The following is a 72,089-nucleotide window of genomic DNA, read 5'->3' as shown; positions in this document are numbered from 1 at the left end:
AAAAGGCACATGTTTTGGTTAGGAAAGACGACGTGTTTCCCTCAGAACACGATGTGTTGACCGATGTGAGTGAAACCCTAATATTCCAGGTTTATTCCCCTATTTAAAGGAATATGGGGGCTAGGGTTTGTTCATCCTCAGCCTCCATCAGCCCTCTCTAGCTCTGAAAGAAACCATAATATCTTCCTCTCCCATTTATGAAGATAGTTGGTGTGTTGAAGGAAGAAGGTGAAATAAAGAATCAATGATTCGGCTAGCAAGCATCATACTTCAGTGTAACACTCTCTTGGACCATTGTAAGTGTCCAAGTCCCGATTTTATCTTTCAAAGTCACTAGATCTTGAGTTTTGTCCCCTTTTATCTTTGTTATGGGTTGATGCAATTGAGGGATCTCATAAAGTTTGCAACTTTATGAATCCCCAGGTCAAGGAGACCTTGTAGTGGCTTGGATCTGGTTTCAACCAAAGTTTTGATGCCATGCATAGGAAGTAGGTAATGAATCCCCTTTTTGACCTAATATGGGTTCAAGACATGCATTGGACATGCATGTCTTAAAAAGCACCAATCTTTGGAATGGTTTAGGTGGTTGAACCACTTCTAGAAGGAATGGACTTCAAATCTTAATATTTGAAGTCCATTCCTTTTAGTTGGGATTTTTGAACCTTTTAAGCTGTTGGGATTTATGGTTAAATTTCAAGACATGCATTGGACATGCATGTATTAAAAAACACCAATCTGTACAAATCACTAAGCTTTTAGTTGGGATTTTTGAACCTTTTAAGCTGTTGGATATCTGGCGAACACGGCATGTTGGTGAAGGGTTTTGAGCATTCTAACACTCCTAAGGTGTACATGCAACCCTAAATGCCTTGGATCTATGTTTTCTCTATTATACATGCAAATATCAATTTTCCAAGGTATTGTTCTAACTAGCATGATATAAGGTACATGTAATATAAAATCTAGTAGAATTACATACCTCTTGTTGTAGCTTGATTCCATGGAGCTCAAGAGCCTAGTGCCTCAAGTGTGACACTTCAAATTATTCACACAACACCAAATACACTTAGAATAACTTGAGAGAATTGAGACACTTCATGAAATCGGCTAGCCCTCACCATTCCTTCACAGTGACTCGATTTTTGGGAAGAATAAGATGCTTATATAGTGTGTCACAATTAGGGTTACACCATGTAAACCCTAATTGTCATGGCCTTTCATTTCCATGATCCATGGGTACAAAAACACCATGGAGCATCCTATAGGTTTGAGCCCAACTTGATAATCCATGGAGCATTAGCCCACTATACAAGTATGGATGATTTACACAATCAACCCATATATTTAATTAGTCTCCTTTTGATCACTTAATTAATTCCAAATTAATTCTTGATCAATACTAATTAAATAATCTTATTAATATATTAGAACTTATAATATATTAATAAACCTTAAGTGTTATTTCTCTCATTTTAGTCTATCCAAATGCATGATGTCATGCAACCCAAATGGACCATGCCAATTGGGTCAAGTACATACCAAATATAGTTGTGGACTTAGACACTAATCCAACAGTCTCCCACTTGGATAAGTCTAAAACTATTATTGTGTATGACTTCAAAACCCGACTAGCAATCGTAGCTCTTAAAAGCTGCTGCCGTCGAACTCTGAACAAATCAATGACGTGTCCATCAGATAAGGGATCATATATTCCTCCATTCTAGATATCATATGGACTGAGACATGGATTAAAATCATTCTCTCTGTCCATTTGTTGTTTCCAGATTTCCGATTTATGACGACCGACTAATTGAACAAATCAAACCAGTCCTGGCTTGGCCAAGCACTTCGGGGTGTCATCACTAAATCATCGAGGGGCCCACAGATATCTCTTTTATCTCTTTAAGGGTAAAAGGAATGGATAAACTTCGACTCATATGCTTGTTCTACTACTTGTTGAATCATACACAAAGGCACGTTTTATAACACCGAGTTACCAAATGCGTTTTCGTGCAATCAATGTATAACCAACTCATAGACAACAAGTCATATCTCTAGGTTTGAAGACTTATATGATATTACCGTCTCGAGATCACTTGAGATAAATTCCATGAAGTGATACCAACAAGCGTGGGTTGAATCCAATACTCAGAACTTATGAGCACTCATGAGTATTGTAACCATGTCCAACATCTTAGACCTCTACAACCAACTTCATGACAGTCTTGATTCATAGCTACTTCCAACATATGACCGAATGTGGATTGTTTGAATAACTTAGTCATTCAGGAAGAACGACCTAGTTATTCTGGAAGTCAAAACATGCAAAGTGAAACACAAGAATAATCAAATCCAATATGGTCTCAGAACTTATGAATATAAATAAAACACCATTTATTTATCACCATATTGATTACACATTATTTATTGCATACTGTTTCAAACTATCAAATTTATACTTGAATTAAAACAATAGTTGTCCCATACTCCAAGCATGTACACTATGTTTTCTAAACACTAGTCATGCTATACACCAAGTATGCACACTATGCTTGTCTAAACATTAGTTATGCCATACACCAAGTATGCATACTAAGTTTGTCTATGTGACATCCCCAAAATCTCGGCCAGAAAAGACCGGTTTTATTTATGCTTTTTAAACATTTTCAGAGTAAATTCTTTTGATTCAAAAGAGTTGCAGAATTTGTTCCCAAAACAAAATATGATAAAATAAAGTTTATCAAAGCATTTCATCAAGAGATGCATTTTCGTTATATAACAATATTTGGGATGTCATGTTCCGATAAACAGATCAAAAGCATAAACAACAAAAGAAAGACCATGCAACAGTTACATATAACATCTGGTCTAATAAACAAATAGCTTGATGATTCATCCATCTTATGCCCTCGCGCCACTACCTGTAATACAAATAAACTGAGTGGGTCAGGCTTGGGAGCCTGGTGAGCATATAGGGTTTTTCAACCCGCAATAAATAATTATATTTAATTTCACCAACCAACAATAACCCGATTACCCATTCCCGTTATCCTCACTTTACATCCCTAAAATAATATCTATCTCAAGGGACCTAATCTAGGATTTTTCATCGGGACGGACATTACCGCAAAGGGGTTTCCTTAGCAATAGATGTCCTAAAGGCAACCATGAGGGGGATAGAGTACACCGGTGAACACATCGTTCACAACACCTACAGGTTATGAGCCTGCTAGTGTTCGACTAGACTGTCTAGAATGAGTCCGTGGTCGTCATCCATACTCCGCTAGATGACTAGATCAACAACGACATCGAGGCCTCTCATCTGTTTATCACACATCAACTATCTACTCATGTTCTATCCAACATATTAGTAGATAAAAATATATATTTTTATACATAGTTTAAAACATGTATAGCATGTTCATTCAATACATATTCCACATAACAGATGAGGCACACACATATAACACGTATTTCATAGAGAAGAAAGTATATCTATGAGATAGAAGAAAGTGAATATTCATTCACACATATAACAACAAAATATACACATAACACGTATTTTGTATAAGATACTTCATAATTATGCGTTAGAAGAAAGTAACTACACACTCACTTGATAAGGTGATGATTCTGCCCTTGAACAGCGCTTTGTTATCTCAAAAACAATTATCCCTTGATAAAACAGCGAGTTTTTCTTAAAACCGGGCTTCTTGCGGGCAGAGCTTCAGCTTGAATGGATAGAGAGAGTATAGAGAGTGAAAGAATGGGTTGAAGGTGTGAAGAATGAGGCAGCCCCGAGCCTCAATTTATAGTGCTGTGGGTGCTCCACTACCTGCTTAGTGCTCCACTACCTGCTCCACTAATTGCTTAGTGCTCCACTACTTTCATTTAGACTCTGTCGGCTAATTCTCGACCGATCTGAAATTTAACAGTAGGAGGAGATTAGACTGCTAAATGACTGCGAAGAATTCGTAACTCCTTCATACGGACTCCGTTTTCGTCTGTCTTTTTACCGTTGAGTTCCTATTAATGAGATCTTCAACTCTCATTTAGGTCGCGTAAGCCAAAAACCGCTCGAACTAAAATTCGAGTTTCGGGCTGTACACTACTAAGCCGAAACTTTGAAAAATCATAACTTCCTTATACGAAGTCAGATTTGGGCGTTCTTTTTATTGATTTTCTTGGTTTAACATATACTACAACTTTGGTTTAGATCACTAAGGCTAAAAGTAGCTCCATCGTAAATTCGCTATTTACTCTTCCCGGTGCCGTGCCGGTTCCGTCGCGAAACTTCGACGGGTCATAACTTTTTCGTTATAAATCGGATTTCGGCGTTCTTTATATTTTCGGAAACCTCGTTTCAACTACTTCAACATCATCCATAGATATCGGCTTTATCTAATATTTCATTTTAACGCTTATTTTTATTCTTAATTAAATTAAGACACACAATTAAGCACATAACACATAATACTCAAATAATACACTTCCATTATTTCAAAACGGGTTACAAAGGTTAACCTAGACTATTACAACAACATTAATGCTTAGCCCAGAAACACGGGCATTACAATTCTCCCCACCTTAGAATGATTCCGTCCCCGGAATCACACATCAACAAACAAATGCGGATAGCGACTCATCATGTCACTCTCCATCTCCCAGGTGAGATTTGGCCCATTCGTGTGTTTCCATCGGACAAGCACTAACTCGACCATCTTGCGTCGCAACTTCTTAGTCTTTCGGTCAACGATTGCCTCTGGTTCTTCAATCAACCTTTTGTTCTCATCGATTCTCAACTCCGAAAGTGGAATCATATCGGGAACTTCTCCCTTGAACTTCCTCAAATAACACACGTGAAATGTGTTATGAATACCATTCAGTTCTTCTGGTAGTTCGAGCTTGTAAGCTTGGTTCCCAATCCTCTGAAGAACTTTAAACGGTCCAATAAACCTTGGACTTAACTTTCCCCTTTTTCCAAACCTTATAAGTCCCTTCCACGGCGAGACTTTAAGCAAAACCGAATCTCCAACTTCAAAAGTCATCGGCCTTCGCTTGTTGTCAGCATAGCTCTTTTGACGATCCTGAGCTGCTAACATTCTCTCCCTAATTATTTTCAATTTTTCAGCAGTTTGATGGACTATCTCCGGTCCCATAAACTGCTTTTCCCCAGCCTCAAGCCAACAAGACGGCGTACGACACTTCTGTCCATACAAAGCTTGATAAGGTGCCATCTTAATGCTCGAGTGGAAACTATTATTGTAGGAAAATTCTACCAAAGGTAAATGTTCATCCCAATTACCTTGGAATTCCAGGGTACATGCTCTCAGCATATCTTCAAGTGTTTGTATCGTTCTTTCGCTCTGACCATCAGTCTGTGGATGGTAAGCTGTACTCAAACACAACTTGGTACCCAATTCCTCTTGTAGACTTCTCCAAAATCTTGAGGTGAAACGGCTGTCACGATCTGATACAATTGTTAACGGAACACAGTGAAGCCTCACAATTTCCTTCACGTAAGAATTTGTGAGTTTATCCATAGACCATTTTTCATTGGCTGCTATGAAGTGCGCACTCTTAGTGAAGCGATCAACGACCACCCAAATCATGTCGTGACCATTCTTTGTTCTGGGCAGTTTAGTGACAAAATCCATAGCAATGTCTTCCCATTTACCCATAGGCACAGGTAAAGGTTCTAAACTCCCGTATGGTTTCTGATGTTGTGCCTTGACTCTCGCACAGGTCACACACTCCGCCACATACTTCGCAATGTCGAGCTTCATCGTCGGCCACCAGTAGTAGGGTTTTAGGTCCCTATACATTTTAGTGCTACCGGGATGAATCGAGTACATGGTTTTGTGAGCTTCTTCCATCAGAAGATCTCTTATTCCTCCTGACTTAGGTACCCAAATACGATCTTGTAATACCTTCAGTCCATGACCGTTTGTACCAAACACCATCGTTTTTCCTAAACGTTCTTCCTTTCGGTCATTCTTTTCAGAAGCTTCCTCTTGTGCTTTCTTTATACTTTCCACAATGGTCGAGACAACTTCAATTCTCAACACTCTTGGCCTCTTTCTTTCAAGATTGACTTTCCGACTGAGAGCATCAGCAACAACATTGGCTTTACCGGGGTGGTAAAGTATCTCACAGTCGTAGTCTTTAAGTAATTCTAGCCAGCGTCGTTGCCTCATATTTAATTCTTTCTGATTAAAGAGATATTGGAGACTCTTATGATCAGTGAAAAGTTTGCACTTCGTGCCATAGAGGTAATGCCTCCATATTTTCAGAGCGAAAACTACCGCCGCCAACTCCAAGTCATGAGTCGGGTAGTTCTTTTCATGTTCCTTCAACTGTCGAGACGCATATGCGATCACCTTTTCCCTTTGGGTCAAAACACAACCCAATCCAACACCAGACGCATCGCTATAGACAGCGAAGTCTTCGACTCCATCGGGTAGAGAAAGAATCGGTGCCTCACATAGCTTATTCTTTAACAACTTGAATGCTTCTTCGTGTTTATCATTCCAAGCATAAGTAGTTCCTTTGTGGGTCAAAGCTGTTAATGGACTAGCGATCGAAGAAAAGCCTTGGATAAACCTTCGGTAATATCCGGCTAATCCCAAAAAGCTTCGGATCTCCGTGGGACTTTTTGGTTGTTCCCACTTCACTACAGCTTCAATCTTTGCTGGATCGACCATTATCCCTTCTTGGTTGACCACGTGACCCAAGAATTGGACTTCTCGAATCCAAAAATCACATTTGGAGAACTTAGCATACAGCTTCTCCTTCTTCAAGACTTCTAACACTTCCCGCAAGTGTCTACCATGCTCCTCTTGGCTTTTCGAGTAAATCAGAATGTCATCTATGAACACTATCACAGATTTATCAAGAAACGGATTACAAACCCTGTTCATTAAATCCATGAATGCTGCTGGAGCATTGGTTAGTCCAAACGACATAACCAAGAACTCGTAGTGTCCATATCGCGTTCTGAATGCAGTCTTCTCGATATCTTGTTCTCTTACCTTCAGCTGATGATATCCTGACCTAAGATCGATCTTCGAGAAATAACTTGAACCTTGCAGTTGATCGAACAGGTCATCAATCCTTGGCAACAGATATCTATTCTTTATTGTCGCCTTATTCAGCTCTCTGTAATCAATACACATTCTCATACTTCCATCTTTCTTCTTCACGAATAACACCGGAGCTCCCCAGGGTGATGAACTAGGTCTAATGAAACCTTTGTCCGATAACTCCTGAAGTTGCATCATCAGCTCCTTCATCTCCGTCGGTGCTAATCGGTAAGGTGCTTTTGCTATTGGCGTCGTTCCTGGTAACAAGTCAATACAGAATTCTACTTGTCGATCAGGCGGTAATTCGGGAAGATCTTCGGGAAATACTTCCGGATAATCACACACGACAGGAATGCTCTGTATCACCTTATTTTCCTTCTTAGCATCGATCACGAATGCTAAATATGATGTACATCCCTTGGTCAAACATTTTCTGGCTTTCATTAGAGAAATGATTCCAGAATTTACCCTGCGTTTGTCCCCATACACCATAAATGACTCCTTCCCTGGCGGGTTTACTTTTACGATCTTCTTTTTGCACAGTATTTCGGCATCATTGACGCTAAGCGAATCCATTCCCAACACGATGTCGAAACCGTTAAGTTCGATAGGCAATAATTCCTCGTGAAACTTATTCCCGTTCAAATCAATTAAGATGTTTTTCATACGATGGCTAACAGGTACAAACTTGCCACTAGCAACTTCGACTAATAAGGCATTATTTAGTCTATCGACAGGCAAAGCTAGCTTTCTACCAAATTCATGCGAAATAAAGGAGTAGTTGGCTCCAGAATCAAATAAAATTTGGGCAGGCAATTTGTTTACGAGAAAAGTACCTGAAGCGACATCAGCTTCTTCCTTAGCAGCTTCCAGTGTCATCTGAAAGGCTCTAGCCTTCGGCTTTGGGGGAATGTTGGGTTTTGTTGCCTCCTTCTTTTTCGGACAATCCCTCGAGATGTGCCCCTCCTCACCACACCCGTAACAAACTTTCTTGGTGAGGGTGCATTCGTTGGCATAGTGCCCTGGCTTTCCACATTTGAAGCATGTGGTTTCCCCGCCACATTTCCCATGATGCTTCTTCTTGCATTTGTCGCACCATTTCGCTTCGCCTCCTCCACCTCCTCTCGAACTAGACTTTGAGAATTTACCCTTTTTGCTGGACCCCGAAGGTCCGTCGAACTTCCTCTTCTCTCCAACCTCTGACCTTTCCAGACCCTTATCCCTGATCTGGGTCTCAACATTTCTAGCAGCCCAGATGGCGGCTTTCAACGTGGTTGCTTGCTTAACCATTGGACCATAGTCCGCTGGTAGTCCAAGGGCAAACTTATTGACCTTTGAGAGTTATGTTGGAACTAGGTATGGGATAAGCTTCATTTTCTCCGTGAAACTTGCAGCGTATTCAGCAATGCTCATTTTTCCCTTTTTCAGATTCTGAAACTGATTATTGATTTCCAGAAGGTCCTGCTCGGAGCAGTATTGCAGTTTCAGTTGTTCCACAAAATCTTCCCAAGACATTTTGCTCGATTCTCCCTTGGGCATAGAGTCAGCTAACAACTTCCACCAACTCAACACGCCAGATTTCAACAACGGGATCGCAAGAGTGGTCTTCTGCCTGTTGCTGCATTCGCAACTTTCAAACATTGTCTCCATTTCGGAGATCCAATCCATAGTTTACACCGGCGTCGGGCTTCCGGAGAGACACGGTGGCTTAGACGCCATAAAATCCTTGTATTTACATCCTCTTCCATCATTTCCTCCATTGCGATTGTCTTGTCTAACAATTGGTGGGTTGTCTTGACCAACAGTACCACTGAAGTTTCCACCTTCCGATGGCCCTCCATTCACTTCGGGCTCTTCAACTTGAATTGAAAGTTCTTCATGATTTTATCGAAGTAGATGTCTAGTTTCTTCCATCTGATTATCCAACATCGCCTGAATCATCAATTGTACACCAGCCATCGTCACTGGCTCAGGTGCTGCTGCTACAACAGTTATTTGCTCGACTACATGTGGTTGATTCCTGTTTTCGTTTGCGTTTCCAGCGCCACTTCTTGTTCTTGCCATCGCTGATCTATACACCGAACAAGGTGAATTTAGATCCTTCTTCACGATAGATAATTATCCAAATCACTATGAAACGTTTACATGCCAGTTCTAATGCCGTCGACGCACGCTTAGAATCCTAAACACATAAGGTTTCCAGATCCGGTCGGCAACAGACCATAGATCCGAACAAATAATATCATATATGGCAACATATAACATTTAGCACATAAAAGCATTTTAGGCAACTTTCCTAAATTAAACTAGTGCTCGCATCTCAAAATCATCGCTTAGCATTCTAAGTTTAAGTCTAGAAATCCTACAAATTCCTAGTTCGCTTAAACTAATGCTCTGATACCAACTGTGACATCCCCAAAATCTCGGCCAGAAAAGACCGGTTTTATTTATGCTTTTTAAACATTTTCAAAGTAAATTCTTTTGATTCAAAAGAGTTGCAGAATTTGTTCCCAAAACAAAATATGATAAAATAAAGTTTATCAAAGCATTTCATCAAGAGATGCATTTTCGTTATATAACAATATTTGGGATGTCATGTTCCGATAAACAGATCAAAAGCATAAACAACAAAAGAAAGACCATGCAACAGTTACATATAACATCTGGTCTAATAAACAAATAGCTTGATGATTCATCCATCTTATGCCCTCGCGCCACTACCTGTAATACAAATAAACTGAGTGGGTCAGGCTTGGGAGCCTGGTGAGCATATAGGGTTTTTCAACCCGCAATAAATAATTATATTTAATTTCACCAACCAACAATAACCCGATTACCCATTCCCGTTATCCTCACTTTACATCCCTAAAATAACATCTATCTCAAGGGACCTAATCTAGGATTTTTCATCGGGACGGACATTACCGCAAAGGGGTTTCCTTAGCAATAGATGTCCTAAAGGCAACCATGAGGGGGATAGAGTACACCGGTGAACACATCGTTCACAACACCTACAGGTTATGAGCCTGCTAGTGTTCGACTAGACTGTCTAGAATGAGTCCGTGGTCGTCATCCATACTCCGCTAGATGATTAGATCAACAACGACATCGAGGCCTCTCATCTGTTTATCACACATCAACTATCTACTCATGTTCTACCCAACATATTAGTAGATAAAAATATATATTTTTATACATAGTTTAAAACCTGTATAGCATGTTCATTCAATACATATTCCACATAACAGATGAGGCACACACATATAACACGTATTTCATAGAGAATAAATTATATCTATGAGATAGAAGAAAGTGAATATTCATTCACACATATAACAACAAAATATACACATAACACGTATTTTGTATAAGATACTTCATAATTATGCGTTAGAAGAAAGTAACTACACACTCACTTGATAAGGTGATGATTCTGCCCTTGAACAACGCTTTGTTATCTCAGAAACAATTATCCCTCGATAAAACAGCGAGTTTTTCTTAAAACCGGGCTTCTTGCGGGCAAAGCTTCAGCTTGAATGGATAGAGAGAGTATAGAGAGTGAAAGAATGGGTTGAAGGTGTGAAGAATAAGGCAGCCCCGAGCCTCAATTTATAGTGCTCTGGGTGCTCCACTAGTGCTCCACTACCTGCTTAGTGCTCCACTACCTGCTCCACTAATTGCTTAGTGCTCCACTACCTGCTCCACTAATTGCTTAGTGCTCCACTACTTTCATTTAGACTCTGTCGGCTAATTCTCGACCGATCTTAAATTTAACAGTAGGAGGAGATTAGACTGCTAAATGACTGCGAAGAATTCGTAACTCCTTCATACGGACTCCGTTTTCGTCTGTCTTTTTACCGTTGAGTTCCTATTAATGAGATCTTCAACTCTCATTTAGGTCGCGTAAGCCAAAAACCGCTCGAACTAAAATTCGAGTTTCGGGTTGTACACTACTAAGCCGAAACTTTGAAAAATCATAACTTCCTCATACGAAGTCAGATTTGGGCGTTCTTTTTATGGATTTTCTTGGTTTAACATATACTACAACTTTGGTTTAGATCACTAAGGCTAAAAGTCGCTCCATCGTAAATTCGCTATTTACGCTTCCCGGTGTCGTGCCGGTTCCGTCGCGAAACTTCGACGGGTCATAACTTTTTCGTTATAAATCGGATTTCGGCGTTCTTTATATTTTCGGAAACCTCGTTTCAACTACTTCAACATCATCCATAGATATCGGCTTTATCTAATATTTCATTTTAATGCTTATTTTTATTCTTAATTAAATTAAGGCACACAATTAAGCACATAACACATAATACTCAAATAATACACTTCCATTATTTCAAAACGGGTTACAAAGGTTAACCTAGACTATTACAACAACATTAATGCTTAGCCCATAAACACGGGCGTTACAGTCTATGATCTTTACTTTGTGAAATAGATCGATTGAACATAATTCCAATGATTCTCATTTCACAGTCCCAAATCCTTACCGCAAATGCAAGAATTCCAAATTCATGCCATTTACCGAAATATTGTTAGATTTTAAACTCATATGTATTGATCCTCTTGTAATGATTATGCACAAAGTCACAAAGACTTGTCAACAGACATTACATAGTATTCCAATGGAGATCAACTCCATGGAAACATCCTTCTTGCATTAAGTTTTTCTAATCTTACACAAATTGAATAACTTCCACCTATGGAAACATTTCTATATTCCCATTTTGACTATCACTTCTGAACAAGAGTTGCCTCTTTTCAGAATATGTCAATATGGTCCTTTCCAAAAATTAACATTGTACTTCTAACTGTCCCTGAGCAACCAATCTTTGGTAAACCTTAGATTGTTCTCGACAATTGCTTAATCAAATTAGTCATATCTAGTTCTAGTACTTTTTCCCTCTTAATGCTCTAGGCATTTGGAAAAATATAAAACAGATGAATATTGTAGTACATGCAATCGACCCTATATCTGAAGCATATGAGACACGATTCATGATGTCTCACATAAAGACATGATACTAGACCAGTCTTTTTGCTACAATATTTCTATTTGCCAAGTTCTCATAATTCAGAATATGAAAAGGGATGCCGTAATTATAATAAAATTTTAGAACGCAAATAATGGACCCATATATAGAATTTCCTTATGTTGAGCCATTCCAACACAAAATTCATATATATCTTTGACTAAAGATGATTAAAATCTCAATCTAAGCTTTTAGAATTGAAATGAAGTATAATTTCCTCTCCCTTAATTATAGCAAAACAACTTTTCAACCCCTGCAACTTTACAAATTGAAACTTTTGTTTTCTATAATTAACATTGCTATCTTGCAATACTAATAATAATTATCATGCTCCCACTAACATGATGATTATTAGCATAACACTTATGCTCCCACTAGCTTTGACATGTACTCAGAAATCAGCTGAACTTCTAGAAATCGATACTTTATTGACTTTCTTACCGAAGTTCAGATTTCTGATACGAGATGTTTTGATAAGACTTTATCAAAATCACACACCTTTCCTTAGATAGCTCATATGTGTGTCTAAATAATTTTTAGAACTATGAAAAGGGATGCCGTAATCATAGTCTCAATTGTTTAGACCTTTGCCATTTCTCACAAGTCCATATTAGTGTGCCAGTTAACCACACACACTCCACTAATGACTTTGAGAATGCAAATATCAAAATTGCTATCTACCTAAAATCTACTTAGTGAAATCGTTTCCTCACCATCATTTTCATGAATCGGAGAGAAACCTTATGCCACTTAGATTTTATGGTGTATGTGTTCCTTTCCATGTGAATTTTTCAAAACCATAATCACAAGACAAGGTTAGTGACAAATCAAAACTCATATGGACCGAACTTGTGCAGTCTTAACTTCTTGCCACCTAGCAGCACAAGGGCCTGCCATTGCTTCCAAGTTGTTATGCAACCAACTGAGAACTATCAGAACTCATATGCAAAGCCAACTTTAACTAGAATGGGCACAAAATTAGGAATATGTCAACACGATAGGTTATAAACCTCACGTCGTGTGCTAGTGATAAACTATAGGTTTTTATTCTTGATTAGACTCTTTCAAGATCTTTTAGACTCCCGCTGTCCTCTTGACATATAAGACTCTCTTGCCAAATATTCAAGAGATAGTGCGAATTCTTATCAAGAACAAAACTTCACACAATTGGCCTTAGCTGGTCTTTGTTTTATCCAAAACATCACAACTTACCAATTTCAAATGTACAAGAGTAGAGCACATTTTACTCTTACATTTGACAAGTGTTAATAAACCTTATTTAAGATGTGTCACTCAGGTTGCAATCTTGGAGTATGACTCTAAGAATTGTTTTGGAACGAAGTATGAATCATCTTCTTGATTTAACCATTTCAACAATTCACGATTCCTCTTCTTAGCCATAAGAATGCACTAAGATGTCCTTAGAAGACCAATTGTGATATGGTTCTTTAATCATTAAGATGATCACAAAACATGATAATAAAGTACTCTCCCATCTTTTCAGATTTGAGAAACTTTTATCTTTCTGCCTAATTTGATTCTTCTCATTCGTTCTGCCATACAATGAAACTTTTCTAATGTTTCAGAATTATACTTAAACTTGTAAGTATAATCATATTTACTAAACTTTAGTAAATCATGACGAATAGTCTTATCGATCTTTTGTGGTGGACTTGACCAGTGCACACGAATGTGTACTCGATCCCTTAGTCTTTCACTTGACTCACATATACATGTGGACAAGGTATTAGTCTTAATTTCCCAAAGATGAAAATTCTCATTCACCATACTAAACAACTTGCATGATTCCAAGTTTCTATCCAACTGAAACTTGGTTGATGAGAATCTTTCCTTATTTGGTAAATTATGACACTATCACAAACGATAGAATCAAATTCATTTTCCAATGTTGCTATCAGTGGAATCATATAAACAACAATTTTTCACAAGTGCCATTGTAAGGATACTTAAAATAAATAAAATTAAAACTTTTCTTTTATTTTAAAACTTGCGGAAAAACTTATCCTTACAATGCAGATGCATATGAAAACTATGTTGTTATTTATTCCTAAGCAATCTATCACAACTCTTAAGCAGTAGCTCAAAAAATTCTGATCACCGAACCATGCGATCGAAATCCATTTTCGCGATCAGAATCAGCTCACTCTTCTTTAAGCTTCCTCTCCTTTCTTTGATTCTTAAAACTTCAACATGTGACCCAGTCACATCATGTAATAAGAATCACCAAATAGGAACTTAATAGAGTTAGATAGTGAACTTACCTGAAGTACAGTCAATCTTTTTGACTAGACCTTCTCTCAGATCTTTCAGGTAGTTAGGGCAGCTTCGCTGCCAATGCCCCTTCCTTTGGCAATAGAAACATATGGACCCTTTGGGAATTGTACACAGAACTATCTCAGACTTAACCTTTTCTCTTTACCATTTGGTCAACCGAGTTGACTATGGCCGATCCCTTTCCATTGGGAAGAGAAAGCTTTTCTGGATTTTCAATGTTACCATTGTTAATGCCCATGGAAGATTGGGAAGTTGATCTTCTAATCAAATTTGCTTTACCGATGCTCCAAATCATTGCTGATTCAGCAACACCTAGCAAATAGATAAGATCATTAAGGGTCATGTCATAGTCTGTTTCATAGTAGTCTCAAGGAAACTCACTATGTGACTTAGAAAGTGATTGAACAACCAACTTTCTCAAGACTTTGACACCCAACTCTCCCGCCTTGTCAATATGTGACTTCATCTTCAAGATGTGAGCACACATAGACCTTGCTTGCCAATAGGGCTTGAGTGACCTTGAACTTGTGGGTTAGGAAGAATAAATGGAGGAGGTGGAGGGAATGAAGAATGATTTCCGGGACATCATCTTCATTAGGAAAACTTGTTCCAAGAGTTTTTGGGAAGATCATAGATGTCTGAACCAGACATATTTTGGGAGATATTCAAGATAGTTGATTTAAAGTCCTTAATATAACACCCAATATGAAATATTAAGGCTAGGACCCAACACAATACTTTATAACTTGGAAGAGGGATGCCGTAATCCAAGCTATAGAATATTTGAAGGTAGGCGAATGACGATTCACCAATTTCCACCATGAAAAATGAAATAATTTATTAAGTTTTAATTGGATTTGAAACTCCTAGATCTTTTGAGATTCATTGAACTTTTCAATGGCATGTTTCAATATCGATTGTGCCCTCTCATGTTTTGTGACTGGGATGCCGAGGATCACAAAACAAGGTGTGAATAACCATGCAAATATGTTTGGTACCCTTAATATTTACCACTCAATCGATGTGCCGGTTAACCACACACGCTCCATCGATACTATGATAAACATTAAGTTACCCTTTGCCTACCTTGTTAAATCAAGCTAGTGTGCCGGTTAACAACACACGCTCCATTAACCGACTTAAGCAAAGTGCAAAGTGTAATTTCATGGGTTAGCACCAAATTCACATTTTCCTAAAGTAAATAAGATTGAGAATTTATAAAAGGTTTAGTTACTTTATATTTATCATTAATACTTTTAATGAAGGGAGAATTCTAGTCCTTGTCCTACCCGTTCGGCTAACGACCCTCCACCAGTCAAGGAAGCGGTGGGTGAGAGTGGACACCCATTAAACTGTCATTTTATAGGCAGTAACCTTATACCCCCTTTATAGACCGACTTTGTGAATGCGGCCTACTAACGGTAAGACTGACTTGCTCTTATACATATATATATTATTAACTTATATTACTATAAAGTATAAGGGTTGAATTTTAACTTTTAAAATTCTAAGGGCTTAACTTGGAATTAAAGTAGTCATAAGAGAAAACTTTACAAATTCCAAAACTTGAGGGCAAGTTTTGAAATTATTCAAAACTATTCAATTCCATAACTTATGTGTTTAAAGTAGTTTTAATTCAAAAAACTCTTCAAGTTCCATAACTTGAGGATAAGTTATGGAAGACTTTAAACTATTAAAAGAATATGACTTTTCTTTATTCATAACATATGGGAATATTTATGAGTTTTATGAATCTTAAATGTGACTTTTCATATAACTTGAAGACAAGTTACAAAAACACATTTTAGAACCAACTCTTAGATTAATTTGGATTGAAAACAACAATTTCACATAACTTTTCTATTAATCTAAGCAACTCATAAGAACAAGATAATTCAATCAAACTTTTTCATGTAATTAGCCTAACCATTAAACTAATACAAAACATGAATCTATTGACAATTATCTTTGAAATTTGGATTAGAATAAACATTACCACATCAAAAACAAGTTTTATGAACAAAAACACTTTGTTGTAATGTTTCTAATCCAAAACAGGCCAAAAAACTGATTTTTTTTCGCTGAACAGTCACCACCTCGTGGTAAATTTTACCACCTCGTGGTGAACTGGCAGATTCCAAAAAAAAAACGATTTTTCTTGCAAATAGCATCAAGTATAATTGAAAACAAGCCTAGTCTCTGATACCACTGAAGGGTTTTGAGCATTCTAACACTCCTAAGGTGTACATGCAACCCTAAATACCTTGGATCTATGTTTTCTCTATTATACATGCAAATATCAATTTTCCAAGGTATTGTTATAACTAGCATAATATAAGGTACATGTAATATAAAATCTAGTAGAATTACATACCTCTTGTTGTAGCTTGATTCCATGGAGCTCAAGAGCCTAGTGCCTCAAGTGTTGACACCTCAAATGGTTCACACAACACCAAATACACTTAGAATAACTTGAGATAAATGAGACACTTCTTGAAATCGGCTAGCCCTCACCATTCCTTCATAGTGACCCGATTTTTGGAAAGAATAAGATGCTTATATAGTGTGTCACAATTAGGGGTACACCATGTAAACCCTAATTGTCATGACCTTTCATTTCCATGATCCATGGGTACAAAAACACCATGGAGCATCCTATGGGTTCTAGCCCAACTTGATAAACCATGGAGCATTAGCCCACTATACAAGTATGGATGATTTACACAATCAACCCATATATTTAATTAGTCTCCTTTTGATCACTTAATTGATTCCAAATTAATTCTTGATCAATACTAATTAAATAATCTTATTAATATATTAGAACTTATAATATATTAATAAACCTTAAGTGTTATTTCTCTCATTTTAGTATATCCAAATGCATGATGCCATGCAACCCAAATGGACCATGTCAATCGGGTCAAGTACATACCAAATATAGTTATGGACTTAGACACTAATCCAACAGTTGGCAAGCCAACACGACGTATTGTCTGGAGTTTTCCCGTCTGTTGATTTGTTCGCGGAACACGGCGTGGTCAAGAGGGAACACGGCGTGGTCAAGAAGGAACACGGCATGTTGGGTCAACATGGATTGTTGACCTTGACCATTGACTTTGACCAAGTTTGACCTTGAGAGTATTTTGTTTATTCTGGGATTCTTTTGAAAATTGGTTATTTGATGGAACTAGGTATCATGTAGAGAGTTGTGATTCGGAGTCGAGCCTCATCAGTTCTACTCAGTTTGCGAGGTGAGTGTTCGTCACTGTACTTATGGGTCGAAGGCACCAAGGTCGGCCATTTGGATTGTTATCATGATTATCGTATGACTGAGTACTATAGTGATATGTTAGATCAGTATCCTAGTAGATAGGATGATGATATGCTTAGTGATTTGTAAGATTTGTTTGTTTGTTATTGGTTGGTTAATTGTATGATTGTTTGATTAATATATGTGTCGACACGGTGTATGTGTGGTTGGGTTGAGGCAGACCTGCTTTGTGCTAAAGGCCAACAGACCCAGGGCGTCCTAGATAGACTGAAGGCCAGTGGTGCGTACCAGTCAGGCCGAAGGCCCGGAGAACGGTCCAGATGGGCTGAAGGCCCGGTGTGGCGTACCAGTCATGCTAAAGGTTCTGCGAGCATACCAGGTACACTGTAGGCCGGAGAGGCGTTCCAGTCAGACTGAAGGCTCTGTATGCATGCTGTTTATTGTTATTATTCTGGTTTGTGCTCTGTTTGGTGCTTTGGGGGAAACTCACTAAGCTTTAGGCTTACAGTTTTGGGTTATGTTTCAGGTACCTCAGGTGATCGGGGGAAGGCGAAGGCTTGATCGTGCACCTTCTCATGTTTTGTTTGAGAATTTGGGAAAACTATGATAACTGACATGTTTTGGAAAACTATTTTTGTAAATAAGTGATGATTTGGGATTGATTAAAAAGTTTAAATTTTTGTGAAATATTTGGATGTTACAAGTTGGTATCAGAGCCTTGGTTTGAGTGAATTGGATGAAATACTCGTGTGAATCCAGTCTCAAACTAAGGAAATGATTTTTTTTTCAAAACATATTTTCAAAAGTTTTCAAAATAATCAAGGAGGATGCAATGTGTACGATTAGTCGGAGCCAGTAAGTAGACCCCAAATTACCACACTGTTATTTGATATAGTGATATGTGAGGACAACATGTTAGTGATAGGCTAGGGATCTTCAGGAATTTGCATGATAGAATTGCCTGATTTTATGATGCCTAATAGCTTATGGTTCTTCTTACATGGAATTGACATCATTACTGTAGTTGCTTAGTAAATGCATCATGGTCATGCATAACTAAGATTATATAGCCTGAGAATCTTTGATCTGGCCTTATTTCTTGTTCTTGTTTGATGAAGGGCTTAGGGTAAGATCAGATATTCGACTGTCTATAGAGTCCAACGTTATATATGACTAGCATACACGAGTGTTGTAGGGTTGGTGGAAGTTTCATGGATGAGTGGTGTGGGGTCATCCGGCCAGTTTTGAGATATATAACCTTCCTATAAGGTGTGAGGATTGAGCGTATGGTTATGCTAGAGAGTATTGTTAGGGTGTTGTGGTGATCCTCTGAGACAACTACGGGTAGGTGTGGAAGGTAGTATGGGCTCGTACTACTGAAAGCACAAGACCCGAACTCGTAACAGAGAAGTCACAACCCTTAGGGCTTTGTTGGTAGTTGGTTCCCCTGTTATGTTATGTGTATTATCTGATATCTCCCTAGTGTAATTTCAGTATGGTGAGTACGAGACGAGATGAGATCGGATCCGGATCAGGATCAGGAACTGGCAGTCAGTTTGGGTCAGATGCGTTGGATGTCAGGATTAGGGAGATTTTCCGTGAGGAGGTTGTGGCTATTGTCAAAGATCAGATACCGAAGTTATTTGGGTCTATTAAGACTGCGATGATGGAGTTCTTTGATGACAGATACACATTTGTTGTTGCGACTGTTGCTACTGCAGCTGCAGGTGTTGGACCGGGTCGAGTTTTTCAGTATCGGGACTTCGACAATATGAAGCCCCCAACTTTCGATGGAGTTCAGGACCCGATTGTAGCCATGAGGTGGCTATCTGATGTTGAGGGATGCTTTTTCACCTGCTGTTGCCCAGCTGACCAGAAGGTCAGGTGCGCTCTGAACCTTCTGAGGTCTAGAGCGAAGGATTTGTAGAGACTTATTACGGGATCATATTCTACTAAGCAGAGGGTTGCGGTATCTTGGGATCAGTTCATGGAGATGTTTCGTACTCGATATGTACCACAGTAGAGCGCGAGAGATTGGCCCAAGAGTTTTTGGATATGAGGCATGGATACGAGTCGGTGACGAAGATCACCAGGATGTTTACTGAGAGGGCCATGTTTTGCCCTGAGTTTGCTTCGGAGCAGGCTCAGATGACCCGTTACTTGAGCATGCTCAAGACAGATATCAGGCAGTTTGTTTCCACCCAACAATATGACTCTTTGTTGAAGATGCAGGAGGCCGCTAGGCGGCGTGACATTGAGATAGAGCTGCAGAAGAGAGAGAGGAGACCGACCCCGAAGCAGTCACAACCAGCGCCAAAGCGGTTCAAATCCGTTGATTCTAGATCTAGGGGTCAGCGAGGCCGTACTTGTGGGAAGTGCGGAAAGGTTCATGATGGGGCTTGTCGATCAGGAGGGGTATGCCACAAATATGGAATGGAGGGGTACTATGCGAGGGATTACCGCCAGTTGGCCCTTGCTCAGAGTATGAGGATCTGCTATCCTTGTGATCAGGTTGTCCATGTGAAGGTCAACTGTCTGTTGCTCGCCGCCAAGCCTGCACATGCCCCCATGCCAGCCACTTTGAGGATCACAAATAGGCGCAAGGGGAAGGCGGAGCCCCCGAGGGCTCGAGGTCACGCTTTTCAGATCACTGACGAGGAGGCAAGAGCAACTCCAGATGTTGTGACTAGTATGTTTCTATCCGTTATCTTGTTGATTATGTATTGTTTTATGCTTATATATATTTGTACCTCTATTAGATACGTTCCTACTAAACTGCTTGCCTGCTTTAGTGTTGTTTGACTCGGGTGCGAGTCGGTCCTTTGTTTCTCGGTCGTTTAGTAGGGGGTTTGTTATGCCCATTAGGGAGTCGGAGTGTCCGTTACGAGTTTCTATCGCCAATGAACACGAGGTTTCTGCTTCTTCAATGTATCAGGGTTGTGTTCTGGAGATCTTCGGGGTATCTTTTCCGATCATTTTGATCCCTATCCCTATAGTGAATGTCTGGGTGATTGTGGGGATGGACTGGCTGAGTCGTTTTGGTGCTCTGATTGATTGTGAGGGCCAGCATGTGGTAGTTCGAACCCCAAGTGGGGTAGAACTGGTTATCTATAGAGAGGGCACTAGGATGGGTTCGGGGTTTTGTTTTGCAGCCAGGGCTCGACAGTATATTCAGCATGGGTGTGCGGGTTATTTGGCTTATGTGGTGGATATGCGTGTTGGGGATCAGGTTTTAGTTTCAGAAGTACCGGTTGTCAGAGAGTTTTCCGATATGTTTCCGGAGGAGTTACCTGGTGTTCCTCCCGAGAGGCAGGTCGAGTTCAGGATCGACCTTGTGCCAGGTGCAGCCCCGGTCACCAAGGCGTAGTACCGTTTGGCACTGCCTGAGATGAAAAAGTTGGCTAGGGGTGTTCGTTTGGATGGATCGATTTGATCCGATCCAATTAAGTGAATCCAAATTGATTTTGGTTTTCAAAACATGAATCCGGAAAATCCAAACTAAATTCAAATCCGATCCGATCCGATCCAATTACAATTCGGTTGGATCGGTTTTCATAATTCGGTTTTCAAAAACGAAACATTTTATAACGAAATATAATTATAATATTACCCAACGTCACACAATAAGTAAAGACAAATTATTTAGTTGTGATTTGAAATTTATAAACAACTAATAAGAAAATATATTATAGTTAAATATTTTATACATACAAAACTTTTGAGAGAAAATGCATATTAATGTTTTTTTTTCAGGTGAAACGTTTTGAACCTATTTGAACAAAAAAATTACAAAATAAAAAATAACTATAGATATATATTATCAATAGATAAATAATAAATGTTTATTCGGTTTTTTTGGACTATCTGGTTCTTATTTTATAAACCAAAACCAATCCAAAATCCAAAATAATAATTCGGTTTTGTTGAAAACCAATCCAAAAATCCGAATATTCGAACCAAATAGTCCAATCCAAATTGTCCAATTAGATAATTCGGTTTTATCCGAATAATGAACAACCCTATAGTTGGCATCTCAGCTGCAGGAACTACTAGGAAAGCAGTTCATCAGGCTGAGCAGTTCTCCGTGGGGAGCGCCGATTTTGTTCGTCAAGAAGAAGGATGGTTCACACCGGATGTGCATTGATTACCGAGAGTTGAACAAGTTAACGGTGAAGAACCATAATCCCCTTACACGGATTGACGACCTCTTTGATCAGTTGCAAGGTTAATATTGGTTCTCCAAGATAGATCTGAGGTTCGGGTATCATCGGATAAGGGTGAGAGAGGAAGATGTGGAAAATACCGCGTTCCGTACTCGTTATGGGAATTACGAGTTCGTGGTGATGTCATTTGGGCTCACCAACGTGCCTGCAATATTTATGGACTTGATGAATTGAGTGTGCAGGCTGATGATCGATCTTTTGGTTATTGTATTCATTGATGATATCTTGGTATATTCCAAGACCAGGGAGCAGCATGGGGAGCATCTACGAGAGCTTCTGGGGGTGTTGAGGCGAGAACGGTTGTATGCTATGTTCTCGAAGTGAGAGTTCTGGTTACGAGAGGTTTAGTTCCTTGGACACCTCATTAACCAGGATGAGACTGTGGTCGATCCGGCCAAGATCAAAGTCGTGATGCAGTGGGAGGTTCCGAAATCTCCCTCGTATATCAGGAGTTTCTTGGGTCTGGCAGGGTGCTATCGGAGATTCATTCAGGATTTCTCCAAGATTACAGTACCCTTCACTCGTTTGACGAGGAAGGGGTGGATTTCCGATGGGGCCCTGAGCAGCAGTCAGCATTCGAGACCCTTCGGTAGAGACTATGTGAGGCCCCAATTTTGACCCTTCCGGAGGGAATTGAGGATTTTGTGGTGTTCTGTGATGCATCCATCACTGGTTTGGGGGCGGTCCTCATGCAGAGAGGACGGGTGATAGTTTATGCTTCACGGCAACTAAAGTTGCACGAGACGCGATATCCCACACATGATCTGGAGTTAGGGGCAGAGGTTTTTGCCCTAAAGATTTGTAGGCATTATTTTTGTGGGGTCCGTTGTACTATCTACACAGATCACAAGAATTTGAGGCATATTATTGATCAACCGAACCTGAACATGAGGCAGCGCAGGTGGCTGGATGTAGTCAAGGATTATGACTGCGAGATCATTTACCGTCCGGGTAAAGCGAATGTGGTGGAGGATGATTTGATCTGCAAATCGGTTGGATCTTTAGTTGGGGTATCGTGTATGAGGACATCAATGGATTCTCCGCTTTTAGGATTGATTAGGGAGGCTCAGGGCGAGGGTGTTCTGGAAGAGAACTGGAAGTTAGAGAGGATCAAGGGTGAGATTGCTAGATTTGATCCAGATAGTCGTGGATTGTTGACCCGTTGTGGTCGGGTATGGGTTCCTATGTCTGGTGGGGTCAGACAGATTGTGTTGGAGGAGGCTCATAAGTATCGTTTTTCTATCCATCTGGGGGCCATTAAGATGTATCGGGATATGAGATTGAGTTATTGGTGGTCATGTATGAAGAGGGAGATCGCTTGGTACGTGGAGAGGTGCATGACCTGTAGGATGGTCAAGGCTGAGCATCAGAGGCCGCATGGAAAGCTACAGCCTCTGGAGGTTCCCATGTGGAAATTGGAGCATATTTTGATGGATTTCATCACCAAGTTGCCGAAGAAGGCAAAGGGTTTCGATGATATTTGGGTCATCGTGGATCGATTGACCAAGAGTGCCCACTTCCTGGCAATTCAGGAGAGTTCTTCGGCCGAGAAGTTGGTTGAAGTGTATATTCGTGAGATCGTTGCTCGTCATGGGGTTCTGGTATCCATCATTTCAGACCGTGATGTTGGTTCACCTCCCGTTTTTGGCAGAAGTTCCATGGGGAACTGGGCACGAGGTTGCACTTCATCAAAACTTATCATTCGTAGACCGATGGCCAGAGTGAGCGGACAATACAGAACCTTGAGGATATGTTGCAGGCATGTTTCATTGATTTTGGTGGGAGTTGGGACTCTTACGTACCTCTTACGGAGTTCTCCTACAACAAAAGTTTTCACTCCAACATTGGTGCTTTGCCTTTTGAGCTCTTGTATGGGCGGAGATGTCGTAACCCGGTTTGTTGGAGCGAGGTTGGTCACATGGTTATGGGGTGGATCGAGGTGGTCCTTCAGACGACAGAGATGATTCAACAGATCATGCAGAGATTGCAGACTGCTCAGAGTCGGCAGAAGAGCTATGCTGATCGGCGCCGATCCGAGTTGGAAAGGTGTGATTCTCTTCAGGAAGAGGGGAAATTGGGTCACCGATATATTGGGCCATTTCGGGTTATTGCTAGGGTTGGCAATGTCGCTTATAGATTAGATATTCCTTAGGAGCTCAGTCATATTCACAACACTTTCCATGTCTCGCAGCTGCGAAAGTGCGTATTAGATGAGAATGCGGTGGTTTCATTGGATGATATTCTGGTTGATGAGCACCTGAACTATGTTGAGAGGCCGGTAGCTATCCATGATAGGAAGATGAAGGTGCTGCGTAACAAGGAAGTACCATTGGTAAAGGTTCAGTAGCAGCACCGAAAGGGCTCTGAGTGGACCTGGGAGCCAGAGGCTGAGATGCGGGAGCCTTATCCAAATTTGTTCGCCATAACAGACTTCGAGAACGAAGTCTAGATCAAGTGGGGGAGAGTTATAACATCCCGATGTCAGATACTTCTAAACTTATCATTATATTTCTATTTCATGATAATTGATTAAGTGGTTGCCTTCTTGGGGATTGGACATGGCGTGTTGGAGGCACCAACACGGCGTGTCTAAATATTAAAAAGCACGTGTTTTGGTTGGGAAATATGACGTGTTTTCCTCGTAACATGAAGTTTTGACCGCGGTGAGTGAAACCCTAATATTCCGGGTTTATTCCCCTATTTAAAGGAACATGGGGTCTAGGTTTTTTTCTACCTCATTCTCCATCAGCCCTCTCTAGCTCTGAAAGAAACCCTAATATCTTCCTCTCCCATTTGTGAAGATAGTTGGTGTCTTGAAGGAAGAAGGTGAAATAAGGAAACAAGGATTCAGCTAGCAAGCATCATACTTCAGTGTAGCACTCTCATGGACCATTGTAAGTGTCCAAGTCCCGGTTTTTATCTTTCAAAATCACTAAATCTTGATTTTTGTCCCCCTTTCTCTTTTGTTATGGGTTGATGCAATGGAAGGATCTCATAAATTTTGCAACTTTATGAATCCCCAGGTCAAGGAGACCTTGTAGTGGCCTAGATCTAGTTTCAACCAAAGTTTTGATGTCATGCATAGGAAGTAGGTCATGAATCCCTTTTTTGACTTAATATGGGTTCAAGACGTGCATTGGACATGCATGTATTAAAAAGCACCAATCTTTGAAATGGTTTAGGCGGTTGAACCACTTCTAGAAGGAATGGACTTCAGACCTTAAGGATTGAGGACTTTATGGTTAAACCTTTGCATGGTTAAGCTTGTAGTTGGGATTTTTGAACCTTTTGGCAGTCCTAAAGGATAAAGTTGGAAACTTTATCCTTTCTAATCACATTCATGGTCCAGATCTGAGCTTTGGAGCTCTTGGGGTCGAAAAGCCAGTTGAATGTTTTAAGTTGTTGGATATCTGGCGAACACGGCATGTTGGCAAGCCAACACGATGTGTTGTCTGAAGTTTTCCCATATGTTGATTTGTTTGCGGAACATAACATGGTTAAAAGGGAACACAACGTGTTGGGTCAACATGGAATGTTGAAATTGACCATTGACTTTGACCAAGTTTGACCTTGAGAGTATTTTGCTTATTCTGGGATTCCTATGAAAATTAGTTATTTGATGGAATTAGGTATCGTGTTGAGAGTTGAGATTATGATTCAGGCCTTACAGTTATACTCAGTTTGCGAGGTGAGTGTTCCTCACTGTACTTATGGCTCGAAGGGACCAAGGTTGACCCTTTGGATTGTTATCATGATTATCATATGATTGAGTATTGTAGTGATCTGTAAGATCAATATCCTGGTAGATAGGATGATGTTATGCTTAGTGATTTGTAAGATCTGTCTGTTTGTTATTATCTGGTTAATTGTATGATTATTTGATTAATATATGTGTTGACACGGTGTATGTGTGGTTAGGTTGAGGCGGACCTGCTTTGTGCTGAAGGCCAACAGACCCAGGGCGTCCTAGATAGACTGAAGGCCAGTGGTGCGTACCAGTCAGGCCGAAGGCCCGAAGAACGGTCCAGATGGGCTGAAGGCCCGGTGTGGCGTATCAGTCATGCTAAAGGTTCTGTGAGCATACCAGGTAGACTGTAGGCCAGAGAGGAGTTCCAGTCATACCGAAGGCTCTGTATGCATGGTGTTTATTGTTATTATTCTGGTTTGTGCTCTGTTGGTGCTTTGGGGGAAACTCACTGAGCTTTAGGCTTACAGTTTTGGGTTATGTTTCAGGTACCTCAGGTGATCGGGGGAAGGTGAAGGCTTGATCGTGCACCTTCTCATGTTTTGTTTGAAATTTTGGGAAAACTATCATGCCGAAGGCCCGAAGAACAGTCCAGATGAGCTGAAGGCCCGGTGTGGCGTACCAGTCACGCTGATGGTTCTGTGAGCGTACCAGGTAGATTGTAGGCCAGAGAGGCGTTCCAGACAGACTGAAGGATCTGTATGCATGTTGTTTATTCTTATTATTCTAGTTTGTGCTATGTTGGTGCTTTTGGGGAAAACCTACTAAGCGGGAAGGCGAAGGCTTGATCGTGCACCTCCTCATGTTTTGTTTGAGATTTTGGGAAAACTCTGATAACTGACATGTTTTGTAAAACTATTTTTGTAAACAAGTGCTGATTTGGGATTGTTTAAAAAGTTTAAATTATTGTAAAATATTGGATGTTACAAGGGAGTTCATTTCGCCTGAGATTATGTGTTGTATTATTGAGCAGACTCTTGTGATCTTTGGAACGGCCAAGGAGGGTATTTTGGAGATTATGGATGAGCGTCTGAGCTCTTTTTATTATGAGATTTGTGGCCTTGGTTGAGGCGCGTTCATTGACTTTTAGGAATTTCCAGGCATGCGGGGCTCGGGACAATCACGAGGAGAAGGACCCGATAGGAAGACAGAGGTGGTCAGCGAATGTTGCTGACGCATTCCGCACCAGCAGTTGCCCCGAGGGGGTAAAGGTCAGACTTTCCTCCTGTCTTCTGAAGGACAGGGCACGAGACTGGTGGGAGGAGGTTGGGCGCTTAGTTGGTGATATTGCGGTTGATTCGATGACCTGGGATGATTTCATGACCAAGTTCAGGGCTAAGTTTGCACCGGTGATCGAGGTGCAATAGTTGGTGTGAGAGTTTCAGGATCTCCTCCAGACTACTGAGACGGTGCCTGAGATCACCGCGATGTTTGGGGAGAGGGTACTTTTGGTTCCGCAGAATGCGGTGGGCGAGGAGATGAAGAAGGCACGATATCACGAGATGTTGAGGAGCGATATCCGGCAGTTTGTGAGCCGATCCAGTTGCAGGCCGCTGGAGGATATGACAACGAGGGCTAGGGGGAGAGATATCGATCTTGAGATTGAGAAGAAGTGGAAACCATACTATGTGTCGAGTGTAGAGGGTTCGGGCAAGAGGCCCAAAGTATCTGATTCCAGAATGAGAGGCCAGCAGGGCCATAGCCGATGTGGAAAGTACGGCAAGATGCACCAGGGGGAGTGCAGGGTGGGTGGTTCAGGCTGCTTCAAGTCCGGTCGAACATGTTATATTAGCAGGGGTTGTACTGCTACCACCACCACCCCGATATTTGACCTGATTTTCTTTCATTGCAATCAGAGGGGCCACAAGAAGGCCCATTGTCTGAGTTTTACTGTAGCATGATCGGTGGCAGCACCAACTCCTGCGACTCTACGGATTACTGAAGGCCGCCAGGGCAAGGGGGATCCACTTGTGGTGAAGAGTATGGCTTTTCAGCTGACAAACGAGGAGGCTCGTGCAGCTCCCGACGTGGTGACGAATATGTATCTTCTCCTTATCTCTTTATTTATATCGAATTGCTTGCTTATATTTATGTGTTTTATTTTAGGATCACTCCTCGTGAACAATATTTCCGTTTTGGTATTGTTTGATTCGAGGGCTACCCGATCCTTTGTATCGCTTGCGCTTAGCAAGAGGTTTGTTGGGGCTCTAGGGGAGTTGGATTGTCCGTTAGATATTGAGATTGCAGATGATAGATCTGTTCGAGTTGCGAGGGTTCATTGGGGTTGTTCTCTTTAGTTGTTCAACGAGCAGTACCTGGTTGATTTGGTTCCCATTACTTTATGTGGGAACAAGGTTATTGTGGGTATAGATTGGCTGAGCCCCAATAGGGCGGTGATCGATTGTGAGCAACAGTTAGTTCGGATTCGAACCCCAATTGGGGGAGAGTTAGTGGTTCACGGTGAGAGAGCTCAGCGTGGGCCGATCTTGTGTTCAACAACGAGGGTCAGACGTTATATTCAGCAGGGTTGCTCCGGATTTGTCGCTTATGTTTTGGATACCCAGGATAAGGGTAAGGTGACCGTGGATGATGTGTCGATTGTGTGGGATTATCCCGATGTGTTTCCGTAGGATTTACATAGGGTGCCTTCGGAGAGACAGGTTGAGTTCAGGACTGATCTGGTTCCAGGTACGACTCTGATAGCCAAAGCAAGGTATCGATTGGTTCATTGATCTTCAGGGAGTTCTGACAGTGTGACAACCCGTTGTTTTCAATATTGTATTATTGTAAAAGTCAACCAAAGTCAAACTTGGGTTAACTAAAGTCAAACATGTCAAATAAAGTCAAACTTATTATTTTGGTTTACTTATTAAGGTTAGATTAATAACCTATATGTGTTTAAAAACCTTTTAGTAGAAGTATTGATTAAATTAGAAGTGAAGTACAAAAATCCGAGAAGGCTCGCAGGAACCGTAAACCCTCGGTTCGCAGCCGAGAACTTACTTCGGACCGCAAACCCTCGGTTTGCAGTCGAGAACTCCCTTCTGACCGCAAACTTCAGTATTATCCTCTCGGTGCGTAAAGCAACGAATATGTCCCATCAACGATTTCGAGCCTATATATATGGGGGGACCGAAAAGATATCCTCACTTCTACTCTTCTAGCCGAAAACACACCTTTCTCTCTCAAGAACTCCAACCGAAAACCCTTATTCTCTCTCAACTATCATCCGAAAAAGGCTTGTATCTCCTTCGGATCTTGTTTAGAACATCAAGTGTTCTTCATTTCTTCAAGCAATCACCTTCCTTTTTGGTGATCCTCAGCCGAAAACCCTTGAATCTCCTTGGTTTCACCAAGAACACCAAGATCTTCAAGTGAGCCGAAAACCCAAGGGCTGGCCGAAAACTCATTGCAGCCTTCCAAATTTGCTTCTAACACTCTTATTTGTAAGTGAAACTTACAAATTGGTCCATTTCCTTATCATATTTGTGATTATATTCACTAATAGTATACATATATTACGAGAAATGCTTTTAGGACTCGTTTTTGCCTCAGGATCTAACTTGTGGAAAAACATCCTATTTCGAACCTTCAAACAAATCACTCACTTAAGGTGAGTTCATACCCCTACAATTTACATTTTTCAATGTTTTTAGGGGGGGATACAAGCAAAACACAATTGAATTGTGTTAACTCTTACATGTGAAAACAAACAAACAAAGGATTTCTTATGCTTATAAATATTGTTAAAATCATTTTTTAAACTCTTTTAAACTATTTTAGATTGCTGTTTATTATCAAAATCATGTTCATTTGTATATTTATGTATAATCATGCTTTAACGGACTTAGGACTATTGCTGACTACCTTGACTCCTGTTCCTTGTTTGGTTTTGGGGTTAGGGTAGGATCACTAGTCCGATTGTTGGCTAATATCATAATTATACATGCTAAATATATACATGAATATTAAATCTCATTTTCAAAAGAACATACTTAACTCAATTGCATATGTTGGATAAATGAGTCTTTTCTCCAAATCATTTACAGTTCAAACAAACATACTAGTAAACTATAATAGGTATAGTTTAGAGAACCAATTCATACTATTTTCTAGATCAGAGAAACAATACATGAATCAATACATACATACTATTACTTTTCATTACAAAGTACACTGCTCATTTACAAGAACAAGAAACATATACATACTATACGTAAACAAGTTAACTAGAATGTGAAATACTACTTCATAGTACTTAGCAATATTCTTGCTAAGTCATGTTTTATAACCAGAGTCTCCTGGAGGGAGAGCATGAGTTTGTGTATAGATCTATACGAGACTGACAATCCCACACCTTGCTGTTAGCTACAGTTGGGACCGACAGGTGTACGGGTGACAAATGTCATATTTTTTCGACGCCTGAAGAACGTCGTGTTTTATACTGGTCAATTAAGTATCATTATAACCTAATACACATTAGAACTTTAACTAACCATTTTGGTTACAAGTCATATATTTCTTCAGTGGTGTTATTTTAAACAACACTACCGTAAATCTTCATTTTCCATTACATACATACAGTGATGTTCACACATGAACAATGCATATTATTTTTCTAGTAAAGATAGTTTACAAATATGGAAAACATACATTTATACTAGTTCAAGTACAAACAGTTATACTATTTCAAGTACAAACATACATTTTACACCATTTCAAGAGAACAACACATACAAACAGTTGGGTCTTGGGTAAAAGCCTACTTTTCGTTTTAAGTGGAAAATATAGGATTTTATGGAAGTATACTAACATTTTCATGAAACAAATACAAAAATTAGACACTAAATACTTATGAACTCACAAACTTAAATGTTGATACTCTCTTTCAAAATAACTTGTATTCTCAGGAAACCAATAGACATGTACACTGGCTCAGGTTTTGAGAAGACGAAGCATGTTCAAGACTCGTCTTTTATTTTTGCTATACATTTTTGGTGTCATACATCTATACAAAGAACACACATGTATTAACTATATTATTAATGCAATGGATGTTGTTGCTTGTTTTACTATTGTGCATTGTTATGATATTGTACATGACGTTCTCCGCCCCCGAATGTTTCCGCCATCTCGGTTTGGGGGTGTGACAGATAACCATACAGTCGTCCCTCGCGAATTCCAAACGAAATCCTCATATGTAAATAGTTGCCATTAGTTATCTTGCCACTGTGGCTCTAACGACCTTCTAACCCAACCGATCGGGTCTATTCGTCGAATCCTGACGTCACCAAATCCAAGGTTAAAAGTGATTGTTACTTGACCAATGGTAGCCTTATATCACAACGACCTTAAACAGTCTATCACTTCCTTGATCCCATGACTGCAATGATGTTCCTACAGTCGTATCACTGGCTCAACCACGTCTGATTCATCTGGGGAAATCCGTAGACCAATCCGTGGATTTGCCACGCCCTCACTGCTGCACCCGAACTGGTGGGTACTATTGTTCCTTCCGCAATCTAACAACACGCTCATGCTATCTACCAACCTAGTGAATGCTACAACTACACCCGCAATATCACAACACTCTAGCACAATCTGCCAACCTTGTGAATGCTACAGCTACACCCGTAGACTTACAGCTCTCTGACACTATCTGCCAACATTATGAATGCTACAGCTACACCCAAAGACTTACAACACTCTAACACTATCTGTCAACCTTGTGAATGCTACGGCTACACCCGCAGACTTACAACACTTTCTCAACCTTGTGAATGCTACGGCTACACCCGCAGACTTACAACACCCTAACACTATCTGGCTGCTAGTGAATGCTACGTCTATCTCGTAGTCTTACTACACTTTCCACACTATCTGGCTGCTGATTACTAATCCAAACACATCCAACGTCAAGCATACACACCCTAACATCCCAAACTGAACTCATGTCCTGAGTGGAATCCCTAACCTGATTCCTTAAGGCCTGCTATCAAACATTCCGAGAAGGCGATCTCATTATTGGCAAGTTTTCGAACTTCCAACTCACATTATCCTCAATCCATATAGCCGCTTGGTTTGTCTTCCTTTCTGACAAGGATGCGAAACTTATCCCAGTTTCAAAACTGATCTTGCTTCTGGATCCCTAGACGATTCTCCCCCACTTAGATTCGACTAAGTCTTCACAATACATGAAAATTGAAGAATTCCTAATCCTCACTTTCCAACGATCGATCCGATGACAACCAACTCTTACCAACTAGCGCTCCGTTACTAGCTAATCAATAACGATTACTAAGACCACCGAATCTTGTCGATGTTGGATAACCATCCTGCGGAACCCTGACTGCAGACCTTCCACAGAACACCCCTGATCCGATCTCGACGATAAACCAAGATGCCATTGTACACTCCCAACCCGCAATTAGGGAAATGACCTTTCACTACCTGCTAATAGTTTTCGGCATGCAAATGGCATATGACCTCACTTGAAGATATAATCCTAACACAAACATGGAAACAACCCAAGTGTACACTTACCCAAACCCTTGGAACGAAAAACTCCATCGTGTAGTTTCCCGCAAGTGTTGTACCGAATCTGGCCCTGCTGGCCTCTTAAAAGCTGATCTGAATTCTTGGGTCTCTCCCCGGGACCCTCCAATATATGCACATGATCTGGTCCCCTCTTCCTAATGTGCTCCCAATCAGTCTCCCGGTCTCGAGCTCTAGAAATCATATCATTCAGGGTCTCGCACCCCGAGATACTCGCGATCTCCCTGATATCATTCTGATGTATGTCATGATGTCTTACCTTCTTCATTTCCTAATTTGTTTCTTACTGCGGTACCAAATAAGCTCTCACCCGAGACTTGGCAGTGATCTCTGCCACAGTCTCAGTAGTTTGGCAGAGACCTAACAACTCTTGCGCCTCAATTGCCTGGGCAAACTCTGCCCGGAATCTTGTCAAAAAGTCAGCCCATGACATAGCATCCACTACTAGAAAAACAGCCTTTTACGACGCGCAATCAATGACACGTGCTGATAGAGGACACGCATTTATGCGTGCCCTAAAAATTGATGTCAGTTTTCCAAAATATGAAGCATAGAGGGCACACATTTTTGCGTGCCCCAAAATTAGTGTCTAATAAAAAAAACACAAAGGGCACCTTAAATAAAATGTGGTCGTCTAACCATGTCGCTTTATAAATTTTAATGAAAGGCGCGTTTCATACAAGGGGGAAATGAAATCCAAAAATTAAAAAGCCCGCTTTGTTTCCACCGCCTGAAAACCCTAGCTCATCCCCGTCGAAAACCCCCTTTCTTTCTTTCTTCTCTCTAGATTCTCAAACCTCCAGCGCTTCACTTCTCTACATCTGCTCTCCAACTTTACTAATTGACTTGAAATTGGTCCTGCATGTGTTGAATTCTCGATTGCTTTTTTAATCTGGTAATTTCCTATCACATGAAACTTCCAATTTGCCTCTATAATCAAATAAAGCTTCAATTACAGATATTATTCGCTAATTACTAGTCAGATGCGATCCATATGATTGTTAATGGTGATAGGATTCTGATTTTATGTTGTCAGATATTTTTGATAGATCATCTTTGATGAGGTGTTGATCTATGTTTTGAGTTTTGAGCAATCTAAAATTGTGTATGCCAGACATGGACCAAAGAAGAGACGGATGAACTGTTTGATTTGTGTGAACGTTTTGATCAGCGATTCTCTGTGATTGCTGATAGATTTTCATCATCTGGAACAATGGAGGAACTGAAGAATCGCTACTATAGTGGTAAGTTATCATTTTCAGTTGCATTTTCATTATTACAACTTAATATTTGTTTGTTTTCTGCAGTTTCTCGTACAATATTGATTGGTATGTATTACAAGGACTGACGTCAAAACCCTAACTTCGATAATGGATGCCAAGGACATTCTAGGAATACCAAAAATTTCACTGCCCATACCACAGGAAAAGAAATCGAGACCCCAAAAGGATTCTCAGAGAAAACCCGATGGCATTTCGCGCCTAGGTTTGTACATTACATGCATACATACCTTTGAGATAATTTGTGTGGTTTCTTGATTTTTTGAAGCATTTATGGTTGTAGGTTTATGCGCTTACAAGTGGTGTGGCGCCTCTTATGCCTTCCATTGATGCCAATCAGTTAAAAAAGCGTCATCAACCTGAAAATGAGAAGGTTGGCTTGTGACCTTTTCTAATTTCTCTCCCAAGTTGCTCAAGTATAATGTCTGTAAAATCATCTTTGCGGTTTATCTCCAATTAACCTTACCACCATGGTCTCTTGAGTGTCTCCTTTAACTTCTATTTTTCTGCTTTCAACTTGTTTGTCTTCAATATTTTATATTGGCTGCATTCTTTTAATGAACTTGATGTTTCTCAGAACCAATTTTGGGCTTTTCTAGCTGTTACCACTTACCAGGCTTCTACATAAGCCCATTATTCATTACTATTATTCATTGGTCATTTTTAAAGAACTTTTGTTGTGGCTTACTCTGTTGTCTATTAAATTTACTTCTATGATTGCAACATACTTTCATTAATTTTTTTCTTATTAACACATTATTTTCTCCACATATACAATACAGGTAGATACGATGGTTTAAAATTCCCAACCTGCAATGAATTTGTGCTCAACTGTCCTAACATAACCACTTTAGCACTAAAAGGATTCAAACTTCATGACTACAAGGCCCGTATGCTGGTGAAGGTACACATAGTGCTTTTCCTATTTCCTACTTAACAACAAGTAACAAGTATTGAAGTATGTTGTTAATATTTCAGGGGCTACAGAAATTGAAACATATTGACCTTTCAACATCTTACTCATTCACAGGTTCCTTTTTAAAGTAAGCAATCATGATCATGAATCAAACAAAATTCTGTTATTTGAGTTGTGGATTGAAATTTTGGAATGATAGGAACCTTAGTGCGAATGGTGGTGGAGATAATTTGGAGGTGATGATTTTAAGGGACTGCATGCATCTCAAGGAAATTGAAGTGGAACGCTTTATGGCAGCTGTTCTTGCAGGAGAATTCAAACACCTCAAACACCTTGTACGTAGTAAACCAAATTCATTCATATTTTTTGTTTTTGTTTTTGTATGAGATGTAATATTTGATAAACGAAAATAAAATATTTTGGAGAACAGGACATATCTAACGGGGAAGGTCTAGCATGTGAGGGTGACTGGTACAATAGATGTTACAGTGCCAGGTAGGCAGAATCATTTATTATTAGTTGAAAATATTTTGTAAAGAAGAAATTTACAAATTGGTTGGGAGTTATATGCAGTTTTATTCCTATAAAGGAAGTATTGGAACAAAGGCCTGATTTCTGTCTGGTAGCAGAATTTCCAGTAGGAAGGTATGATTTTTTGGAGCACCTGTTCGTGCGAATATGAGAAATGATAAACTCACTAACGCTTCAGTCACATAATCTTTACTTCAATCTGTAAACTTTCAAGCCTTTCACTACTTCAATATTTCATTCTCCTGTAATTAATTATTTTCTGTTTTTCTTATTCAGGTTGAAAGTAGTGATCTTATAGCTTATGGACAGATTCCAGAGTTTATAGGACGTTTTCCCATTTTACTTAGTTTATCAGCTCTAACTAACTGAGGACAAACTTATTCAGGTTAATATCACATCACCTATTCTATTCTATGAAACACAAAAGTGCATACAGACTTTACTCTTTTTGCTAATATTTTGTTGATTTGGTTCGAGAGTTCATGGTTTCAGATTTGGTCGTTGGTTTTTGATACGGGTTTGTGATGGTTGATTTCGTGCTCGTTCTTGTTACTGAAAGCTTTAGGAGCAATGGCTAATGTTTTTGAATCCATTACTGCAATGTCCATGAGAAGGTCATGAATATAAAGAAGAATCTTTCCTTGTTACTGAAAGCTTTAGGAGCAATGCCTTTATATATAACATTGGCTATCTCCTAAGAAGACAAGGCTTCACTGGTTAGTCTTTTTTCTTTTTCATTTCTATTTTGCTTAACATATGGATACTCTGTGCTACTTGGCAGGTTCTATATCACGTGCTTGGGGCTATACCCTCCGATCAAGGGTCTGTTGGACCAGCATTAACTGAGTTGTGTCTTGGTTTGCAATCTGAAGAAGTAGCACCTGTATGTAGCATTTTAATTATTAGTAATGTAACCATATTTTCTTGATTCCCTTATACGTGTACGTTTATATAATTTCTATCTCTCATATTTTAAATATTTCCTTTCAGGGGCGTGTTCGGGTTTTGGCATTGATATTGAAGCTATTTTCTACTTCAAATGCAGTTGCATCTTTAACTAAAGTAATAACATCGACAACAATTACTTTTTTTTACCCTTTTGTCACCCTTTATCCTATTCTAACAAATCAATTTTTTCCACATTAATTTTGAAATTAAATTACCAATTTACGCTTAAGAAGAAATAGGATCAAATGTATTTTTTTCTTTATATAGTTATGGATCAAATGTATTTTTTTTTCTTTATATAGTTTAAACATCATGCTAGTGTTACCAACATTCTTATTGTTATTTGTATGTGATACCATTAGTAATCATCTTATTAAAGAAATGGGGAGTGACTTGAAGACATGGGTTTCAGACAGATTGATGTCCCTCTTGGGATATTCACAACCCACACTGGCTTAGTTTATGTAAGTTATCTTCAAGTTTTGTATCATTGTCAAATTTTGATGGCATTTGGAACATGTTTGATTCTTCTCTTAATCTCATGCAGCTAAAAAAGCATCATCACCTTCTGAAACAGTTAGAGAATGTATCCGATGCACTAGCTATAAGTAAAATATCAAATCCATATATAAATTTTATAATATTTTCTTTATTAGTGTTTTACTTGCTATATTTGTGATTGCAAATAATATGCAGTCTACAAAGAGACATTTATCAAAGAGACTTGAAAACTTTGACTGGAATTAGAATACAACACTATCATAAATTTATTCTTGAAAGTACATTGCTATTTTTTACATTAACCCCCTAATTTTTTTTTGCAGGATTGTGGAGAGTGTGGGAGAAGGAGTAACTGAATTTGCAGAAGGTGACCATGTTCTGACATTGTTAATTGGAGAATGCATGAATTGCAAGCAATGTGTTTATGGAAAAAGCAACATCTGCCAAAAACTAGGGTTTTGAAAGAAAAGGTGTAATGCATAGTGATCAAAAAACTCGGTTTTCTGTCAAGGGGAAGCCCATTTATCACTATTGTGCTGTTTCTAGTTTTAGTGAATATACAGTTATTAATTCTGGATGTGCTGTAAAAATGACCAAAACTGCCCCTCTAGAAAAAGTTTGCCTCCTCAGTTGTGGAACAGCAGCACGTAAACAAACTTTGTAAAACAGAAATTTGCATAATTGGTCCCTCAAGTTTCAAGGTTGCAAATTTGGTCCTTTTGTGGTTTTTGTCCCTTCTCAAAATGAAAAAGACTGTTTTGCCCTTGTGATATATATATATATATATATATATATATATATATATTAAATTGCAAATTTGGTCCTTTTGGCATACTTTTGTTGTGATTTTGGTCCCTCCTCAACTTGAAAAAGACTATTTTGCTCTTCTGATGTATTTTCTAGATAATTTTAAATAAGGGACCCCTCTTTTTAGTCATTTGAAAAGAAAATCCAAAAGAAATTACGTAAGGGCAAAATAGTCTTTTCAAGTTGGAACAGGGACGAAAATCGCAACAAAAGTATGCCAAATTTGAAAATTTAAAACTTGAGGGACCAAAACCAAAGAAAAAGGCAAACCACAGGGACCAATTTTGCATTTTTCATAAATAAGAAAATTTTGAAAAGAAATATTGTAAATAGAATTGTTTTTATAGGTTTGGGTGCAGCTTGGAGTGTTGCTAATGTTTCTAAAGGATCAACAGTTGCGATTTTTGGTTTGGGAACTGTAGGGTTATCTGTAAGTATCTAAACCTGTTTTTATATCATTTTTATTGGTTAATTGAAATGTCAATTGATTAGGTTGCACAAGGTGCTAAAATAAGGGGCGCATCTAGGATAATTGGGGTGGACACTAATCCTGAAAAGAAAGAGAAAGGTAATAACACACGATTTATTTTCATAACAAGGGCTAAATCTAACAAGTCTTTCTTGATGTGATTAGTATAAAAATTGTTCATTAATAATGATTTTTGTTATTTGTGCAGCAAAAGCTTTTGGAGTAACAGATTTCATCAACCCAAATGACATTGATGAGACAGTTCAACAGGTACACTAGTACTATGTTGATGTTAATAAATACTCCAATAATAAGATTAATAAGGATAATATAGTTGATTTCTTATATTTATGATTTCAGGCTATCAAGCGACTTACAGATGGTGGTGTAGACTATTCATTTGAATGCATTGGAGACACTGAGATGATAAATACAGCTTTGCATTCTTTCTGTGATGTAACCTAACTAACTCCTTTCTTAATCTCTTAATCTTTAAAAGGTAAAAAAAAAGATGATTATTTTTGTCATTAATTTATTAGGAGTGGGGTGTGACGGTTACTCTTGGGGTTCCTAAGACAAACCCAAATGTAGCATGTCATTATGGATTATTTCTTACTGGAAGAACACTAAAAGGGTCTCTTTTTGGAGGATGGAAACCAAAATCAGATATTCCCAGGTAATAAGTACACTTCTTTCAAACGATGTAAGTCTCCTACTTTACAATTTATATAAAATTAATAGTTTCAACATTTTATCATAATTTTATAATTAAAAATGTTTATAATTCGAGTTTTACTTTACACTGGTAAATGATGTAAGGTCGAATCTTAATTAAATATCAGTGTTGTAAAAATCGGTCTAGGCGGCCGATTAATCAGCGCCTAGGTGCTTGGCGGCCACCAACTGCCTACGAATAGGTGTTAGAAGGTTAATTAATCGGCCTTAGTCAATATCGGTCAAAATCGGTCCAAATCGGACTAAATCGGACCCTAATCGGACCAGTTAAATTTAAGAAACGCGCTAGCTCAAAGGAGCCAGCTTGCTAACATAGCTTAGATTGGTTTTCTAAGAGATACAAGCTTTTTTTATAGAATAAGTCTGCCTCTAAAGAATGCTCCCACCAGCGATGTGGGATGGACTTATAACTGTTTCATATCTCCACTTTACATCTCGTTCTTCCCTACTTTGCATCTCGTTCTTCTTAAGGAGAATTTGAGTTCTATCACCGACCCACCCTTCTTCTCGAACAGGGAAGGTATCACGACTCTAGTGTACAAAGGATAGTTCTTCTCCCTGATTCAATTGCTTCAATCTATGAAGGTTCTTCTCCCTAATTCCATCTCCGACGCCATGTAAAGCTGATTTTAACGAGGATAATTCTTATCCCTGATTCAGTTGCTTCAATCTACGAAGGTTAGTTCTTCTCGGTGACTCGGATTAACGAGGATGCAGGTGGCGGTTGGAGCAGGTGGCGGAAATCGCGTCGACACGAACCTCGCAGGTTAGTTATTCAATCACGACTCAGCGCCTTTGGTCTTAATTCTTTCGACTCAATCCTTGTTGATCAATGATTCGATTGGATGATTTTTTGGAAACTATCCGACTAGGCTATTGCAAGCTACTTCTTTGAGCCCGATTTTTGCAATTGCATATTGTTTATTAAGTTCCCTTACTTCCAGCAGCAGCTGAAGGGTCCAGTAAATGGTTTGGTCTAGGCTTTCATTGTATTTTGTTCAGTATGAGTCTGTAACACAGTTCTTGAGTTGTTTATGTGTTTTAGATCGGTAAGTGTGTTTACGACCGTAAACAGAGTTTACGACCGTAAACAGAGTTTACGGCCGTAAACATGTTTACTTATGAACTCACAAACTTAAATACTTATGAACTCACAAACTTAAATGTTGATACTCTCTTTCAAAATAACTTGTATTCTCAGGAAACCAATAGACATGTACACTGGCTCAGGTTTTGAGAAGACGAAGCATGTTCAAGACTCGTCTTTTATTTTTGCTATACATTTTTGGTGTCATACATCTATACAAAGAACACACATGTATTAACTATATTATTAATGCAATGGATGTTGTTGCTTGTTTTACTATTGTGCATTGTTATGATATTGTACATGACGTTCTCCGCCCCCGAATGTTTCCGCCATCTCGGTTTGGGGGTGTGACAGATAACCATACAGTCGTCCCTCGCGAATTCCAAACGAAATCCTCATATGTAAATAGTTGCCATTAGTTATCTTGCCACTGTGGCTCTAACGACCTTCTAACCCAACCGATCGGGTCTATTCGTCGAATCCTGACGTCACCAAATCCAAGGTTAAAAGTGATTGTTACTTGACCAATGGTAGCCTTATATCACAACGACCTTAAACAGTCTATCACTTCCTTGATCCCATGACTGCAATGATGTTCCTACAGTCGTATCACTGGCTCAACCACGTCTGATTCATCTGGGGAAATCCGTAGACCAATCCGTGGATTTGCCACGCCCTCACTGCTGCACCCGAACTGGTGGGTACTATTGTTCCTTCCGCAATCTAACAACACGCTCATGCTATCTACCAACCTAGTGAATGCTACAACTACACCCGCAATATCACAACACTCTAGCACAATCTGCCAACCTTGTGAATGCTACAGCTACACCCGTAGACTTACAGCTCTCTGACACTATCTGCCAACATTATGAATGCTACAGCTACACCCAAAGACTTACAACACTCTAACACTATCTGTCAACCTTGTGAATGCTACGGCTACACCCGCAGACTTACAACACTTTCTCAACCTTGTGAATGCTACGGCTACACCCGCAGACTTACAACACCCTAACACTATCTGGCTGCTAGTGAATGCTACGTCTATCTCGTAGTCTTACTACACTTTCCACACTATCTGGCTGCTGATTACTAATCCAAACACATCCAACGTCAAGCATACACACCCTAACATCCCAAACTGAACTCATGTCCTGAGTGGAATCCCTAACCTGATTCCTTAAGGCCTGCTATCAAACATTCCGAGAAGGCGATCTCATTATTGGCAAGTTTTCGAACTTCCAACTCACATTATCCTCAATCCATATAGCCGCTTGGTTTGTCTTCCTTTCTGACAAGGATGCGAAACTTATCCCAGTTTCAAAACTGATCTTGCTTCTGGATCCCTAGACGATTCTCCCCCACTTAGATTCGACTAAGTCTTCACAATACATGAAAATTGAAGAATTCCTAATCCTCACTTTCCAACGATCGATCCGATGACAACCAACTCTTACCAACTAGCGCTCCGTTACTAGCTAATCAATAACGATTACTAAGACCACCGAATCTTGTCGATGTTGGATAACCATCCTGCGGAACCCTGACTGCAGACCTTCCACAGAACACCCCTGATCCGATCTCGACGATAAACCAAGATGCCATTGTACACTCCCAACCCGCAATTAGGGAAATGACCTTTCACTACCTGCTAATAGTTTTCGGCATGCAAATGGCATATGACCTCACTTGAAGATATAATCCTAACACAAACATGGAAACAACCCAAGTGTACACTTACCCAAACCCTTGGAACGAAAAACTCCATCGTGTAGTTTCCCGCAAGTGTTGTACCGAATCTGGCCCTGCTGGCCTCTTAAAAGCTGATCTGAATTCTTGGGTCTCTCCCCGGGACCCTCCAATATATGCACATGATCTGGTCCCCTCTTCCTAATGTGCTCCCAATCAGTCTCCCGGTCTCGAGCTCTAGAAATCATATCATTCAGGGTCTCGCACCCCGAGATACTCGCGATCTCCCTGATATCATTCTGATGTATGTCATGATGTCTTACCTTCTTCATTTCCTAATTTGTTTCTTACTGCGGTACCAAATAAGCTCTCACCCGAGACTTGGCAGTGATCTCTGCCACAGTCTCAGTAGTTTGGCAGAGACCTAACAACTCTTGCGCCTCAATTGCCTGGGCAAACTCTGCCCGGAATCTTGTCAAAAAGTCAGCCCATGACATAGCATCCACTACTAGAAAAACAGCCTTTTACGACGCGCAATCAATGACACGTGCTGATAGAGGACACGCATTTATGCGTGCCCTAAAAATTGATGTCAGTTTTCCAAAATATGAAGCATAGAGGGCACACATTTTTGCGTGCCCCAAAATTAGTGTCTAATAAAAAAAACACAAAGGGCACCTTAAATAAAATGTGGTCGTCTAACCATGTCGCTTTATAAATTTTAATGAAAGGCGCGTTTCATACAAGGGGGAAATGAAATCCAAAAATTAAAAAGCCCGCTTTGTTTCCACCGCCTGAAAACCCTAGCTCATCCCCGTCGAAAACCCCCTTTCTTTCTTTCTTCTCTCTAGATTCTCAAACCTCCAGCGCTTCACTTCTCTACATCTGCTCTCCAACTTTACTAATTGACTTGAAATTGGTCCTGCATGTGTTGAATTCTCGATTGCTTTTTTAATCTGGTAATTTCCTATCACATGAAACTTCCAATTTGCCTCTATAATCAAATAAAGCTTCAATTACAGATATTATTCGCTAATTACTAGTCAGATGCGATCCATATGATTGTTAATGGTGATAGGATTCTGATTTTATGTTGTCAGATATTTTTGATAGATCATCTTTGATGAGGTGTTGATCTATGTTTTGAGTTTTGAGCAATCTAAAATTGTGTATGCCAGACATGGACCAAAGAAGAGACGGATGAACTGTTTGATTTGTGTGAACGTTTTGATCAGCGATTCTCTGTGATTGCTGATAGATTTTCATCATCTGGAACAATGGAGGAACTGAAGAATCGCTACTATAGTGGTAAGTTATCATTTTCAGTTGCATTTTCATTATTACAACTTAATATTTGTTTGTTTTCTGCAGTTTCTCGTACAATATTGATTGGTATGTATTACAAGGACTGACGTCAAAACCCTAACTTCGATAATGGATGCCAAGGACATTCTAGGAATACCAAAAATTTCACTGCCCATACCACAGGAAAAGAAATCGAGACCCCAAAAGGATTCTCAGAGAAAACCCGATGGCATTTCGCGCCTAGGTTTGTACATTACATGCATACATACCTTTGAGATAATTTGTGTGGTTTCTTGATTTTTTGAAGCATTTATGGTTGTAGGTTTATGCGCTTACAAGTGGTGTGGCGCCTCTTATGCCTTCCATTGATGCCAATCAGTTAAAAAAGCGTCATCAACCTGAAAATGAGAAGGTTGGCTTGTGACCTTTTCTAATTTCTCTCCCAAGTTGCTCAAGTATAATGTCTGTAAAATCATCTTTGCGGTTTATCTCCAATTAACCTTACCACCATGGTCTCTTGAGTGTCTCCTTTAACTTCTATTTTTCTGCTTTCAACTTGTTTGTCTTCAATATTTTATATTGGCTGCATTCTTTTAATGAACTTGATGTTTCTCAGAACCAATTTTGGGCTTTTCTAGCTGTTACCACTTACCAGGCTTCTACATAAGCCCATTATTCATTACTATTATTCATTGGTCATTTTTAAAGAACTTTTGTTGTGGCTTACTCTGTTGTCTATTAAATTTACTTCTATGATTGCAACATACTTTCATTAATTTTTTTCTTATTAACACATTATTTTCTCCACATATACAATACAGGTAGATACGATGGTTTAAAATTCCCAACCTGCAATGAATTTGTGCTCAACTGTCCTAACATAACCACTTTAGCACTAAAAGGATTCAAACTTCATGACTACAAGGCCCGTATGCTGGTGAAGGTACACATAGTGCTTTTCCTATTTCCTACTTAACAACAAGTAACAAGTATTGAAGTATGTTGTTAATATTTCAGGGGCTACAGAAATTGAAACATATTGACCTTTCAACATCTTACTCATTCACAGGTTCCTTTTTAAAGTAAGCAATCATGATCATGAATCAAACAAAATTCTGTTATTTGAGTTGTGGATTGAAATTTTGGAATGATAGGAACCTTAGTGCGAATGGTGGTGGAGATAATTTGGAGGTGATGATTTTAAGGGACTGCATGCATCTCAAGGAAATTGAAGTGGAACGCTTTATGGCAGCTGTTCTTGCAGGAGAATTCAAACACCTCAAACACCTTGTACGTAGTAAACCAAATTCATTCATATTTTTTGTTTTTGTTTTTGTATGAGATGTAATATTTGATAAACGAAAATAAAATATTTTGGAGAACAGGACATATCTAACGGGGAAGGTCTAGCATGTGAGGGTGACTGGTACAATAGATGTTACAGTGCCAGGTAGGCAGAATCATTTATTATTAGTTGAAAATATTTTGTAAAGAAGAAATTTACAAATTGGTTGGGAGTTATATGCAGTTTTATTCCTATAAAGGAAGTATTGGAACAAAGGCCTGATTTCTGTCTGGTAGCAGAATTTCCAGTAGGAAGGTATGATTTTTTGGAGCACCTGTTCGTGCGAATATGAGAAATGATAAACTCACTAACGCTTCAGTCACATAATCTTTACTTCAATCTGTAAACTTTCAAGCCTTTCACTACTTCAATATTTCATTCTCCTGTAATTAATTATTTTCTGTTTTTCTTATTCAGGTTGAAAGTAGTGATCTTATAGCTTATGGACAGATTCCAGAGTTTATAGGACGTTTTCCCATTTTACTTAGTTTATCAGCTCTAACTAACTGAGGACAAACTTATTCAGGTTAATATCACATCACCTATTCTATTCTATGAAACACAAAAGTGCATACAGACTTTACTCTTTTTGCTAATATTTTGTTGATTTGGTTCGAGAGTTCATGGTTTCAGATTTGGTCGTTGGTTTTTGATACGGGTTTGTGATGGTTGATTTCGTGCTCGTTCTTGTTACTGAAAGCTTTAGGAGCAATGGCTAATGTTTTTGAATCCATTACTGCAATGTCCATGAGAAGGTCATGAATATAAAGAAGAATCTTTCCTTGTTACTGAAAGCTTTAGGAGCAATGCCTTTATATATAACATTGGCTATCTCCTAAGAAGACAAGGCTTCACTGGTTAGTCTTTTTTCTTTTTCATTTCTATTTTGCTTAACATATGGATACTCTGTGCTACTTGGCAGGTTCTATATCACGTGCTTGGGGCTATACCCTCCGATCAAGGGTCTGTTGGACCAGCATTAACTGAGTTGTGTCTTGGTTTGCAATCTGAAGAAGTAGCACCTGTATGTAGCATTTTAATTATTAGTAATGTAACCATATTTTCTTGATTCCCTTATACGTGTACGTTTATATAATTTCTATCTCTCATATTTTAAATATTTCCTTTCAGGGGCGTGTTCGGGTTTTGGCATTGATATTGAAGCTATTTTCTACTTCAAATGCAGTTGCATCTTTAACTAAAGTAATAACATCGACAACAATTACTTTTTTTTACCCTTTTGTCACCCTTTATCCTATTCTAACAAATCAATTTTTTCCACATTAATTTTGAAATTAAATTACCAATTTACGCTTAAGAAGAAATAGGATCAAATGTATTTTTTTCTTTATATAGTTATGGATCAAATGTATTTTTTTTTCTTTATATAGTTTAAACATCATGCTAGTGTTACCAACATTCTTATTGTTATTTGTATGTGATACCATTAGTAATCATCTTATTAAAGAAATGGGGAGTGACTTGAAGACATGGGTTTCAGACAGATTGATGTCCCTCTTGGGATATTCACAACCCACACTGGCTTAGTTTATGTAAGTTATCTTCAAGTTTTGTATCATTGTCAAATTTTGATGGCATTTGGAACATGTTTGATTCTTCTCTTAATCTCATGCAGCTAAAAAAGCATCATCACCTTCTGAAACAGTTAGAGAATGTATCCGATGCACTAGCTATAAGTAAAATATCAAATCCATATATAAATTTTATAATATTTTCTTTATTAGTGTTTTACTTGCTATATTTGTGATTGCAAATAATATGCAGTCTACAAAGAGACATTTATCAAAGAGACTTGAAAACTTTGACTGGAATTAGAATACAACACTATCATAAATTTATTCTTGAAAGTACATTGCTATTTTTTACATTAACCCCCTAATTTTTTTTTGCAGGATTGTGGAGAGTGTGGGAGAAGGAGTAACTGAATTTGCAGAAGGTGACCATGTTCTGACATTGTTAATTGGAGAATGCATGAATTGCAAGCAATGTGTTTATGGAAAAAGCAACATCTGCCAAAAACTAGGGTTTTGAAAGAAAAGGTGTAATGCATAGTGATCAAAAAACTCGGTTTTCTGTCAAGGGGAAGCCCATTTATCACTATTGTGCTGTTTCTAGTTTTAGTGAATATACAGTTATTAATTCTGGATGTGCTGTAAAAATGACCAAAACTGCCCCTCTAGAAAAAGTTTGCCTCCTCAGTTGTGGAACAGCAGCACGTAAACAAACTTTGTAAAACAGAAATTTGCATAATTGGTCCCTCAAGTTTCAAGGTTGCAAATTTGGTCCTTTTGTGGTTTTTGTCCCTTCTCAAAATGAAAAAGACTGTTTTGCCCTTGTGATATATATATATATATATATATATATATATATATATTAAATTGCAAATTTGGTCCTTTTGGCATACTTTTGTTGTGATTTTGGTCCCTCCTCAACTTGAAAAAGACTATTTTGCTCTTCTGATGTATTTTCTAGATAATTTTAAATAAGGGACCCCTCTTTTTAGTCATTTGAAAAGAAAATCCAAAAGAAATTACGTAAGGGCAAAATAGTCTTTTCAAGTTGGAACAGGGACGAAAATCGCAACAAAAGTATGCCAAATTTGAAAATTTAAAACTTGAGGGACCAAAACCAAAGAAAAAGGCAAACCACAGGGACCAATTTTGCATTTTTCATAAATAAGAAAATTTTGAAAAGAAATATTGTAAATAGAATTGTTTTTATAGGTTTGGGTGCAGCTTGGAGTGTTGCTAATGTTTCTAAAGGATCAACAGTTGCGATTTTTGGTTTGGGAACTGTAGGGTTATCTGTAAGTATCTAAACCTGTTTTTATATCATTTTTATTGGTTAATTGAAATGTCAATTGATTAGGTTGCACAAGGTGCTAAAATAAGGGGCGCATCTAGGATAATTGGGGTGGACACTAATCCTGAAAAGAAAGAGAAAGGTAATAACACACGATTTATTTTCATAACAAGGGCTAAATCTAACAAGTCTTTCTTGATGTGATTAGTATAAAAATTGTTCATTAATAATGATTTTTGTTATTTGTGCAGCAAAAGCTTTTGGAGTAACAGATTTCATCAACCCAAATGACATTGATGAGACAGTTCAACAGGTACACTAGTACTATGTTGATGTTAATAAATACTCCAATAATAAGATTAATAAGGATAATATAGTTGATTTCTTATATTTATGATTTCAGGCTATCAAGCGACTTACAGATGGTGGTGTAGACTATTCATTTGAATGCATTGGAGACACTGAGATGATAAATACAGCTTTGCATTCTTTCTGTGATGTAACCTAACTAACTCCTTTCTTAATCTCTTAATCTTTAAAAGGTAAAAAAAAAGATGATTATTTTTGTCATTAATTTATTAGGAGTGGGGTGTGACGGTTACTCTTGGGGTTCCTAAGACAAACCCAAATGTAGCATGTCATTATGGATTATTTCTTACTGGAAGAACACTAAAAGGGTCTCTTTTTGGAGGATGGAAACCAAAATCAGATATTCCCAGGTAATAAGTACACTTCTTTCAAACGATGTAAGTCTCCTACTTTACAATTTATATAAAATTAATAGTTTCAACATTTTATCATAATTTTATAATTAAAAATGTTTATAATTCGAGTTTTACTTTACACTGGTAAATGATGTAAGGTCGAATCTTAATTAAATATCAGTGTTGTAAAAATCGGTCTAGGCGGCCGATTAATCAGCGCCTAGGTGCTTGGCGGCCACCAACTGCCTACGAATAGGTGTTAGAAGGTTAATTAATCGGCCTTAGTCAATATCGGTCAAAATCGGTCCAAATCGGACTAAATCGGACCCTAATCGGACCAGTTAAATTTAAGAAACGCGCTAGCTCAAAGGAGCCAGCTTGCTAACATAGCTTAGATTGGTTTTCTAAGAGATACAAGCTTTTTTTATAGAATAAGTCTGCCTCTAAAGAATGCTCCCACCAGCGATGTGGGATGGACTTATAACTGTTTCATATCTCCACTTTACATCTCGTTCTTCCCTACTTTGCATCTCGTTCTTCTTAAGGAGAATTTGAGTTCTATCACCGACCCACCCTTCTTCTCGAACAGGGAAGGTATCACGACTCTAGTGTACAAAGGATAGTTCTTCTCCCTGATTCAATTGCTTCAATCTATGAAGGTTCTTCTCCCTAATTCCATCTCCGACGCCATGTAAAGCTGATTTTAACGAGGATAATTCTTATCCCTGATTCAGTTGCTTCAATCTACGAAGGTTAGTTCTTCTCGGTGACTCGGATTAACGAGGATGCAGGTGGCGGTTGGAGCAGGTGGCGGAAATCGCGTCGACACGAACCTCGCAGGTTAGTTATTCAATCACGACTCAGCGCCTTTGGTCTTAATTCTTTCGACTCAATCCTTGTTGATCAATGATTCGATTGGATGATTTTTTGGAAACTATCCGACTAGGCTATTGCAAGCTACTTCTTTGAGCCCGATTTTTGCAATTGCATATTGTTTATTAAGTTCCCTTACTTCCAGCAGCAGCTGAAGGGTCCAGTAAATGGTTTGGTCTAGGCTTTCATTGTATTTTGTTCAGTATGAGTCTGTAACACAGTTCTTGAGTTGTTTATGTGTTTTAGATCGGTAAGTGTGTTTACGACCGTAAACAGAGTTTACGACCGTAAACAGAGTTTACGGCCGTAAACATGTTTACTTATGAACTCACAAACTTAAATACTTATGAACTCACAAACTTAAATGTTGATACTCTCTTTCAAAATAACTTGTATTCTCAGGAAACCAATAGACATGTACACTGGCTCAGGTTTTGAGAAGACGAAGCATGTTCAAGACTCGTCTTTTATTTTTGCTATACATTTTTGGTGTCATACATCTATACAAAGAACACACATGTATTAACTATATTATTAATGCAATGGATGTTGTTGCTTGTTTTACTATTGTGCATTGTTATGATATTGTACATGACGTTCTCCGCCCCCGAATGTTTCCGCCATCTCGGTTTGGGGGTGTGACAGATAACCATACAGTCGTCCCTCGCGAATTCCAAACGAAATCCTCATATGTAAATAGTTGCCATTAGTTATCTTGCCACTGTGGCTCTAACGACCTTCTAACCCAACCGATCGGGTCTATTCGTCGAATCCTGACGTCACCAAATCCAAGGTTAAAAGTGATTGTTACTTGACCAATGGTAGCCTTATATCACAACGACCTTAAACAGTCTATCACTTCCTTGATCCCATGACTGCAATGATGTTCCTACAGTCGTATCACTGGCTCAACCACGTCTGATTCATCTGGGGAAATCCGTAGACCAATCCGTGGATTTGCCACGCCCTCACTGCTGCACCCGAACTGGTGGGTACTATTGTTCCTTCCGCAATCTAACAACACGCTCATGCTATCTACCAACCTAGTGAATGCTACAACTACACCCGCAATATCACAACACTCTAGCACAATCTGCCAACCTTGTGAATGCTACAGCTACACCCGTAGACTTACAGCTCTCTGACACTATCTGCCAACATTATGAATGCTACAGCTACACCCAAAGACTTACAACACTCTAACACTATCTGTCAACCTTGTGAATGCTACGGCTACACCCGCAGACTTACAACACTTTCTCAACCTTGTGAATGCTACGGCTACACCCGCAGACTTACAACACCCTAACACTATCTGGCTGCTAGTGAATGCTACGTCTATCTCGTAGTCTTACTACACTTTCCACACTATCTGGCTGCTGATTACTAATCCAAACACATCCAACGTCAAGCATACACACCCTAACATCCCAAACTGAACTCATGTCCTGAGTGGAATCCCTAACCTGATTCCTTAAGGCCTGCTATCAAACATTCCGAGAAGGCGATCTCATTATTGGCAAGTTTTCGAACTTCCAACTCACATTATCCTCAATCCATATAGCCGCTTGGTTTGTCTTCCTTTCTGACAAGGATGCGAAACTTATCCCAGTTTCAAAACTGATCTTGCTTCTGGATCCCTAGACGATTCTCCCCCACTTAGATTCGACTAAGTCTTCACAATACATGAAAATTGAAGAATTCCTAATCCTCACTTTCCAACGATCGATCCGATGACAACCAACTCTTACCAACTAGCGCTCCGTTACTAGCTAATCAATAACGATTACTAAGACCACCGAATCTTGTCGATGTTGGATAACCATCCTGCGGAACCCTGACTGCAGACCTTCCACAGAACACCCCTGATCCGATCTCGACGATAAACCAAGATGCCATTGTACACTCCCAACCCGCAATTAGGGAAATGACCTTTCACTACCTGCTAATAGTTTTCGGCATGCAAATGGCATATGACCTCACTTGAAGATATAATCCTAACACAAACATGGAAACAACCCAAGTGTACACTTACCCAAACCCTTGGAACGAAAAACTCCATCGTGTAGTTTCCCGCAAGTGTTGTACCGAATCTGGCCCTGCTGGCCTCTTAAAAGCTGATCTGAATTCTTGGGTCTCTCCCCGGGACCCTCCAATATATGCACATGATCTGGTCCCCTCTTCCTAATGTGCTCCCAATCAGTCTCCCGGTCTCGAGCTCTAGAAATCATATCATTCAGGGTCTCGCACCCCGAGATACTCGCGATCTCCCTGATATCATTCTGATGTATGTCATGATGTCTTACCTTCTTCATTTCCTAATTTGTTTCTTACTGCGGTACCAAATAAGCTCTCACCCGAGACTTGGCAGTGATCTCTGCCACAGTCTCAGTAGTTTGGCAGAGACCTAACAACTCTTGCGCCTCAATTGCCTGGGCAAACTCTGCCCGGAATCTTGTCAAAAAGTCAGCCCATGACATAGCATCCACTACTAGAAAAACAGCCTTTTACGACGCGCAATCAATGACACGTGCTGATAGAGGACACGCATTTATGCGTGCCCTAAAAATTGATGTCAGTTTTCCAAAATATGAAGCATAGAGGGCACACATTTTTGCGTGCCCCAAAATTAGTGTCTAATAAAAAAAACACAAAGGGCACCTTAAATAAAATGTGGTCGTCTAACCATGTCGCTTTATAAATTTTAATGAAAGGCGCGTTTCATACAAGGGGGAAATGAAATCCAAAAATTAAAAAGCCCGCTTTGTTTCCACCGCCTGAAAACCCTAGCTCATCCCCGTCGAAAACCCCCTTTCTTTCTTTCTTCTCTCTAGATTCTCAAACCTCCAGCGCTTCACTTCTCTACATCTGCTCTCCAACTTTACTAATTGACTTGAAATTGGTCCTGCATGTGTTGAATTCTCGATTGCTTTTTTAATCTGGTAATTTCCTATCACATGAAACTTCCAATTTGCCTCTATAATCAAATAAAGCTTCAATTACAGATATTATTCGCTAATTACTAGTCAGATGCGATCCATATGATTGTTAATGGTGATAGGATTCTGATTTTATGTTGTCAGATATTTTTGATAGATCATCTTTGATGAGGTGTTGATCTATGTTTTGAGTTTTGAGCAATCTAAAATTGTGTATGCCAGACATGGACCAAAGAAGAGACGGATGAACTGTTTGATTTGTGTGAACGTTTTGATCAGCGATTCTCTGTGATTGCTGATAGATTTTCATCATCTGGAACAATGGAGGAACTGAAGAATCGCTACTATAGTGGTAAGTTATCATTTTCAGTTGCATTTTCATTATTACAACTTAATATTTGTTTGTTTTCTGCAGTTTCTCGTACAATATTGATTGGTATGTATTACAAGGACTGACGTCAAAACCCTAACTTCGATAATGGATGCCAAGGACATTCTAGGAATACCAAAAATTTCACTGCCCATACCACAGGAAAAGAAATCGAGACCCCAAAAGGATTCTCAGAGAAAACCCGATGGCATTTCGCGCCTAGGTTTGTACATTACATGCATACATACCTTTGAGATAATTTGTGTGGTTTCTTGATTTTTTGAAGCATTTATGGTTGTAGGTTTATGCGCTTACAAGTGGTGTGGCGCCTCTTATGCCTTCCATTGATGCCAATCAGTTAAAAAAGCGTCATCAACCTGAAAATGAGAAGGTTGGCTTGTGACCTTTTCTAATTTCTCTCCCAAGTTGCTCAAGTATAATGTCTGTAAAATCATCTTTGCGGTTTATCTCCAATTAACCTTACCACCATGGTCTCTTGAGTGTCTCCTTTAACTTCTATTTTTCTGCTTTCAACTTGTTTGTCTTCAATATTTTATATTGGCTGCATTCTTTTAATGAACTTGATGTTTCTCAGAACCAATTTTGGGCTTTTCTAGCTGTTACCACTTACCAGGCTTCTACATAAGCCCATTATTCATTACTATTATTCATTGGTCATTTTTAAAGAACTTTTGTTGTGGCTTACTCTGTTGTCTATTAAATTTACTTCTATGATTGCAACATACTTTCATTAATTTTTTTCTTATTAACACATTATTTTCTCCACATATACAATACAGGTAGATACGATGGTTTAAAATTCCCAACCTGCAATGAATTTGTGCTCAACTGTCCTAACATAACCACTTTAGCACTAAAAGGATTCAAACTTCATGACTACAAGGCCCGTATGCTGGTGAAGGTACACATAGTGCTTTTCCTATTTCCTACTTAACAACAAGTAACAAGTATTGAAGTATGTTGTTAATATTTCAGGGGCTACAGAAATTGAAACATATTGACCTTTCAACATCTTACTCATTCACAGGTTCCTTTTTAAAGTAAGCAATCATGATCATGAATCAAACAAAATTCTGTTATTTGAGTTGTGGATTGAAATTTTGGAATGATAGGAACCTTAGTGCGAATGGTGGTGGAGATAATTTGGAGGTGATGATTTTAAGGGACTGCATGCATCTCAAGGAAATTGAAGTGGAACGCTTTATGGCAGCTGTTCTTGCAGGAGAATTCAAACACCTCAAACACCTTGTACGTAGTAAACCAAATTCATTCATATTTTTTGTTTTTGTTTTTGTATGAGATGTAATATTTGATAAACGAAAATAAAATATTTTGGAGAACAGGACATATCTAACGGGGAAGGTCTAGCATGTGAGGGTGACTGGTACAATAGATGTTACAGTGCCAGGTAGGCAGAATCATTTATTATTAGTTGAAAATATTTTGTAAAGAAGAAATTTACAAATTGGTTGGGAGTTATATGCAGTTTTATTCCTATAAAGGAAGTATTGGAACAAAGGCCTGATTTCTGTCTGGTAGCAGAATTTCCAGTAGGAAGGTATGATTTTTTGGAGCACCTGTTCGTGCGAATATGAGAAATGATAAACTCACTAACGCTTCAGTCACATAATCTTTACTTCAATCTGTAAACTTTCAAGCCTTTCACTACTTCAATATTTCATTCTCCTGTAATTAATTATTTTCTGTTTTTCTTATTCAGGTTGAAAGTAGTGATCTTATAGCTTATGGACAGATTCCAGAGTTTATAGGACGTTTTCCCATTTTACTTAGTTTATCAGCTCTAACTAACTGAGGACAAACTTATTCAGGTTAATATCACATCACCTATTCTATTCTATGAAACACAAAAGTGCATACAGACTTTACTCTTTTTGCTAATATTTTGTTGATTTGGTTCGAGAGTTCATGGTTTCAGATTTGGTCGTTGGTTTTTGATACGGGTTTGTGATGGTTGATTTCGTGCTCGTTCTTGTTACTGAAAGCTTTAGGAGCAATGGCTAATGTTTTTGAATCCATTACTGCAATGTCCATGAGAAGGTCATGAATATAAAGAAGAATCTTTCCTTGTTACTGAAAGCTTTAGGAGCAATGCCTTTATATATAACATTGGCTATCTCCTAAGAAGACAAGGCTTCACTGGTTAGTCTTTTTTCTTTTTCATTTCTATTTTGCTTAACATATGGATACTCTGTGCTACTTGGCAGGTTCTATATCACGTGCTTGGGGCTATACCCTCCGATCAAGGGTCTGTTGGACCAGCATTAACTGAGTTGTGTCTTGGTTTGCAATCTGAAGAAGTAGCACCTGTATGTAGCATTTTAATTATTAGTAATGTAACCATATTTTCTTGATTCCCTTATACGTGTACGTTTATATAATTTCTATCTCTCATATTTTAAATATTTCCTTTCAGGGGCGTGTTCGGGTTTTGGCATTGATATTGAAGCTATTTTCTACTTCAAATGCAGTTGCATCTTTAACTAAAGTAATAACATCGACAACAATTACTTTTTTTTACCCTTTTGTCACCCTTTATCCTATTCTAACAAATCAATTTTTTCCACATTAATTTTGAAATTAAATTACCAATTTACGCTTAAGAAGAAATAGGATCAAATGTATTTTTTTCTTTATATAGTTATGGATCAAATGTATTTTTTTTTCTTTATATAGTTTAAACATCATGCTAGTGTTACCAACATTCTTATTGTTATTTGTATGTGATACCATTAGTAATCATCTTATTAAAGAAATGGGGAGTGACTTGAAGACATGGGTTTCAGACAGATTGATGTCCCTCTTGGGATATTCACAACCCACACTGGCTTAGTTTATGTAAGTTATCTTCAAGTTTTGTATCATTGTCAAATTTTGATGGCATTTGGAACATGTTTGATTCTTCTCTTAATCTCATGCAGCTAAAAAAGCATCATCACCTTCTGAAACAGTTAGAGAATGTATCCGATGCACTAGCTATAAGTAAAATATCAAATCCATATATAAATTTTATAATATTTTCTTTATTAGTGTTTTACTTGCTATATTTGTGATTGCAAATAATATGCAGTCTACAAAGAGACATTTATCAAAGAGACTTGAAAACTTTGACTGGAATTAGAATACAACACTATCATAAATTTATTCTTGAAAGTACATTGCTATTTTTTACATTAACCCCCTAATTTTTTTTTGCAGGATTGTGGAGAGTGTGGGAGAAGGAGTAACTGAATTTGCAGAAGGTGACCATGTTCTGACATTGTTAATTGGAGAATGCATGAATTGCAAGCAATGTGTTTATGGAAAAAGCAACATCTGCCAAAAACTAGGGTTTTGAAAGAAAAGGTGTAATGCATAGTGATCAAAAAACTCGGTTTTCTGTCAAGGGGAAGCCCATTTATCACTATTGTGCTGTTTCTAGTTTTAGTGAATATACAGTTATTAATTCTGGATGTGCTGTAAAAATGACCAAAACTGCCCCTCTAGAAAAAGTTTGCCTCCTCAGTTGTGGAACAGCAGCACGTAAACAAACTTTGTAAAACAGAAATTTGCATAATTGGTCCCTCAAGTTTCAAGGTTGCAAATTTGGTCCTTTTGTGGTTTTTGTCCCTTCTCAAAATGAAAAAGACTGTTTTGCCCTTGTGATATATATATATATATATATATATATATATATATATATATTAAATTGCAAATTTGGTCCTTTTGGCATACTTTTGTTGTGATTTTGGTCCCTCCTCAACTTGAAAAAGACTATTTTGCTCTTCTGATGTATTTTCTAGATAATTTTAAATAAGGGACCCCTCTTTTTAGTCATTTGAAAAGAAAATCCAAAAGAAATTACGTAAGGGCAAAATAGTCTTTTCAAGTTGGAACAGGGACGAAAATCGCAACAAAAGTATGCCAAATTTGAAAATTTAAAACTTGAGGGACCAAAACCAAAGAAAAAGGCAAACCACAGGGACCAATTTTGCATTTTTCATAAATAAGAAAATTTTGAAAAGAAATATTGTAAATAGAATTGTTTTTATAGGTTTGGGTGCAGCTTGGAGTGTTGCTAATGTTTCTAAAGGATCAACAGTTGCGATTTTTGGTTTGGGAACTGTAGGGTTATCTGTAAGTATCTAAACCTGTTTTTATATCATTTTTATTGGTTAATTGAAATGTCAATTGATTAGGTTGCACAAGGTGCTAAAATAAGGGGCGCATCTAGGATAATTGGGGTGGACACTAATCCTGAAAAGAAAGAGAAAGGTAATAACACACGATTTATTTTCATAACAAGGGCTAAATCTAACAAGTCTTTCTTGATGTGATTAGTATAAAAATTGTTCATTAATAATGATTTTTGTTATTTGTGCAGCAAAAGCTTTTGGAGTAACAGATTTCATCAACCCAAATGACATTGATGAGACAGTTCAACAGGTACACTAGTACTATGTTGATGTTAATAAATACTCCAATAATAAGATTAATAAGGATAATATAGTTGATTTCTTATATTTATGATTTCAGGCTATCAAGCGACTTACAGATGGTGGTGTAGACTATTCATTTGAATGCATTGGAGACACTGAGATGATAAATACAGCTTTGCATTCTTTCTGTGATGTAACCTAACTAACTCCTTTCTTAATCTCTTAATCTTTAAAAGGTAAAAAAAAAGATGATTATTTTTGTCATTAATTTATTAGGAGTGGGGTGTGACGGTTACTCTTGGGGTTCCTAAGACAAACCCAAATGTAGCATGTCATTATGGATTATTTCTTACTGGAAGAACACTAAAAGGGTCTCTTTTTGGAGGATGGAAACCAAAATCAGATATTCCCAGGTAATAAGTACACTTCTTTCAAACGATGTAAGTCTCCTACTTTACAATTTATATAAAATTAATAGTTTCAACATTTTATCATAATTTTATAATTAAAAATGTTTATAATTCGAGTTTTACTTTACACTGGTAAATGATGTAAGGTCGAATCTTAATTAAATATCAGTGTTGTAAAAATCGGTCTAGGCGGCCGATTAATCAGCGCCTAGGTGCTTGGCGGCCACCAACTGCCTACGAATAGGTGTTAGAAGGTTAATTAATCGGCCTTAGTCAATATCGGTCAAAATCGGTCCAAATCGGACTAAATCGGACCCTAATCGGACCAGTTAAATTTAAGAAACGCGCTAGCTCAAAGGAGCCAGCTTGCTAACATAGCTTAGATTGGTTTTCTAAGAGATACAAGCTTTTTTTATAGAATAAGTCTGCCTCTAAAGAATGCTCCCACCAGCGATGTGGGATGGACTTATAACTGTTTCATATCTCCACTTTACATCTCGTTCTTCCCTACTTTGCATCTCGTTCTTCTTAAGGAGAATTTGAGTTCTATCACCGACCCACCCTTCTTCTCGAACAGGGAAGGTATCACGACTCTAGTGTACAAAGGATAGTTCTTCTCCCTGATTCAATTGCTTCAATCTATGAAGGTTCTTCTCCCTAATTCCATCTCCGACGCCATGTAAAGCTGATTTTAACGAGGATAATTCTTATCCCTGATTCAGTTGCTTCAATCTACGAAGGTTAGTTCTTCTCGGTGACTCGGATTAACGAGGATGCAGGTGGCGGTTGGAGCAGGTGGCGGAAATCGCGTCGACACGAACCTCGCAGGTTAGTTATTCAATCACGACTCAGCGCCTTTGGTCTTAATTCTTTCGACTCAATCCTTGTTGATCAATGATTCGATTGGATGATTTTTTGGAAACTATCCGACTAGGCTATTGCAAGCTACTTCTTTGAGCCCGATTTTTGCAATTGCATATTGTTTATTAAGTTCCCTTACTTCCAGCAGCAGCTGAAGGGTCCAGTAAATGGTTTGGTCTAGGCTTTCATTGTATTTTGTTCAGTATGAGTCTGTAACACAGTTCTTGAGTTGTTTATGTGTTTTAGATCGGTAAGTGTGTTTACGACCGTAAACAGAGTTTACGACCGTAAACAGAGTTTACGGCCGTAAACATGTTTACGACCGTAAACCCTGTTTACGGTCGTAAACCCCGTTTGCGGTCCAATTCAGTATAAATAGTGGATGTGTAGGTCTTTGTGTGGTTGTTGATGCCATTGCGTTTACAGAGAGTCCCATCTAGTTGTACCTGACGTTTTTCTGAATATAAACGTGTGCAAGCTCGATTTCTTTTCATCTTATTCTTCTATTCGTGATTGTTTGTTGCTTGACTACTGGTAAAGACCCTTATTAGGACTTTACAGCAGCTCCATCTTCTTCAAGGATATACTTGGGTAAATTTATAAAGTCTCACTAGTGCAAATTGGACACTTCTTCTTCTTGCCCGCCAGGTGTTCGATAAAATGTCTAAATGAAGTTTTATGTGTGAAACGATGATGCTAGCCAAATGATGGTTCCAATGTTTGCAACTTTAGGGTTCACAGCCTCATGGAACACTGGTCCTCTCTTCAACAATCAATCTTCTTTTTCATTTGATAGGTGTTATTTTCAGTTAGAATGTCATGTAGTCTCTTATATTGTTGAACATTTCTAAGTTGTTTCATTTTCCTTCTCTCAGGTGGACAAAGCACAATTTCTATAAAGCCTAATGCTTCAAAAATGATGCAGATGGAGGTAATAAGGCACATAATATTATTTGCTCTATCTTTTGTAATAAACAATATGTGATTTTGTTATTTTTGATTTAACAGAATATGATGTTGAGTAACCAAGTAGCCCATCTGTGAAAAAGAACAAAGAGACCGATATCTATTTGTTTCAGTCAAAGTGATTCAACAGATAAAGATGCATGGAAAGATAGAGGGACAGGACAACTGTATATCAAATGCAAAGAATGTATCACCACAGGCAAAGAATCCAAACTTACAATTGTTGTTAGAAATGATGTGTGTTATTTTTAATTTTTATTTTCACAAAAGTTTTAAAGATTTATGAGAGGTTTGCTTCATTTTGTTATATCATTATTGTGGAAAAGGTCTCGTAATTAATAATGTCGTGTTGCAAATAATGGCCAATTATGTTCTATGTTTTGGGTTTCTTTTCAAGTGGGTTTTTATGTGAAGTTACAAATTAAAAACAAAAATTAATTGTGTATTAATATTTATTATTCGGTAGATTTACTAATTTTTGAATAATTTTTTAATAATTAATGGTCTCCGATTAATCCCCCGATTAATCTGCGCCTAGCCGATTAATCTCTTGACCCCAGTCCACCACCAAGCCTACGTCGAGCGTTTTCTGCAACCATGTTAAATATCATATCTCAAGTGTGGTCCCACATTCTTTGGATGGAGAAAAGGGTAATTTTGTTTTTTACAACTAACATTCCATGTTTGATTCTTCTAATAGTTATATTAGCATATTAATTTTTTGACTTTTATTTGATCAGGTCACAAGAATTATCGGAGCAAGGGTTCATTAGTCTTAAAGAATTATGAAAGGCAAGATGCAACTCTACTTAGTTGGAATTTGATGTTTATCATCTTTGTGTATATATTTTTAGTTTGTATATCATTACATTGCAGAAGGTGTCCCTTAATAGCAATGTAGTATTAGGTTATATAGTTAGAGAAAACTTCTTAATAACAATGTACAATTAGATCCCCATAATATCAATGTAGTACAACTTTTTGAGATGATGTTATTGGATGAAATTGATTGTTTTGGTATATAATTGTTTACATATTTTTGTATTATGCGTAAATGAGTATCGTAAAGACGCGTCGTAAATGCATATCGAAAATGGTTATTGAAGTTTATTACATGCAAATGCGTGTCATCTTCATTTATGACAGGGGCTTCCTTGATACGCATTGCGTGTCATAAACATGCGCGTTGTAAGGTTACGACACGCAAATGCGTGTCGTCTTTCTTTATGACATGCCTTCCTTGATACGCATTGCGTGTCGTAAATGAGCGTCGTAAATGCGTGTCGTAAATGCGCGTCGTCTATATACGACGCGCAAAAGCTTGTCGTCTCTCGTTATGACAGGGCCTTCCTTGACACGCATTTGCGCGTCGTCTGAGCGTTTTACGACACGCATTGCACGTCGTAAAAGGCTGTTTTCTAGTAGTGATCAACCGCATCATCACTCAACTCACTACCAACCTCTTCCCATCAATCACGCGCCCTGTATTTCAGGAGGCAGGAAGCAGGTCGGACCTTGTCCCCTTCGGGATTACGGCTGATACAAAAATATTGGCGACATCTGCCAATCACCTGCTGCTAGCAATAGGGTCCCTAGCCCCATGATAATATGGAGCTTCACAAGCTCTGAACTCCCTAAACATCAACGTATGCGTCCCTATCATGGCTGTTATCTCAGTGCAGAATGCACTCAACCTCTCATCACAAATCTCTAAAATGCCCTCCTTGATCATACCGAAGATCACATGAGTCTGGTAAGTGATACTGTGCGTACTCTCAGATGGAATGAACTCCCTCATCTGACCATCAAGCTGCCCGACTCCAGAGTCTGAGCCTGATCCCTCGCCGACACCAGAACTACCATCTGGTCTACCACGTAGCGTCACCATACTCGGAAATATACCATCACAATCATCATAATACCCATCCTAACTCAAGGGATCTCACACACTACAAGTTCCCTGGATTCATTTCAGCCTTCCTTGATTCGAGTATGGATCTTCTGCTTTCAGTAGTACGGGCCCATACTACCTTCCACATCTATCCGTACTCTCCTCAAGAACTGCCTTGACTTCACCAAGTCCCTTATACTACTACTGCTTCACGCGCTAATCTCATCCTAGGCTTGCCCTAGGGTAATCACCATCCCACTCTCCACCATCAGCTGCATAAGGAGTCCCTGCTATCTCCCCCTAACTAGCTCGCGAATACCATTACATGTCACTAAAACTAGATAATTCTTCGAATGAGAGGTCCTACCCTACAACGGTTAGGCTCAAACGAGAGCTGCAAAATAAGGCTAAACCTAACCTTCTTAAATTATTTAGTCCTCATAATATGTAACTTAACATATTCGTTTACTAGTTAGTAAGAGATAACTAGAACTCCTAAAAGCACAAAGCAAGCAGCATTCGAGCACTGAGTACACATAATCAAGCCATCATATCACTGACTAATATGTACTAGCATGCAGTTCATAAAGCTGATACACATATAACATGCACATAAGGCATCCTTTCTAGATCGTTAGCCCTAATCTAGCATGCAGTTCTCATAAGCATACCATAACATAAACTTGTATGGGTAATTTAGGACTACTTACTTGAGCTCGGCTGATTGCATGCACCACACCCTTTTCTCTTTCCAAAGTTCTTTTTTCTTTCCAAAATTTTTTTCCTTTTTCAAAGTTCATTTTCATAAAAATGATTTCCTTTTGAAAATTTTCATACCAAGTCCTCAGTTTGAGTTCAGACACACCCGAGAGTGTGCCCGAATCCCTCAAACCAAGGCTCTGATACCAACTTGAAACATCCCAAAAATACGGTCCAAAAATTTCGTTTTAAATCATAAATAAAAACCATAAGTATCATTCATCATATAAAAATCATAATCGTGTATCTCATAAATGTTATAAACAACTATCAATATATAGAAATCATATATCAAACATCAGAGTAAATCATCCCAAGCTAAAAGCTGTGGTGTGTACCATGCAGTCATCCCGAGCTCTTCCCCTTACTAGCGGAAGTACCTGAAACCAAAACTGAAAACTGTAAGCACGAAGCTTAGTGAGTCTCCCCAATATACCACATACCATACACATATCACATAATCTCATAATCACATATCAATATATCGTGGGCCCCACCCTGCTACATTGGGCCCCGCCCGGTATCGACTTGCCGTACATCGGACCCCGCCCGACATCAGACCGCATCTGGCATCGGGCCCCGCCCGACATCAGACCGAAGTCTGGTATACATATGACATATCAACAAGCATATAACATAAAACACATAACATAAACATAACTTGGGCCTAGCCCACTACATCGGGCCCCGCCTGACATCGGACCGAAGTACGGCATTGGGCCACGCTCGACATCGGACCGAGATCCGGTATACATGATCATATCAACAAATACATATAACATAAGCACATAACATAAACATATTAACATTCTTCGGGCTTGCCCCAGCATCGGAACGAAGCCCGAAACATATAACACATAACATATAAGCTAAACATTTATCGGGCTTGCCCCGACATCGGACCGAAGCCTAGAACATATAACATACATATGCTAGAATCACGAAGACATCAAGCATACAAAACATTCCTCGGGCTTGCCCCGTCATCGGACCGAAGTCCGGAAGCATACAATCTACATCGGGCTAACCCCGACATCGGACCGAAGTCCGACATATGCTAACATAGATAAACGGGTCAGCATTGGTGCCTTCGACCCGTTCCTACTGGAGGAAAACTCACCTCACACTACCGAAGTCCCGCGGACAAAACTCTAGCTACTGAATGACAAATTCCCAAACTGTCAACATCAAAATAACACCCAATTAATACTTGGGTTCCAACACATAACCATAAGTCCATGCTTAGGGTAAATGACTACTTTACCCCCAACTTAGCTTGATTCAATCCAAAGGCCCAATCTAAAGGCCCAAAAGTCAAACAATGAACCAAAGCCCAACATATGACCCTATTTTCCATATTGGGCCCAAACCTCTACATGGTCTTAACCTAAGGCCCAACCATTTATTCCAGTCCAAACATTTGGCATTCCAATGGTCCAACATCTCATAATCCTCAAGGCCCAGTTATGGCCCATCTATGGCCCAATTTTCCAAATTGGGCCCAAACCGTTCCAATGGGCCTTATCCTTAAGCCCAATCCAAATGTTCTAGTCCATATACTTGTTAATAGTTGGCCCATCAAGAGTCCAGGCATCTAGGCCCAACAGAAAGGCCCAAATCAAAACCCAACACAATTAGGGTTTTTGTTGGGTTTTGAGCATTTTAACACTCCTAAGTGTACATGCAACCCTAGAAAAACAAATTTCCACCATGAAAAACAAAATAAATTATTAGGTTTTAATTGGATTTGAAACTCCTAGATCTTTTGAGATTCATTGAACTTTCAATGGCATGTTTCAATCTCGAGTGTGCCCTTCATGTTTTGTGACTGGGATACCGAGGATCACAAAACAAGGCGTGAAGTAACTATGCAAATTACTTGGTACCCTTAATGTTTTTCACTTAATCGATGTGCCGGTTAACCACACGTGCTCCACCGACCTATGAAAAACCTTAAGTCACCCTTTGCCTACCTTGTTAAGTCCAAGTTACTGTGTCGGTTAACCACACACGCTCCACTAACCGACTTAAGCAAAGTGTAAAGTGTAATTTCATGGGTTAGCACCTTATTCACATTTTTCCTAAAGTAACTAAGATTGGGAATTTATAAAACATTTAGTTACTTTATATTTATCATTAATACTTTTAATGAAGGTTTTAAGTCCTTGTCTTACCCGTTCGGCTAACGACCCTCCACCAGTCAAGGAAGCGGTGGGTGAGAGTGGACACCCATTAAGCTGCCATTTTATAGGCAACAACCTTATACCCCCCTTATAGACCGACTTCGTGAATGAGGCCTACTAACGGTAAAACGACTTAATCTTATACATATATAATTATTATTAAACTTGTAATATTATAAAGTATAAGGGTTGAATTTTAACTTTTAAAATTCTAGGGGTTGGAACTAAAGTCTTTTAATGTGACTTTACATGTTCCAAAACTTGAGGGCAAGTTTTGTAACTTTCAAAACTTTTCATTTTTCATAACTTATGAGTTAATGGTTTAATAAAATGAGTGACTTTTTATTTTTTGTAACCTATGTGTTTCTTTAATGGACTTTAAAATAATGACTTTTGGTAATCCATAACTTGAGGACAAGTTATGGACTCCATTAAAACACATAAAGATCATGAATTAAGCATTAAACAAGTAATTCCTATGATCTATCAAGAACTCATAAGAACAATAATAGTCATATCAAAAATTTCAAGAACATATGAACACATATAATCATGTAATTTTGATATTAGCCATTGTAAATGGATTAGAACAACCATTACACCATCAAAAACAAGTTTTAAAACACCAAAACAGTTTAGGGTAATGTTTCTAGTCCATTTCCAGCAGCAAAAGTCGAAAATCTGCACCCTAGGGCTCCTACTCGTCGATTGCAAGAACCTACTCGACGAGTAGGATGAGTTTATGCTTGGACTCGTCGAGTCCCCCCATGGACTCGGCGAGTTCCCTGTGCAGACAGCAAGAAATTCGACTTTTTTTCACTATTTTGCATCAAGTATCAACAAACAAGCCTAGGCTCTGATACCACTGTTGGGTTTTGAGCATTCTAACACTCCTAAGTGTACATGCAACCCTAGAAAAACCTTGGATCTATGTTTGTCTAAAATACATGCAAAATACTTTTCCAAGGTTCATAATCCTATCTAGCATACATGGGGAATATTTAAACATAAAAGATGGATAGAATTACATACCTTGTAATTGATTTGATTCCTTGAAAACCTTGAGAGCCTAGCACCCCAAGTGTGATGACTCAAATGTCTCACACAACACCAAATGCACTTGGAATAAACTTTAGAGAGAATGTCACACTTTAGAAATCGGCTTGCCCTCAATCTTGCTTCTAGTGCCGATTTTGGTGACCTTCATATCCTTTATATAGTGTGTTACAATTAGGGTTACACCATGTAAACCCTAATGTAACATGGCTCTTCATTTCCATGACCCATGGGTTTGTAACTCCCATGGAGCATCCTATGGACCTTAGCCAACTTGATAATCCATGGAGCCTTTAGCCCACTATACAAGTTATGGATGATTTACATAATCAACCCATATATTTAATTAGTCATCTTTTGATCACTTAATTAATACTAGATTAATTCTTGATCAATACTAATTAAATAATATTATTAATATATTAGAACTTATAATATATTAATAAACCATAAGTGTTATTTCTCTCATTTTAGTTTATCCAAATGTATGATGCCATGCAACCCAAATGAACCATGCCGGGTCGGGTCAAGTACAACCCATAAATAGTTATGAACTTAGACACCTAATCCAACAGTCTCCCACTTGGATAAGTCTAATAACTATAACTGCAAGTATGACTTCAAGAACCGATCAGCAATCGTAGCTCTTTTCAAGGTCTCGCAGAACTGAGATGATGATGATACTCCATTTAAGATAAGTGGTCATATAATCCTCTGTTCTAGATATCAGCCGGAAAAATACATGGAACAATGTCTTACTTTTGTCCAGCAGTTTCTTTCCCGATTTCCGATTTGTTTGACATAGAACTTAATTGAACACATCAACTTAGTTCTGACCAGGCCCGGTACATAGGTCAAAACAAAATCATCGAGGGGCCCAGATATCGCTTCTAATCCAAGAAGGAACAGATAAACTTCGACTCATATGCTTGTTCTACTACTTGTTGAATCATACACAAAGACACGTTTTATAACATCGAGTTACCAATGCGTTTTCGTACGATCAATATATAACCAATTCATAGGCAACAAGTCATATCTCTAGGTTTGAAGACTTATATGATATTACCGTCTCACGATCACTCGAGATAAAATTCCATGAAGTGATACCAGTGAGCATGGGTTGAATCCAATACTCAGAACTTATGAGTACTCATGAGTGTTGTAGCACCACTTTGTCCAACATCTTAGACCTCTACAATCCAATCCATGACAGTCTTGATTCATATCTACTTCCAACATATGACCGACTGTGGATGGTTTGAATAACTTAGTCATTCAGGAAGAGCGACTTAGTTATTCTGGAAGTCAAAACATGCAAAGTGAAACACAAGAATAATCGAATCAACTATGGTCTCAGAACTTATGAATACAAATAAAAACACCTCTTATTTATCACCATATTGATTACACATTATTCATTGTATACTGTTTCAAACTATCAACTTTATTCTTGAATTAAAACAATTGTTGATTATGCTCCAAGCATGTACACTATGTTTTTTTTCTAAACACTAGTCATGCCATACATCAAGTATGAACACTATGTTTGTCTAAACATTAGTTATGAAATACATCAAGTATGCACACTAAGTTTGTCTATGATCTTTGCTCTGTGAAATAGATCGATTGAACATACTTCCAATGATTCTCATTTCACACTCCCAAATCCATACTGCAAATGCACGAATCCCAGATTCCTGGCATTTACTTAAATCTGTTAGATTCTAAACTTATATGTAGTGGTCCTCTTGTAATGATTATGCACAAAGTCACAAAGACTTGTCAACAGACATTACAGATTATTCCAATGGAGATCAATTCCATGGAACGAAGTCTCATATTCAAAGTTCATTGCTTTGAACATTCTTCTTGCATTAAGTTTCTTAATTTTACACAGATTTAATGAATAGCTTCCACTTATGGGAACATTTCCATATTCCCTTTTGACTATTACTCTTGAAAAGAGTTGCCTCTTTTCAGAATATGTCAATATGCTCCTTCCACAATTAACACTATACTTCCAACTGTCCCTGAGCAACCATTCTTTGGTAAACCTTAGATTGTCCTCAACAATTGCTTAATCAAATTAGTCATATCTAGCTCTAGTACTTTTCCCTTCTTAATGCTCTGGGCATTTGGAAAAATTTAGAACAGAAGAATATTATAGCACATGCAATCGATCCTATATCCGAAGCATATGGGACACGATTCATGATACTAGACCAGTCTTTTGCTATAATATTTCTATTTCTATTTGCCAAGTTCTCATAATTCAGATTACGAAGAGGGATGCCGTAATCATAATCGAATTTTAGAACGCAAATAATGGACCCATATATAGAATTTCCTTATGTTGAGCCATTCCAACATGAAATTCATAGATATATCCTTGACTAAAGATAATTAAAACCTCAATCTAAGCTTTTAGAATTGAAGTGAAGTATAATTTCCTCTCCCTTAATTATAGCAAAACAACTTTTCCCAATTGAAACCTTTTTGTTTTCTATAATTAACATTGCTAACTTGCAACACTTATCATAATTATCATGCTCCCATTTGCATGATGATTATTAGCATAATACTTATGCTCCCACTAGCTTCGACATGTACTCAGAAATCAATTGGACTTCTAGAAATCAATACTTTATTGACCTTCTTACCAAAGTTCACATTTCTGATACGAGATGCTTTTGATAAACTTTATCAAAAGCATACACCTTTCCTTAGGTAGCACATATGTGTGTCTAAACACTTTCAGAACTATGAAAAGGGATGCCGTAATCATAGTCTCAATTGTTTAGACCTTTGCCATTTCTCACAAGTCCATGTTAGTGTGCCAGTTAACCACACACGCTCCACTAACGACTTTGAGAATGCAAATATCACAACTTTTATCTACTTAAAATCTACTTAGTGAAAGTGTTTCCTCACCATCATTTTCATGAATCGGAGAGAAACCTTATGACACTTAGATTTTATGGTGTATGTGTTCTTATCCATGTGAATTTGTCAAAACCATAATCACAAGACCAGGTTAGTGACAAATCCAAACTCTTATGGATTGAACTTGTGCAGTCTTAACTTCTTGCCACCTGGCAGCTCAAGGGCCCGCCATTGCTTCCAAGTTGCTATGCAACCAATTGAGAACTCTCAGAACTCATATGCAAAGCCAAATTCTCCTGGAATGGGCACAGAAGTAGGAATATGTCAACACGATAGGTTATAAACCTCAAGTCGTGTGCTAGTGATAAACTATAGGTTTTTCTTCTTGATTAGATCTAAAGGCTTTTCCAAGATCTTTAAGACTCCCACTGTCCTCTTGACATATAAGACTCACTTGCCAAATATTCAAGAGATAGTGCGGATTCTTTATAAAGAGAAACACTTCGCACAATTGACCTTAGTTGGTCTTTGTTTTATCCAAAACATCACAACTTACCAACTTCAAATGTACAAGAGTAGGACACTATTACTCTTACATTTGACAAGTGTTATAAACCTTCCTTTAAGGTATGTCACTCAACTTACAGTCTTGGAGTATGACTCCAAGACTTGTTTTGACTCATCTTCTTGATTCAACCATTTCAGCAATTATTGATTCCTCTTCTTAGCCATAGGAATGCACTAAGATGTCCTTAGAGGATCAATTGTGACATGGTTTCTTAATCATCAAGATGATCACAAAACATGATACTAAAGTACTCTCCCATTTTTCCAGATTTGAGAAACTTTTTATCCTTCTGCCTAATTTGATTCTTCTCATTCGTTCTGCCATACATCGAAGTCTTTCCAAAGTTTCAGAATTATACTTATCTTGTAAGTATAACCATATTTACTAAACCTTTGTAAATCATGACGAATAGTCTTATCAATCTTTTATGGTGGACTTGACTAGTGCACAAGAATGTGTACTCGATCCCTTAGTCCCTCACTTGACTCACATATACATGTGAACAAGGAATTAGTCTTAATTTTCCAAAGCTGAAAGTTCTCATTCATCATAATATACAACTTGCATGATTCCAAGTTTCGGTCCAATTGAAACTTGGTTGATGAGAATCTTTCCTTATTTGGTAAATTTAGACACTACCACAAATGAAAGAATCAAATTCATATTTCCATTATTTCTAGAACCATACAAACATCAATTTTCCATAAATGCCATTGCAAGGAGATATAAAATAAAGTAAAACAAAATTTTATTTATTTAATAAATGCGGAAAAAACTTTCCTTACAATGCAACTTTAAATGGAAACTATGCTATTACATATTTCCTAGCAATCTATCATAACTCTCTAAGTAGTAGCTCAAGAATCCGATCTTCAAACCATGCGATTGAAATCCATCTTCACGATCAGATTCAGCATACATTTCCTTTATGTTTCCTTCCTTTTGCTTGATCCTGCCAAACACAAAAAAAATGTAACCGATTCACATTTTGTATTAAGAATCATCAATAAGGAACTTAATAGAGTTAGATAGTGGACTTACCTGAAGTAGAGTCAAATCTTCTTGATTTTTTCTTCTCTCTTAGATCTTTCAGGTAGTCAGGGCAGTTTCGCAACCAGTGCCCCTTCTCTTGACAATGAAAACATATGGACTCTTTGGGTATGGTACATGGGACTATCACAGACTTAGCTTTTCCCTTTACCTTTTGGTCAACCGGGTTGACCAAGGCCGATCCCTTTCCATTGGGAAGAGAAAGCTTTTCTGGACTTCCAATGTTACCATTATCAATGTCCATGGAAGTTTGAGAAATAGACCTTCCATCCATATTTGCTTGACTTTTGCGCCAAATCATTGCTGATTCAGCACCAACAAGCAAATAAGAAAGATCTATTAGGTTCATGTCGTGATCTGTCATATAGTAGTCTTTAATAAACTCACTATACGACTCAGGAAGTGACTGAAGAACCCAGTCAATAGGAAACTTCCTTGAAATAACAGCACCCAACATTCTCAACCTGTCAACGTGTGACTTCATTATTAAGACATGAGTGCACACATGTCTTCCATCTTTATGTTTCATTTCTAGTAGGGCTTGAGTGACCTTAAACCTTTCAAGTCTTCGGGCTTGTGGGTCAGGGAGAATAAATGGAGGAGGTGGAGGTAGAGAAATATGATTTCCATGAGAATTGGGAAGATCACAGTTGTCTAAACCAGACATCTGCAATGGGAGATATTCAAGTTAGTTGATTTTAAGTCCTTAATATAACACCCAATATGAAATATTAAGGCTAGGACCCAACACAATATTTTTTATAACTTGGAAGAGGGATGCCGTACTCCAAGCTATAAAATATTTGAAGGTAGGTGAATGACGATTCACCAATTTCCACCATGAAAAACAAAATAAATTATTAGGTTTTAATTGGATTTGAAACTCCTAGATCTTTTGAGATTCATTGAACTTTCAATGGCATATTTCAATCTCGAGTGTGCCCTTCATGTTTTGTGACTGGGATACCGAGGATCACAAAACAAGGTGTGAAGTAACTATGCAAATTACTTGGTACCCTTAATGTTTTTCACTTACTCGATGTGCCGGTTAACCACACGTGCTCCACCGACCTATGAAAAACCTTAAGTAACCCTTTGCCTACCTTGTTAAGTCCAAGTTAGTGTGCCGGTTAACCACACACGCTCCACTAACCGACTTAAGCAAAGTGTAAAGTGTAATTTCATGGGTTAGCACCTTATTCACATTTTTCCTAAAGTAACTAAGATTGGGAATTTATAAAACATTTAGTTACTTTATATTTATCATTAATACTTTTAATGAAGGTTTTAAGTCCTTGTCTTACCCGTTCGGCTAACGACCCTCCACCAGTCAAGGAAGCGGTGGGCGAGAGTGGACACCCATTAAGCTGCCATTTTATAGGCAACAACCTTATACCCCCCTTATAGACCGGCTTCGTGAATGAGGCCTACTAACGGTAAAACGACTTAATCTTATACATATATAATTATTATTAAACTTGTAATATTATAAAGTATAAGGGTTGAATTTTAACTTTTAAAATTCTAGGGGTTGGAACTAAAGTCTTTTAATGTGACTTTACATGTTCCAAAACTTGAGGGCAAGTTTTGTAACTTTCAAAACTTTTCATTTTTCATAACTTATGAGTTAATGGTTTAATAAAATGAGTGACTTTTTATTTTTTGTAACCTATGTGTTTCTTTAATGGACTTTAAAATAATGACTTTTGGTAATCCATAACTTGAGGACAAGTTATGGACTCCATTAAAACACATAAAGATCATGAATTAAGCATTAAACAAGTAATTCCTATGATCTATCAAGAACTCATAAGAACAAGAATAGTCATATCAAAAATTTCAAGAACATATGAACACATATAATCATGTAATTTTGATATTAGCCATTGTAAATGGATTAGAACAACCATTACACCATCAAAAACAAGTTTTAAAACACCAAAACAGTTTAGGGTAATGTTTCTAGTCCATTTCCAGCAGCAAAAGTCGAAAATCTGCACCCTAGGGCTCCTACTTGTCGATTGCAAGAACCTACTCGACGAGTAGGATGAGTTTATGCTTGGACTCGTCGAGTCCCCCCATGGACTCGGCGAGTTCCCTGTGCAGACAGCAAGAAATTCGACTTTTTTTCACTATTTTGCATCAAGTATCAACAAACAAGCCTAGGCTCTGATACCACTGTTGGGTTTTGAGCATTCTAACACTCCTAAGTGTACATGCAACCCTAGAAAAACCTTGGATCTATGTTTGTCTAAAATACATGCAAAATACTTTTCCAAGGTTCATAATCCTATCTAGCATACATGGGGAATATTTAAACATAAAAGATGGATAGAATTACATACCTTGTAATTGATTTGATTCCTTGAAAACCTTGAGAGCCTAGCACCCCAAGTGTGATGCCTCAAATGTCTCACACAACACCAAATGCACTTGGAATAAACTTTAGAGAGAATGTCACACTTTAGAAATCGGCTTGCCCTCAATCTTGCTTCTAGTGCCGATTTTGGTGACCTTCATATCCTTTATATAGTGTGTTACAATTAGGGTTACACCATGTAAACCCTAATGTAACATGGCTCTTCATTTCCATGACCCATGGGTTTGTAACTCCCATGGAGCATCCTATGGACCTTAGCCCAACTTGATAATCCATGGAGCCTTTAGCCCACTATACAAGTTATGGATGATTTACATAATCAACCCATATATTTAATTAGTCATCTTTTGATCACTTAATTAATACTAGATTAATTCTTGATCAATACTAATTAAATAATATTATTAATATATTAGAACTTATAATATATTAATAAACCATAAGTGTTATTTCTCTCATTTTAGTTTATCCAAATGCATGATGCCATGCAACCCAAATGGACCATGCCGGGGTCGGGTCAAGTACAACCCAGAAATAGTTATGAACTTAGACACCTAATCCAATAGTTTTCACATGAAATGACGATTAGGGTTAATTAGAAACACTTAACCCATTAAGGACTTAATTCATTAAGTCCATCGATCTACTAGGTCAATCATATGGTGTGGTCAGGCTTAATTAATAATTCCAATCTAATCGTCCAAAATACGGGTCCCAACAAGTCTAAATTAAAATATCCAAGATTAGGGTTTTCTAAACCCTAATTAGGGTTTCTAACCCAAAACACACCAATTAGGCCCAAAAGCTAAATCTTTAGATCAATTAGGGTTTCATTAGGTCAACTAGGGTTTCATTAGGTCGGGCACCACCCACTACCACCTCGGGTAGTGGTGGTCAACGGATGCTCACGGCGGCAGCCACCACGTCGCGGTGGTGGTAACAGATCTCCTTAATCATTCCGATCAAATACAATATTACAACGAAATATCTAAATGAACGCACACATACAAATGTCACATACACACACACCCAGCCACCCTTGTGGTGGCAGGCGGTGGTTGGAGGTGGCAGCCACCACCTC

At 38.4% G+C, this 72,089-nt stretch overlaps 3 pseudogenes; all 3 read left to right on the top strand.

Moving 5' to 3' along the window:
- The first annotated feature begins 35,510 nt into the window (after window positions 1-35,510).
- Window positions 35,511-43,326, top strand: LOC145130398 (alcohol dehydrogenase-like 6; annotated as a pseudogene).
- Window positions 43,327-44,543: 1,217 nt separating this feature from the next.
- Window positions 44,544-48,088, top strand: LOC145130397 (alcohol dehydrogenase-like 6; annotated as a pseudogene).
- Window positions 48,089-53,576: 5,488 nt separating this feature from the next.
- On the top strand, window positions 53,577-57,125 carry LOC145130396 (alcohol dehydrogenase-like 6; annotated as a pseudogene).
- The last annotated feature ends 14,964 nt before the right edge of the window (window positions 57,126-72,089 follow it).

Source organism: Lactuca virosa, chromosome 8 (assembly GCF_052849685.1).
Source record: "Lactuca virosa cultivar CGN04683 chromosome 8, Lactuca_virosa_CGN04683_v6, whole genome shotgun sequence".
NCBI classification, from domain to species: domain Eukaryota; kingdom Viridiplantae; phylum Streptophyta; class Magnoliopsida; order Asterales; family Asteraceae; genus Lactuca; species Lactuca virosa.
The sequence above is the reverse complement of the archived record's forward strand: the minus strand, read 5'-3'. Positions and strand labels throughout refer to the sequence as shown.